Source organism: Aedes albopictus, chromosome 1, assembly GCF_035046485.1.
Source record: "Aedes albopictus strain Foshan chromosome 1, AalbF5, whole genome shotgun sequence".
NCBI classification, from domain to species: Eukaryota; Metazoa; Arthropoda; class Insecta; order Diptera; family Culicidae; genus Aedes; species Aedes albopictus.
In genome coordinates this window covers 214,993,044-215,065,132 of record NC_085136.1, presented here as the reverse complement: position 1 = coordinate 215,065,132, position 72,089 = coordinate 214,993,044, and the positions used below count along the sequence as shown (strand labels likewise).

The following is a 72,089-nucleotide window of genomic DNA, read 5'->3' as shown; positions in this document are numbered from 1 at the left end:
AAAATACACTTGGCTTGGTTGCATGTTCTACTTCCCATCTGTTTTTTTTTCTTTTCCATTTGAAAACAAAAACTTTGCTATCTGAAGAGGTGGTTAAAGTATTGTAAAACTATTTATTTGATTTTAATGTTTGTTGGTTGATAGGTATTGTGGAAATCACATTTGCCATTTGTTCGGTGAATGTTCGACGGGAGATGAAAAACAAGTTTGTAGTTTTTTCTTTGTTTTGCAACGGATTTAATTCGGGAATGTACTCCACCCTTCCCAGTACATTGACGAACAGTGATGAATGTAAACAATGCGTGTCGAACTCAAACAAACAAACTAATCGGCAAATTGACTTCTGGTGCGATGAAAAAACAGAAGCAACATTTTTCCTAAAGACTTCCATCTCACATGCCGAGAATCGCAACAAAATATCATAAACTAGCACACATCATTGAGCACGTCTTCTGAGACACTAAGCTAAATTCATTGACCAAACTTCTTCGGGTAAATACCTACCGAGAGCAACGAAGAAAGTTCACGGCAATCAACGAAACGAGCGACACACAGCAGCAATAGAAGCTGAAGCTACGACCACGACGGACCAAACTGAAAGAGTCACTTGAACAAAATCAATAAACTGATTGTTTATGGCACAATTTACCGTCGCAGTTGGTTGCCTTCTCGGTTGGGCAAGGAGAAATCAGTTGAGAAAACGACACCAGCAAAAACAAAGAGACCAACTCCGGTGGGTCCGATAGTCATTACCGCTTGCTTGCTTGCAATGCAGGACCTCTGGCTCAGAAGGATGCGTGAGGAAGCCGGGCAGGTCGAATCAAGTGGTCGTCGAATCGGTAGCGATTCGGTACGGACTTGATGGTCATCGTAATGTCCAAGATATGAACCCTTCATGACACACAAGTTTCCCGCAAAGTTTTATTCTCCGGTCGATGCTGTCACGGTGGGAGGGCACATACACATCCACCGTCAGGACAAGTGCGGTTATGGTTGTCAATAAAGAATGGATATCAGCACCGGAACGTGTGTGGGTATCAAGTGTAGAAACAAAACGAAAGTGTCCATCAGTGCGAGAGGTGGCGTTGATGATGTGGCAGAATGACCAGTTCGCTTTTCTAGATTGCGGAGATCCCGGTGGGAGAACAAGCGTCAGTTCGTAATGGTTACGGTTATTTTCTCAATTGCTGGGTTAGGTACTACTGGTCATTTAGGAATGGTTCATGAATCAGCAAAAAGGGTAAAAGTCATTTGAGGTGGCCACGAAAGCAGCAAAAACAAAGTAAATAAAACAAGTTTGCAAAAAAGGTACAGCTAAAGTAGTATTCATGAAGCGATCGAAAATACAATCGTATGACGGCGTGTTCGATTCCCGTTCTAGGCGGGAAAATTTTCTCGACTCCCTGGGCATACACGCAAAACAAGAAAAGCTACCAAAAATTGAGATATGCCTTTTCTACCAATTTATGTATTAAAAACGTACAGAAAATGTGATAAATCATAATCCATTATTTGTGTTAAGATGCGCTACACGGTTCCACAGGTTCCACACCACTACACACAAACACCCTTATTCAAACCCGAGAAGTTGAACCGGGTTGCGTCTAAAAATAACTTTCGCTTCGCTGCTGAGCTTCGCATCCTATTGTTTACTAGGAATTTCCACCTGCAAACAGCACACTGCTGGATGCCGGCTTTTCAGTGCACAATGGGTCTTGAGTCGTATTTACGAAGACAAAAATGTTTCTGCCAAGTTCCGTCATTTTTTTTGCATTATAATGTGAAATGAGTACGGACGCTCTAGTGTGGCTTTTCCTAAAATCTGCTGAATAATTATTCTCTATACAATTTCAAAATGTTCTACAAAGTTGTAGCAAATTTACAAAAAAAAAAAACATTCAAATGATTAAAACTTTTCGAAAAGTTTTCAATAAATTGCAACTTTTTTTCCCTTTGGACATATTTTAGTCGAGTCCAACGGTACATGAAGACCAATACATTAGTCATAAACTTTCAAAATTTAATTTAATTTGGTTCGCTTAATCCTAAGGTACAGTAATTTGATAAACGGAAATCAAATAATAGGTATTCTACTAGAAGGGCTCTAATTTCGTGTAGAGTTAATCAATCAAGCCCAAATTAGTACCAATTATATCTAACTAGTTGAGGAACAAGTAATCCAAATTTGAATAGTTTTGGTGGACATTATAAAAGGTTACAACTTGCTAAAAATGTTTTGGGCAATTTATAAAACTTAGCATGTTTTGTATATATGTACCACTAGGCAGCGCTAGAGGTCAAGTAAATTTTAAATTTCATATTTCTCAGAACTCTGGTCACTTACAAGTTGGTGTCTTTGACAATGTTGATTGATAGGTCAAGGGCTTACAGTTAATGGTCCACTTGTTTCGAAATTTCGCCACAAGGAAGCGCTAGTTACACATTTGCAAAATTATGCAAATGAATGATTTTTTTCGTAAAGTAATCAAAAAGCTGTACTTTTGTTTTCTTTGAACGTATTTAAGTCAAGTCAAAGGTTTTTCAAAGAGCTATGTATTAGACATAAATGTGCAAAATTTCATTTCGTTCGGTTCACTTAATCATGAGAAATGGCTGTTTAACGAAGAACACTCAAATATGAAACATTTTACTAGAGTCTAGTAAAACTATCCAAACAAGCTCAAATTTGTATCATTTACAGCTAATTAGTTGTGCAACTAGCAGATAAAATTTGAGAATTTTCCCTACACTTTATAAAAAGTTATGGTTTGCTGAATGTTTTCGAGAAAATAAGTAAAAGTTGCATGCTTCTACTAATTTGCAACTAGCGCCGTCTACTGGTAGAATCTTGAACCAATCAGCTAATCAACTGAAAGGCCTTAATAAGCCAAATAACATTGTCGAAGAAACCAACTTTCTAAGTGATCAGACTCCTGAGATATATGGAATATTAAAATTGATTTATCGACCCTTATATGGAATATTAAAATTGATTTATCGACCCTTAACTTTAAGCCCTTGACTAACTGAATAACATTGACGAAGACATCAACTTTCTAAGTGGTGAGAGTCCTGAGATATATGAAATTTAAAATTTGCTTGACTTCTGGCGCCGCTTATTGGTGGAATTTCTAATTAAACGATCCATCACCATCCATCATGAAATCGTAAATAAAATTATTAGAAAGCAGATGTTTGAATCAGTTTAACCAGATGAACCACCTTAACATAACAATAATGGGGAATAGGGTCAACAATAAAAAAAATTCTCAAACACAATATATGTCAAAAAACTTAAAGTTTAAACTTACGTAAATACGGCTCTGGTCCCATTGTGCAGTGAGGCGGCTGTATCATTTCCATCACCAAGCCACGTTTGTGTTGTTAATGATGGCTTTCAGTCTCTCGTCTATCCATGTGTAGTTGTAGCCGTGCTGGTTAGGGCGCAGGGTACTGTGTATGCCATGATAGTATCTCGGTTCGATTCTCGTCGCCGCCAGTATTTCTTTTTAAACATGTTTTGGTGATTGATGCCGCCGCTGCTGCTATGAGCAGTCTAAAAATAGAAAAAAATTATGAGAAACCAGTGCGACAGAGCACACGCACATATGCGAAATTTTCCTTTTCCAGATTCTAGGAAGTCAATACAATTTTTGGTATACTGGCACCAACCAATTTTTGTATTTGCAAAGCCTTAATGCAATATTTGTATATGTTTCAAACCTCATTGTATTATAATCTGCCAATCTCTAGTTGTGTGTATAAATACAGTGTCCAAATATTTTCACCGTACCCCACCGTGCTTACGGTATCACATTTGATAAGAGGTGTGGTATATTCCGTAACATGGAGGTGCTGTAATGTGAACAAAACTAAGTCCCTGCTGGGCGCTGCGAGGTTTGAAATTGACTGAGTGGTAGCTGAAAAGTTCCCAAAATATCAGCCACTGCCCAAGTGGCGCAGCACCCTACATACATCAAAACGAGAACAAAGCAGACGATATTGAAGGTGGGGTTTGAAAAGGACGTTACAGACTCCGCCTTTGACATGAGAATTTCAATGATAAAAATGTCAAACTTATTGAGTAAACTTGTTTGAACGAAGCTAATACAGACAGCTGAATCCAAACTTGTAGATGGTTTTGAATGGGATTTTTCAGAAATATTTCATATTTTCACATGTTTTCCCTGTCGTTCCAGAGGATGAAGTGGTAAAATATTACATGAATAGTTGAAAATACGCCTATGAGGGAAGAGAGAAACTGAAGTTCGAAATGATTGTTCCGCCATTCTCACATGCTGGTCTAAATAGGTATAGCATTCTCAGCCAACACGAAGTCATATATGATGTAGAAAAGGATGCTAATGTGGAGGCCATATGCGTACATGCTTTCATTTAACCACGGGTAAAGTGTACGCATATCGCCTCCACTTTAGCATCCTGTTCAACAGTATGTGCGATTGTTTGATATCATAACTAATTTTGCTTTCGGGATGTTATCATTAACTCTTTAATTTCAAAATTTGTTATTGAAATATTTCCCAAATTCACTGTTATTAAGTTGTTATTGACACTAACAAAACATGTTATTAAATTTATTTTTCAGGAACATTTTTTTGTTATGTGACTTGTTATTTTGCCGCTTATGAGTTTATAACTCAATATGTTATGTTAATAACATAAAAATAACTAATTCCATTATGCAGTTATTTTGCCAAAATAACGCATTTTGTTATGCTGTTGTTATTTTCTTCTGCTCGGGGGAAAATTAAAAACATACCGTTCGGGCTACTCGCAAATGCAAAGACCTCAGTCCGACTTAGTAGATTTTGACACCTTCAGCTTCATGGACTCTGCTGCAGCCGTAATGCTTTTGAGGTTCGAGGTAACTAGTTTTATGTAGAATTTAGATAGCTTGATCTACTCCCACGATTTGGAGGACGGGCAACCAATTTTACCCTCTCTTATTTGTTGAAATTAAATCCCTTCCGAACTCTGCACCCATATAATAGATGGGGCTGTTTAACCTAAGGCAATATCGCTTTAATGCTTGCAGATCCTAATAATTCAAACGTAATTATGGTGGTTAATGAATTTCCCTAAGCACTTTACCGCATCATTTTCACACAAATCCTATCCGTGTAGGGCCCGTCAATGTGAGTGTGGGTGTGCAGTGCAGTGCATTCTTGCGTGTTTGCATCGGAATTGAGAACTGTGAGAAGTGATGGTCATAATACAATTTACATGTGAATAATGGTGATTATTATTATTATGCTTGTCAACGAATCGCCGCCGGCGGACAGTCGTATAATTCTTGGCGCTTCGCAATCACATCCCATAATAGACCCTGCAGCTATAACGAACAGGTGGGGGTGAGAGGCCATTCAAATCACCTCGTCACCTGCAGCAGTCCAATAACGGGACCCGGCCATGCGTGGAAAGCGCAGTAACTAATCACGTATTCCAATTTGCAGCAACCAGACACGTAAATTGAAATCCGCCCGTTTCTCGAGCTCGTAATGACCCGGTTCTCTTCCATCCCGACCGAACGGTGTGAGAAATGTCTTCTGTTCTACTCGCACAGTGAGAATAAATGGAACATCGAAGATGTATATTGTTGTAATACATTTAAGTTTTTGGACATTTTCGTTCAGTGACGAACAGTAGTTTCGCGACGCCAAAACTGCAATTGTCCGAGCGAAATCATGAAGGGCCAAAACCACAGCCCTAAAGCGTTACTCGGTTCACGATGGTTCCATAGCTGATGCAGGTCCTTTGGACCTGCAGATTAGAGCACAGTTGTGGCGTATTATCCGCGTCAATCTCAAGCAAAACAATACTTTTAATTTCTTACTGTGTTCGAGCAAACAGGACATTCCTAGCCAGAATTCCATCTGCTCACTTGCTTGTCTGCCTATACCCATAACCGTGCATGGCCCGGCAACCAGCAGAAGAAAACTACTTCAACGCAATAAATCAAATCAATGAAGCATAAATATTACATTATCGTTGCTGCTCTAGTGAGCCAGCTTTTTCGGGACAGGAACCCATTTGCTTCACGTTCCTAATGGAGGAAAGCCGTGCGCGTCAGTAAGGTTTTCCTCCATCTCGGGAAAGTGGAATCTCCTACAGGAACCATTTACTCATCTTAATCCCGCACAGACTTGAGCAATATTGCAATATGGTGGCGCGTTACATATTGGGTACGCTTGTAGGGCTCACGAGTTGAACCAAAAAGATGATTGTGATGAGAATGCACTTGAACGGCGTATCACGTACCTACTAGAGTTGAAAATAAAATAAATGCTGCTGTATTACCGGGGGATGAAAACATCTAAAAGTCATCGATGGCAATTCGGTGTTGCAAGCTGATGGAGTCAAAATGATTTGTATAATTTGTGGAACAGTCGTATTTGGAGTGGGATAACAATAGCTCTGACTCTCGTAAGTTCCTACCTCATACTTCGACGAGTGAATCGACGACAAAGATCGCCAGTTAAGAGTTGTGTGCTTGGTTGGTAGTGTAGCCTGGGCACTGTTGTCCTTCTGACTTCAGCTAGACTGAGGAGGTACGTCCCGATCGTCTGTTCACCAAGGAGGTGCAGCTCAAATAGCGTCTGTTCTGGCATCCAGCTGCAGAGTATTAAATGCTCCTCCACCGGAAGCCAGGGATGGGAACACTCATTTGCAAAGAGTTACACTCACTTGCTATTTTCTCCGGTCAGAAGCGTGCAATCAAAAAACGATGTATGGACGACTTTTGCCTTGTGGTTTTGTCTAAAACTTTGCCGAACAGAGTAGAGGTCGCACACAAATCCCAAAGTCGTAACAGAGCTGTGAAAGCGACTCTCCACGAGGTGAGTGCAATTTACATTCACCTCGTGGAGAGTTGCCTTCGCAGCACCCTCATGGCTTCGGTATGCGTGTGCGACCCCTACTCTGTTCGGCAAAGTTTTAGACAAAACCACAAGGCAAAAGTCGTCCATACATCGTTTCTTGATTTCACGCTTCTGAGCTGAGAAAATAGCAAGTGAGTGTAACTCTTTGCAAGTGAGTGTTCCCATCCTTGCCGGAAGCTGTACATAAGGAGGTGTTTTTCAACTGTTCACATTCGCCGTCGTATCAGTCGTTTCTGTGATTCGGAGTCGCGAAGCCTAGTGCTGTAGCCGAGGTACTACCTATGGCGGATCGGATGTCCCTCCAGCCATCTTCAAGTGTAGCTGCGCCAAGCTGCTCTTCCACTGCTGCGCTTAGTCTTGAGCCACTTCTACGTTACGCAGCTGCTCGATGTTGAGTCGCGGCGTTCGACTTCGATGCGTGGTGATAACCGTCGAAAGTTTTGAGCGCATGCATACAACGACTAAGTAGTGATCCGAATCTATATTCGCACTGCGGTATGTGCGGACATTGGTTATATCCGAGAAAAAATTATCGTCGATTAGAACGTGGTCGATTTGGTTTTCTGTTTGATGGTCGGGTGATCTCCAGGTGGCTTTGTGGATATCATTGCGGGGGAAGAAGATGCTTCGGACTACCATACCACGGGAGGCTGCAAAGTTTACGCATCGCTGGCCGTTATCGTTCGATACGGCGTGTAGGCTGTTTCGCCCGATTACCGGTCTGTACATTTCCTTCCTTCCTACCTGCGCGTTCATGTCGCCAACAACGATTTTCACGTCACGCGGTGAGCAACCATCGTATGTTTGCTCTAGCTGCGCGTAGAACGCTTCTTTCTCGTCATCAGGCCTCCCTTCGTGTGGACAGTGGACGTTGATGATGCTGTAGTTGATGAAACGGCCCGTAACTCTTAACATGCACATCCTTGCGTTGATCGGCTACCACCCGATCACTCGTTGTCGCATCTTGTCCACTATAAATCCTGTTCCCAGCTCATTGGTGGTGCCACAGTTTTGGTAGAAGGTAGCCACTAGATGCCCGCTTTCCCACACTTTCTCTCCAGTCCTACAAAGTTCCTGCAACGCCACAATGTTGAAGTTGCGGGGATAGAGTTCATCGTAGATTATCCTGTCACATCCTGCGAAACCAAGTAACCTGCAATTCCATGTTCCAAATTTCCAATCGTAGTCCTGATTTCGTTGCGTGAGTCTTTGCCAATTGTATCGAGTCATATATTCTCCTATGTTATTCGCAATGGGGATTTTTACGGGTGGCTTATTGGGCCTACGCCAACGCTCTTGTCTCCCCGGAGGGCCATCGTGCCAGTTCTGTTTAACGTCACAACCAACACTGGGACGACCACTCTGATTGGGCTACCGCCTTGGATCTAGATTGGCGTGATGCAGACTCTTCGTTTTGCAGCCTTTACCAGCTCAGCATCAAAATCGAATTTCGACCGCATATTACCGAGCAAAACGACTTTCATATATACACTACCCGTCATAAGTACGGACTCACAAAAAGTATTGCAACAATATTGCATCACCCTGACTCACCTCGATATCTCTAAAACCATAACACCTACAAAAATGCCGCCTTCAGAAAAGTTGTTGCTTTTGGTTTTCTGAATAACTTTCCAGAAGACAGCATCTTTGTCAGTCCAGAGGTTTTGGAGATATAGAGGTGAGCCAGGGTGATGCAATATTGTTGCAATACTTTTTGTGAGTCCGTACTTATGACGGGTAGTGTATATAGTTGTCACATTTATTACTGATCAATCCATAGAGTGGGGTTGGAAGGGGGATTGGAAGGTTTGTAGGTGGATGAAAAAGCTGGCGTCAATAACCACTACGATAGTGTTATAAGAATACTACCCTACAATCCATCGTTGTCGGAAGCATTCTCAGGTCCATTGTTGATTGCAGCAAATATCACAAGAGGAGAATGCATTAACTCTCAGGAATCGATTCATCCGCCAATGAAGATGTGTGAAAACTGACATCCGGTTCACATCGTTGAATGTGAATGGCTGCGGGTCAAACGGACATTGCGAAGCAATCGATGATTTTTTGCTGAAGAACGATGTCGTTTCCGATTTGAATACTGAAGATCGGCTATTGGTCGCAGGTGATTTCAACAGTCACCTCTTGCAATCGAGCCTTACAGTCCAGGAAGCTTACTTGATTGGGAATTTGGCCGGGCATAAAATTTTAACTGCCCATGGAATGCAGATGAGAGTTTTCCTTTTCATCAATCTGTATTCACTTGCGGTCAGGAGTACTCTGGCCAATGGAAGTTTCCGTTGGACCTGGACCAATGGGAGAGTTCAGAACCAGGTTGACCATTCACTTACTAATGTTCGTTCAAGCATCTACCTAAAGTGTATGTCGTCCCGCTCAAATGAAAACAAGCCAAAGAAACATTTGGCTCCCCAACCAATTTGCAAACAAAAACTCTGCTCTAAATTGCATCATCGCATAGTTTAAAGTATAAATCTAAACCCAATTTCAACAGCAATGTTGCTGATAATCTACCGAAACAAGTTCCAAGGTGAGAGAGCAGCAAATGCACCATAGGCTGCATCACCCATTCCATAACTCGGCAGACCAAACTCTCAACCACATCGCCCTAAGCCACAACCCTCATTCTAGAAAATTCCACTTATCCACAAAGTCCCTACGCAGACTCCCTACCATCCCCGAAAAAGAGTCATCCGAAAATTTTGATCGGCAGTGTGTCTTCTTAGGTACCTATTCATTTAGGATCAATCGATCAAAAAGTCCTTGATGGGTTCATATACTCGAAGAGACCAGAGAGATTTTAAAGCGGAAGTTGATAGAATACGAAAAGCGCGAAATTGAAAGCTTCTTTAGCAATCTGCATCAGTATCCTGTTGGAGAACGTACCAGTTTTTGAAACTGTACAAGAAAAAGCAATATTCGCAGCGTTTCCGTAGTACGATTCGTATACAGGTCTGGGAGATGGAGGATTGGAGCAATCCAGAAGTTCCAGAGCTGTTGCCGGAGTCAGAGTCTAATGCTCTATATCCTCTTCCAGTCTTACGAGAAGTAGAGGCAAGCATTGGTCGAATGAAGAACGGAAAACACCGGGGTCGGTCGATGGTTTGTGCCTATATTAATTTTAAATACAGCGATACTCAGACTTTCAAGGATCTCCATAAGCTCATAGTGAAGATCTGGAATGAGAATACCCTACCGGAAGAATGACGGTATGTGGTCCATGTTCCAATCCCCAAAGTGAAGCAAGAAAAGACACCCAGTCTTACATACATACATTTATTTGTTCAACATCATTAAGACAAGACATAATCAACAATAGTACGCCACAATCACGTATGTGGCAACCCTAATCCCACCTAATGCATCTGACAGGAGCCAACATCTATCGTGTATCCACAATGGAATCCTTTGTGGATACTCAAATGTTTACATACAAGATGTTGGATTCTTAAAAATGGCTGCCTCGCACCCTGGTGGCCACAATACTCGGTTTGTAGCTGCCGCTCTCCATCCTCGGTCGCGCCCAATGCTCGCCAAGTCACGCTCCACCTGGTCCGCCCATCGTGCTCTCTGCGCTCCACGCCTTCTTGTGCCAACCGGATCAGTTGCAAACACCAGCTTTGTAGGGTTGTTGTCCGGCATTCTTGCAACATGCCCTGCCCACCGTATCCTTCCGGCTTTGGCCACCTTCTGGATGCTGGGTTCGCCGTAAAGTGCAGCGAGCTCGTGGTTCATCCTTCTCCGCCACACACCGTTCTCCTGCACACCGCCGAAGATCGTTCTTAGCACGCGTCGCTCGAAAACTCCGAGTGCTTGTAGGTCCTCCTCGAGCATGGTCCATGTCTCGTGCCCGTAGAGGATCACCGGTCTTATTAGCGTTTTGTACATGGTGCATTTGGTGCGTGGGTGAATCTTTTTCGACCGCAGTTTCTTCTGGAGCCCGTAGTAGGCCCGACTTCCGCTGATGATGCGCCTCCGAATTTCACGGCTCACGTTGTTACACCCAGTTTTGGATTTTGGGAAAAAAAAATGAAGGAACTAGTTGGACCAATGGGGTTGCACCAGGCTGCATTCTTGCTAGAGCGATCAGTGACTGATCACTTATTCGTCCTACAAGAAAACTGGAATGAGGGAACCCCACTCATAGTAATGTCATTGGATATCGAAAAAGCGTGTCTTTGCTTTCTTTACCAGCAATTTTACGTGATATGAACCTACGGATTTTAATGAAAGTGCAAGCGCTTTCATGAATTAAAATAAAACCTATGAGTTAATTACTTGTATAAATTGGTTTCAGGTAGAAAAGTCCCAGACTATTTCATAAACCGTGTCATTGGTTGCATCTCTCTCTACCTGGTGTTCATTGATTACGAAAAAGCTTTCGACCGTCTCAATCACGAAAATATGAGGGAAGCCCTCAGGCGCAAGGGCGTGTCTGACAAACTGACACTTCCCAAATCCCAATAATCACCAAACAACAAGAACAACAACAGCGGACTTCACACAGTGAAAACAAAGACCTTTCTCATACTAACAATTATTATGTACACAGAAATACACTAACTTAACATCTAATTTATTAATAGAAAACAATTACAAGGGGGGGGGGGGAGGACGAGTTACAGCAACCATTGGGGCCCATTGATGTGTTGCACGAGGAGAGAGGAAGTGGAGTTCGATACATACCGATCAGCTGCAGCTCGGATCGGCTTCCAATTTTTAGGATCGGGCCAGAACAAATCTGGCTTGTTTGGTTCTTTGTCGCCATCTTGACTTACGTGGGGGATGAATAATGTTCCCACTACGTCGTCCCAGTTGCTCGCCGGCGGGGCGACAACACCTAGGATATTGAGCACTAATGGGCGGGGGCGAGCCCACCGGACCCCACTAGGCTCGCACCGCAATAACTATGGTTATCGCACACCCGTCGCGTGTGGCCCAACAATAACGGTGGGGGCTTGTTGGCCACCAGCACGGAGCTCGCCAACGATTCACAACTTGGGGGGCGCTCAATCTTCCACTCCCGTAATTCACAATGATCGGCAACCAGTTCTCGGCGCGACGTAACTGTTTCGGCGCGTTGCAGGGTTTCGGCCGCCACTCGACATTCCATTCTGTCGGTCCTCATGGGACTGAATTTCTGGGCTTTCGTCGTCTATCGAACACTCCGATTTTCTCCCACGGCTTCTGGACGTTCCACACGCGTTCGTCTTTGTTGACTCACCAAACTTTTTTTTTCCTTTTTCAGCACCGACACTTCCTCTCCTCTCATATATTATTTTCTCTCTTCGTGCGTGCATAGTTCGTTTTTTCTCTCTCTTCCAACGTATAAGCAATGATCAGTAGGTCGACTCCAGAGGCACGTTTTCCTCCATTTGGGAAATTTGTGCCAAACAATGATACCGACATTTGCATTAGTTCAGTTATGATGAGTATCAGCTCGTTGACTTAATGCCGAGGGGTTTATTGCAAGGTAGTTCTGGGATTCGAAGTAGCAGTTACCAGTGGGGTGACACTGGCTGTCAAAATCGGTACATCGCCGCTTTACTCATCATCGTTTTTTGGTACGGCGCGTTTTGGTACCCACTTTCTGGTCGGTTGACCCTAACTTGTTCCTGATTTTCGGGTGTGGCGCGTGTGTTGCTAGTGCTTATTTCGGAAATTACACATTTCAAACGAAATCGTTGTTTTTGATGATTGTTTCTCTTTCTTTATCACTATGCACGATATTAAATGTAGCAGCGAGGCAGTGTCGATGTTTCCGGCGGATTTTTTCCATGAATTAAGCAATCGAAACAAAAACATTGAACGCCATGTTGAATCAAATGCTGGGTTGATGATTTTGGCCCTTCGTCATCCCCCTGGCAGTTACGGACATATAGATGACTTGACATAATTAACAATCATAGTAAAGGGGGGGGGGGGATTTAATAAACAATTTTACAACTAGCCTTAGCAAATATATTTTAATTTAAGCAATTTTCAACTACAAGAAATTCTAACAACGGCCAATGATTTGTCTGCGAGAAAGCCTACTGATGTTCCGAGTTGTCGGTAACAAGCCCAAACAAGGAAATAAAGCAAGTTGACAGAAATTTGACCTGCCCACAGGCCAAAGCGATGGCTAGCAATCGCTCAAGATGAAGATCTATGAATTCGATCCTCTGCACTGTGGAATTAAAATGACCACGTAGGGTAATTCTTGTATTTTGGACAGGCTGAGGGCAACGTTGGAAAAATCGTCCCCTAACTTCCTTAGAAAACAGTTGATTATTTTGCAAAGTTACTTATACGCTTATAATATGATTGTACTTTGCGTTCCTTATGACAAAAACCTTAACGAAAGCATTTTAAGCTGAGAAAATCACAATTTCCAATCGTTTGTTAGAATTGCATTTTGGACTCCTAATATATGTTTTGGACACCCTCGGATATATAATTTGGACAGGGCAATATTAATCTCAATGTTTAGCCATGAATACTACTAAATCGAGGATGTAGCATAAATTAACACATATTTTCTTGCAAATAATCAAATGTCTCCGCTTAACAGGCATCTATTTTGATAACAATTGGTGAATACTGTATGTGACTGTGAAGTGTATGTCGTCTTGCATTCGAGGGGTTTTAGTGAAAAACTTTACATTTTCGATAACTTTGAAGTAAATTGTTAATTGTTAAGCGTATTTTCAACGTAAGTCAACTGAATAGGGTCTGATTGATCCAATAATCGATATTAAGAAGTATCTACTTTTATTTTATTTTTTTACCCTAGATATTCCTCGTTCTAGAGTAGAAAGGCTTTTGATTTGTCTTTGGCATCCCTAAACTGTAAACTATAAACAAAGAAACGTTGTTATTAAAAGTTGTTTAAAATGTCTACGAGTGACTGGATAATGCTGAGGTGGAAATGCTGCGTACATATTATTGTGAACTGGGGAGCTTGCATCCATCATTTAACAGTGTCGTCACGTCTTTGGAAAATCGGCCGCATGGTCGATGACGATGGATTTGGTCGTGACTGGACTGCGGGACGAATGTCAGAAGCGGACAAGTCAGCCAGGAGTCAGTGGGAATAACGAGGAAGCTTTACAGACAGAGGTGATGCCGAAAAGTGATAAACGGAAGTGCTTCTTCTGTAAAACATGCCAGGCCACCTTCGAAAGAATTGCCGGAAGCTTCTGGCAACGAAGAGAAACGACAGCGTCATTCAAGCCGCATCTAAATCCAGCGAGCAGTAAGCGAAACAGGCTCAGGTGGAGCCGGAACCGAAGCCAACCCGGATAAAAACTAACCATAGGGTGTATGGTGAAAACCATTCCTGCACCATACATTGTACCAGCTACAATAAAGTGTATTGTAATGAAATGGTTCGCTATACTATACATTTACATTAGATTTTTATGTACCAATATATTATACTGTTTTTCTTACGTTTGAACCATTCACTTTTCCGAAACATAATTTTTCCGTGAATGTTTAATTATTTATTCAGTTTAACCTTCCTTTTGCGTCATGTTGGGAACAGCTCGCTGGCGTAGTGTACGGTTTGGGTCAAAAATGACCCTAATGCCAAAGGAGGGTTAAGATTTTTTCCGTGCTTTGTTTTGTTGATGTTTGTGACTTTTTTGATGCAAAGGAAAGGAAAGAGAAAAAAGTGAATAAGTTGAAACCACAGAGAACAGACGTCTATCTTCGCTTTCTGCCTTGTGTAAAACTTTGTAACGGTCATATCAGAGTATGTGGTTATGCTCCCGTTGCGCGGCGCTAGCGTCTCATCACTTACATTGTTGTGTTGTCAAATTTGTTTTCAGTGCTCGCCGTTTTTGGCCGTTTGGCGCTCGTGTCGCTTTGTGGGCTAGTGTATTTTAACGATGAACACTGCCATCGTGGGGTCAAACCGACTTTATGTGTGGGGCAGTCCCCGTTGGTGGCGTTGAGGTAACACTTAAATCCTTTACACACGATTTCGACGTATTCTTGTTCGAGCTTAAATGTCTGTTCTCTGTGTTGAAATATCAATTTAAAGTCAATAACATGTTTAAATCAGTGGTAAACCAGATGTCCTAAGAACTGCACATCCAAGCAGGGCACATTGGAGTAAATCACATCAAAACCTGATCATAAGTGGAAAAACTCAAAATGAAGTAATTGGGTTTTCCGTTGTGTTTTTGCTAAGTGTAGTTATCGTGTAATCGTTTGACAGCTAAGCAGTGTCAAAATGTTTTGTTTACGCTTATCAGAAGAGGTTAAGTGAAGCTGAAGTTTAGCCGTTTTCTTTGATATAACTCACAGCGCGTGCAAGTTTTGACCGTACAAAGTGAATGAAATTGATAGTTAATCAATTCAACGATACAGTTTTTTAAAGAAGGTTAATGTTGTTATTCTGTTAATTTGAAACCCAAACAAATTGACGTTGAATTTACATACAATATATGAAAATATTGAAAAAAATATTTGATGGAACCCTTTACCGTACATTCAAAATGAAATAAGTTGATTTTCCGGCTGTTTCCGGAAAATCTGCGTTTAGTGTATGATAAAACTATTGTTCCTCTTTCAAATGCAGAAAGAAAACCTTCCGGATGTTTCCGATTTCAAAAGTTGCAACACTTTGAAAAAATCGTGATAATTATATTATTATATGATATTATTTGCCTTAAAACACTATTTGGCCCTCTTAACGTATTAACTAGAATTCAACAGCTTTCAAGCAAAAAAAAGAAGTTTAAAATCGGTCAACTGGTTCAAAAGTTGTGATTTTTTGAAAAAAATTAGTTTCGAAAAATCTTGACTTTTACAATCATTAAATTGGTCACCCTAATGACGAAATAAAAAAATACGAAAACTATGAAATACGTTTCATTACTAATTTGGGTTGCATTTGGGTTGCGAAAATGCGTCAAAATAATTTTGATCAGTTTTGATGTACTAGGTGCTCCACTGTGCAGGGGTCCAAGAGATATGGCGGGCTAGGTGTGTAGAGTGCGATGAGAGAAATACGAATGTAGGCCAACCCGGAAAGACGCAGGTCAGATCTCGGGTCAGATTACCGTAAATCAGTGGATGAGTTCAACACTATTCTTTCTGTATTTGCATTTAGGGGAGTTTTCTCCTCTTCTCTCATGTGAACTCGCCTTCGACCTAGGTGCAAGACACTGTGCAAACGAGAGTAACTCTGAGAAATTCGGAGTAACTCTTTTCACCCATTTTCACCAATGATCGACGAAATTTGTTGAAAAACACTCCTAAACTGCAAGAAAAGCCAGATATCGGGCAATATTGTTTTGATTTTGCGATAAATCAGGCAACCCTTAAGTATAAACGGGAGCAATCCGGAGAAATTCTGAGCAACTCTGTGAAGAAAAATGTACTCTCCAGCACAGTGTCTTGCCCCAAGCCTTCGACCACAATCGAATCAAATGCGATTGACAAACTTTATCTTTGACGTAGAGCCACAGACAAACAGACGTAACGCTCTGATAATTCCCGTCGTACACCGATTTAACGGTCAATTTAAAAATTTAATAGTTGGCCAACTGACCACCCGTAGCGCTCGCATCGTTTTTGTTCGAGTTTGACGTTTGCCCACTACCGCCACCTAGTTGATAGTCGGCCAAACTCAGTCCTTTTAGCATTGGGCGAATGTGTTTCCGTGACTATAATTTGAATCGGAAAATATTCGAAGTGTTACGTCTGTTTGTCTGTGGTAGAGCCATCTTTAATATATGGACTGGACTGAACACTGAAATGACTTCTAATATAGGTTCGTCTGTGGGTTCGCTTTTTAATCTAACTTATATTTGAATCAAACTTGACAGTTATCTCATGAGTTGTTATGTATTTCAAACTATAGTCAAACTGGTGCCTCTATATTGCAATAACGGTTAAGCACGCTGTAATGATACTTATGTATCTCGTCACCCACTTCATGCAACTACATTAGTGGTCTAATAATACTTAGCGCGCTCGGCATAGTTCCATCATGCCGCTCAAAGTGTTGCCACAAATAATGCTTAGTTTGCAAAACCCGGTTATCTGGCTGGTGGGGCATGGGAGACCAAGCTTCAACTGTTAATGCAATCAGAGACTACTCAGACTTACACGTGGGCGATCCTATATATGAAGGGTTATCCAAAACGCTCTGGAGAATTCCCAAAGCGCATTCTAATAAATCTAATAAGCCTAAGATTCCATTAACAGGAGGAAAATGTCAAGATAATATAACAATACATGGTTTATGTAATGTAAAACAATACAACATAACAAAAGAGAACCATTCCAAAACCATTTGATTAAATGTATAATCAGTAGTGAAATTACAATTATAACAATTTATTTACGGTACGTTTTATTGTTTGAAACCATTCATGTACCATACAATGTACGGTATATTTAAGGCACCCTACACACTACTCAAACCGTTTGACCAACATTGCCACCGCTCCCTGGTTGGTCGAACCAGCGAATGTTTCTGCAACCGTATGACGAACTGCCAAATCGTGTTGCACCAACATGTCACTTTGGTTGCACCAACATCATCCCCCATTTGAAAACGCACTGTGTTTGTGCAACAGCACTACACACGGGACGATCGGTTCGTCAAACATTGACTCCGCCCACCGTCGGTTTGAGTAAAATCAAACTGGTTTGATTTTTGCCGACCAAACCGTCAACCGTCAAATCGGTTCGACGAACTGCCAAATCGGTTCGTCAAACACCATCACACACGGTCAAACTTAGCACCAACTTCAACACCAACCTGGGGGCGGAGTCAATGTTGGTCAAACCGTTTGACTGGTGTGTAGGGTGCCAAAGAGACGTCGTGGTCGAAGTGATGCTTGCTGACGAAACCACAACGAAGTCAGCGGGCTGTGGTAACGGTTCTGTCACATTCGCCCGAATTCCAAATGCCCGAATGACAAACTCCCGAATGTAACAAACGCCCGAAAGTCATTCGCCCGAATAGACCATTCGCCCGAAAAGACCATTCGCCCGAAATACCATTCACCCGAAAAGACCATTCACCCGAAAGACCATTCGCCCGAAAACCATAATAATCTTGGAAATACTTTTCTGAAATCAATTTATGCGTCGTACACGCATATTGCTTACTGTGAACTGATATAAGGCTTATACTGTTAAAAACATTTTCAGCAATATAGCTGTGAAAACATTCATCGGAATTGTCCCTTCTTTTGTTAATAGGCTTTTCTTTCTAGTTCTACCTTCAAGGAAATTAAATTCAATTGTATGTCATTTTTTACCATAAATTTACCCTTCTTTCAATCATGGGCTGTTCTTTTAATTTGTTATTTTATGGGGAACCTTGACGTTTTAATGTTCACAATTTCTGGATTCAAAACATGGTTTAAAAAGAACAGCTTATTCAAAAAAGAATGCTGCATTCTCGCGATTTTGGTGTTTTTTTCTGCATCCGCTAGCTCACACGTTTTAATTTTTATGAACTATTGTTCATTTTAACGATACGTAGTTATTCCGAGTAGATCAATCGTGAATACTATCAACTTAAAAGTATTGACTACTCTGTGCTGAAGTTTTGGCGCTATCCTCTCGATCAACAATGCTATAACAATTAATGGCCAATTATGTAATATTTTCACAAGAAATTAGGCCTTCTTCAAAACATAGGCCGTTCTTTTAAAGTAAGCTAATATGATTATTATTGGCGCTAGTCCAGCTGTTCTTGCGATTGGTCGGATACTGTCCTTAAACTTTCATCATGGCAAACTAGGAAAAAAACTTTTTCAAAGAAATTGCATGGAATCGGCGGATGACTTTCGGGCGAATGGTCATTCGGGTGAATGGTCTTTTCGGACGAATGGTCTTTTCGGGCGAATGGTCATTCGGGTGAATGGTCTTTTCGGGCGAATGGTCTTTTCGGGCGAATGGTCTATTCGGGCGATTGGAATTCGGGCGTTTGTCATTCGGGCGTTTGTGATTCGGGCGAATGGTTTTCGAGCGAATGTGACAGCAGAGCTGCCACATTACCTGTATTCCGTACACGAAAAAAGTTGGCACCCCCTCGTTTATTTTGCTACCTCAAAGTATTTTACTAGGACTGAAAGCTTAAAAAATAGTTCCAAAAATATACTATTTTTTGAGTTAACAAACTTGTTCCATTGCCTTGCGGTTTAAAAATAAACGAGGGGGTGCCAAATTTTTTTTCGTATACAACCCTGTATGTGGCAGCTCTGTGTGACAGAATCGTGGTAACAGAGTACTGTTTGTCGTGACTGGTGATGGGAAGCGCATTGCAATCAAACTAGAAAGTGTTTGGTACGTGCCGACGCTGGAGTCTGGAGGGCGGGTTGATTTCTGCTCGAAAGCTGGCTCTGAAAGGGTTCTTAGTTGTGTTCCAGGTTGATCGCAGTGAGATCTGAGCGGCGGATGAAGCCGTCATAGCAGTTGGCAAAAAGGTTGGAAATCAGTATAAGCTCAAAACGGCCACGGCTGGCAATCACAGCGATCGGTGCCAGCACACCTGGCATAGGCGAACAGGCTGTCGAGATGCCAGCGTACTGAAACTCGAATGGATTGGACGTTAAAAACTGTAGTCAACTACTTGTCTGGGAGTGTTGTCTTCAAGGGAAATTGGCACGGATTCCATTTCGATCAGTAGTCGAGCGCAGTTCAAGCCAGCCTCTGGATTTGATCCATAGCGATCTATGTGGGCCTATGGAACACTCGACTCCGAGTGCAACAAGTATCTAATGACCGTTATAGACGATTACAGTAGATTTTGTGTGGAGTACCTCCTGAAATCGAAGGTTGAAGCGGCGGATAAGGTTCGTGAATAAGTGCATTGAATTGAAAACGTCTTCGGTCGGAAGCAGCGAGCCATCAGAACGGATGGGGGTGGTGAATACACCGGACACGAATTGCTGAATTCCTACAAGGCGATAGGTAAAAACGGCAAAACTCGCAAAAGTTCTTTTATCAAGTTTTTTCGGCTTTTTTTTTTATTTTTCGACATGAGAAAACTAGTGTCGCACCCAATTTGATGTGCTACTTCGAGGAATCCATTGAGCATTTCAATGAAAATTCTGACAGAAACACTAATAGCCCTGGACTGAAAATGTCGTTAAAAATATAAAAAGAAATAATGTGGAATAATTTGTTTTGTTAGTGCATCTTTGTTCCTTAAGGACAGACTTGTTAGAATCCCAAAATGGCCGACTTTGGCACCTACTCACGATTTTGAGGGCACAAAACTCTTCGTAAACAAAACCAGCGCACCTGAGCTTCTTATTTTAAGCTTATTACAAGTGAGCAAGAACAGAATAATAAAATGCATTGTTGTTTGAAGCTTGCTTTTTGAAACTTGTGCGTAAGTTTTGATGCACTGTTGAAGCGGGATTTCAAGACGCTACTCCTTAATTCTTATAAGTATGCTGTCCACGTGGACATTTGACAGACCTCCAACCCCCTCACCGTGGACAAGCGTGAATTTTTCACGAACCCTCCCTCCATGTTGTCCACGTGGTATTGTAACTGCTAGTGACGTCCACACGTCTGTGCAGTGGACGTCCGTACGCCCCTAACTAGCTCACCGTTGTGATTTATCTCAGGGTCGGCTCTTACCTGCTCAGGGGATTCACTGCCACATTCGTGAAGGGGACGGGACACCAAGGACAACGCAATTGCATGCATAAAAAGACTTCAGAACGCAGTTAATTAATAGACATCAAGTACTTTTTACTTACCGTCGATGGGGGTGAGATTGGGTCAAAACGGAGAAACATAAAATTGGAAATAGCTCATCAACTATCGCTAATTTATATTAATAACTTTATATTATTTCAAAGAGAAGATGTTTTTACACGTTATGATGCAAAATAAGATGTTTAGAAATATTCGTTTTTTTGTTAAATTTGTGGCTAAACTTATATGATGAAACTACTAGTAAATCACTCTGAAAAAATTTCTCCTTCGTAATGTTTTACACAAGTACCCAACCATAAATTATCTTAAAAGTGGTTAGCTGTAAGTATTACTGGGTTGATGCAACGCAAAAAGCGGGCTGTCAATGCACTTTTTATTCAAAATTTCAATATTTTCGACCCTAAGTCCAAATATTAAGAATGGGGGTGAGATTGGGTCAAGCAAGTTATCGAGTGCACATAACCTTAACTAAAAATTCAACTTGTTATCCAGTCCCCATTTGACGTTAGAGTGGTGCCATGTTTACCGTATCTCCATAAAAGCACGATTTTTTCGCAAATATGTCGAGGAAGTGTCAAGCGAGTGTGTTCATACGTTTAGTGCGTAAAATCATTTATAACAATAAACCCATGCTTTTGGACAGCTCCTCTGATTATAATCAGAGAAGCTGTCCAAACGCATGGGTTTATTGTTATAAATGCTGATTATTATCAGCTAATCTTTAGTGTACTGCAATATCGTAAGCGCCACAAAATAGACTTGATAGCGTTTTTCTTCTCCACTCATTTTTTAAATTTTAAGGAAACATCGTGAAACTACCAGACGGTAGTGGCCTTCAGGAAATACTGGGGCCATAAAACCGGTAACATGACAAAATATCGGAAGACGAACGAACGACGGAAAATACCATGTTTTTTTTTCAATAAATCTTTCAATGCGCCTCTTCCTCATTGTACTCCCCCCTCCCCTCCTCTCAAGGAGGTTGAAACATTAAATCAGGATGATTATGGTGGCTAAAAATGGCGATGCAATACACAAACTTTATTTTATCAAATTTCAACAATTTTTTCGATTGTATTAGCCCTTTTAGGTGGATTAATCATCTTTTAAAATTACCTAAGTTTTTATTCGTCATGGTTACATTGTATTTTAAGCAGGTTTACTAGATATGATCAATAAAATTAACTTGTATTCTTAAATAGGCGACTTCGAATACTCTGACCCATTCTCACCCCCTAAGGGGTGAGATTGGGTCAATTTTCAATCATTTGTAGTTTAGTAGACAATTAATATAATGTGATACTTTCTTGCTAAACTATCATTACCATATAGAAGAGTATACATACCAATTAAAAAGTTATTCCGACTTCAACTGCATTTGTTACTTAACAAACACTCTTTGAGTATCCTTTTTTGACCCATTCTCAACCCCAACGACGGTATTTATTTTCTTCTTATGGGTTAGTGGTTAAGGTTAGTTATTCGTTGTGACCGTTTGATGAGTTGGGATCCATGGGACATCCGCATTTTGGAACTAGACAACGACTGACATACCTTTGGAGCTGGGGAAATCGTTGAAATGGCGGCAGGGCACTCGTGGGCCCACCGGGGTTTTGATGAATTGGCCTTTCTAGCGACCCGTCGAGGTGGCTTGGGTGGTCTCCGCTAGGTGGTGCGCCGGCAGAGTACGCGTTGGCCCGCTGAGGGCTAGATGGGTTGCCTTCCTAGTGACCCACAGGGATAGCTTGGGGTAGTCTCCTGTAGGCACGACTGGTGCCAAGACGGCAGGGCACTCGTTGGTCCGCCGAGGGTTTGATCAATTCGCTCAACGTCAACTCAGCGTTGGGTTATGATGCCTGCTCGAGTGTTTAATTGGCCGCCCGGCAGTAATGGAGGGTCGACGTGGAGTGGAGAGATGGGCGTCACGGTATTGTTCGGACAAATGTTCGAATCTAGCTATGGGCAGCGTGTCATTGAGGTATCTTGTTCTGATTTTCGACCGGCTTCTCCGGGGGTTCCTGCTTGAGAAGTTGATTGGCCGCCCAGCAGTAATGGAGCGCCCCACGTGGTGTGGCCGAATTAGCGATTCGGTAGTTCCGGAATCGACGCCCGTTTCGCGATGTAACCCGCCGCTTTTCGATGGTGGTATTCTGCGGTTTCTTACTATGGGCACTCGGGAAAACTGTCCTCACTGTCCTGGCTGCGGGTTTTCTACAGGTCTCTTGATGGGTGATTTTTCCGAACTATCTTCTTTGGCGGACTCTACTCGACTGACCCTTTTGTCTTCCTCTATTTCTTTCTCCTATCCGTACTCCTTTTCTTCCTTTTTCCATCCTTTCCACTCGCCCCGATTTGGGTTGCCAGGTACGTCTTTCGCCAAACGTGGCGAATTGCAGGGTTGGGTTAGTACATACACGATAATTGCCGAATAGATAGGTAATTGTGCAAATACCCACCTATTCTGCATTTTGGGTACTACATGCGAAGTCTCATGTTTGTCGATTGTCGGGTAAGTGTATTAGTATTGCCTTTGCAAGTGCGTCGTTGGTTCACATTGTTATCGCATGCGGTAACAGTATATAGACGGCCCCATGTTCTACCAAAACATTTTGAGAACTATGTGGTTGGACTTGTGCAACATTACGAAGAGCCGGACGATTTCCAGCAGGCTTTGGCTATACCTGAGTTGAAACACTGCAATGAAAGTTAAGCTAAAAGCCCATGACACAGACAAACAGACGTAACACTAGCGAAATTTCCATCGACTACGCTTTCAACGAACATTTGAAATTTTCATAGTTGTGGCTTTCACAACCAGGCGCGCATCGTTTTTCTATGCGTTTGACGTTTCACACTAGCGCCTTCTGTTGGCGATATTGCACAACACAGTGCAGTGATTCGTGCAACTTTTCCACCATTGATGATAGTGTGTACTGGGCGATGGATTTCTATGAAAATCGTTCAAGGTGTTACGTCTGTTTGTCTGTGCCCATGATCTGAACGGAACATGAGAACTCGCGAGTTTGCCGATTGGGAAGAAAGTGATTAGAGCCAAATGGATACTTAAACTCAAACGTGACGAGACGGGTAAAAAGATGAAGCTTAAAGCTCGGATTGTAGCGTAAGGCTACACACAACGTTTCGGTGTAGATTTCACCGATGTATTCGCTCCGGTGACCCGGTTAAACAACTTTAAAAGACAAGTACACCGTCTTCGACCTTACGGCCTCTACAGATTGAACAGTAAGAACATTCGGCAACGGACAACACATATAACACCCAGTGGCCCAGTGGAGAATTTTCCATTTGACGAAAAGTTTTCCCCGACTGGAGCGGGAATCGAACCCACACTCCGAGGCTTACGAGACACCTAAACGACTGACGCCGCTAACAGCTCGGCCACGAAGCCCACTAACTTTGCGTGCGTTCTTTATTATTGCTGGGAAGCAAAAGTTAATCCTGAGACAGTATGACTTCAAAGCAGCTTATTTGAACGGTTCCTTGGAGGAGGAGCTTTACATGCGTCAGCCCTCGGGATTCGAGATTAGAGATATACGGCCTGCGTCAATCAGGGAGATGCTAGAACAAGGCGCTGGATAGTGTGCTTCGTAACCTCCGGTTTCAGGACTGCGAATCAGACCCATGCCTCTATGTGCGATAGAGTGGATCGATCACCGTTAGCTGTATGAACAAGGACGAGATCCATCGCGTCTGCAAGGCTCTACGTGACAAATTTGACATTACCGATCTTGGACCAGTACGATTTTTCCTGCGCTTCGAAATATTTAGAGCGAAAAAGAGGTTACTATTCGTTAAAGCTCACTTCGAATATCGAACAGTTGGCTGCCAAGTTCGGGATGCAAAATGTAGCGCCAGTGCAGACTCCGATGTATGTAGGGCATTGTACCATTTAGGCAGGTGTACCTATTTTGGGCACTTGCCGCTATAACTAAGTCAATTTCAAACAGATTGATTTGAATTTTTGTATATAGTTAGGCACGTACAGTATCTAACTCCATACAAAAACTCAACTCAATTGGTTTGAAATTGACATAGTTATAGCGGCAAGTGCCCAAAATAGGTACACCTGCCGAAATGGTACAAGACTTTATGTTGCCGCTAATTGTGACAGTAAGAAATTTCCAGATGTTAGCCGTTACCGTAGTTTGGTGGGAGCTTTGTTATACCTGGCCGTGAACGCTCGTCCAGATGTATCCATCAGCGTCCAGGAGTCCAGGGAGGAAAGGTGAGCGATCCGAATCAAAGTGACTGGGCTGCAGCTAAGCGGGTACTTCAGCACTTAAATACGACGAAATACTATTAGCTGAATTTCGGTCCGGGCCAGACTTGGAAGTTGGTAGGCTACTAGGGCTCCGATTGGGCGGTTGACCAGCGAACGAGGAAGTCCACGTCCGGTATTGTATTGTTTTTCAGGGGAGGCCCATCAGCTGGGTCAGCAAGGCGACTATAGCGCTATCTTCGGTAGAACCCGAGTATAACGTACTAACTGTGGCGTGCCAGGTTGCCGCCATTCTAAATTTTTGGTCAGATTTTCCTATCTTTCATTTATGGGCTCCCACTTTAAAAATGCCACTCGGTTGTGAGCGCTAAGCAGAAAACCAGCTCCATGGTGACAAGGAGCGTATTCGCCTCGTGGGCCAGAGTATAGCAGAACTTGACCCAAAACCAACTTTGCTCTCCAAAGTTCGGCCAACGGACTTCGCTCAATCCTAGGATCTCAAGCTTCATACGGCATACCAATTCATAGTTGTTCCAATTTACCCTGCTGGGTTAGGGTTAGTGCATTCCAAGTTCCGAAGAAGAGGTCAGAACCGAAAAGAGGAAGAAAAAGTGCAGTTTAAACTAGATCAAGAGTGCAAGTCAGGACGACGCAATCCTTGTCGTTTCCGTTGCCATCCGTCGCGTCGTCGCGCACGTAGATGCATGCAATAGTCAAGCACAAAATGAAGCAGCGATGGGTATAAAAGTTATCGCCCTTAATGAGCGGCAGAAGAAAGTTTTCCCTGGCTATATTTTCCTTTTCATATCTTGGTGGAAAAAACCACTTGCGCACGGAATGGCCACTTGTCGGGTGAAGGCGGTTCATGCAAATGAATGATAATATTGAAATAATAGGAATAAAAAGCCGCTTTATAGTGCTATATAAGTAGTGCTACGTCAAATGGGGCAAGCAGAAGCACGGAGTGAATGGCCGATGGAAAGTTTTTCAATTAAGATATTATGCTTGTTTCAGATATCAAGAAGATTATAGGAACGTGCAACATAGCACAAGTGGTTTCTGATGATAAGTTTAATTTACAGCTTGTGGTAGGTACTTCAACTGTTTTGCAGTTGCAGTACGAGTGCAGAAACGAATTGGAAAATGACATAATTAATTTCAATATTTAATAATAGACTTAATAGCGTGCCCCGTACAAAATAGCAGATATCTACAAGTTGCAATTAAATGATTAATCCTATTAACTTGCAATGATAGCAACTTTGCAGGTACAAAGATACTATATGTCCGTGAATGCGAATGAAATTTTCATAACATAAAAGTATCTGAAACGACCAGGAAATCGAACTAAGACTTAATAATAGTCTTAGGAAGATAAACCAAAATAACACTTCGTCGGTGGTACTTATTCACAATAACAATCGCTCAGAAGCTCTCACTTCTATTTGCAATCTTATGGATTGAGTACATTACCCATTTTTGTCTTTTTCTGGGGGAACCTCTTTTGACATACATGCATTAATGGAGAAAAATGCATTATTTTCTAGCAGCAACTTTTATGAGCTCGTCGAAGTTTTGCTTCCACCTTTCAATCACCTCACATCCACCCGTAATGATGCTTCTTTCCTTATTTGTGTACATTTGGATTTGAATGTACTGCACTCGCACCTTCAAACTGTTAAATTCAATATTTACGTATCTGGTACGGATTTGATTGTCTCTTCAAAGAATGGGTGTATTATTTAAAATGTTGTTTACTTTAAATGTCTCCGCTAATCTCGTTAATGTTCTCTTCGGAATAAGAGTCTCCGCTCAAAATGGTACGTCGACATTGCTAAGTCCTATTGTTAAGAAAATCCGAACTGTAAACCCAGACAAAACCGGTTCCATTCAATAGCTTTCAACAAACGAATGCAACGTGATTAGAATTGCCAATCGTTGGCAGAGTTGATTCCACCCCAAAGTAGGTATGATTGTCATACTGATCCTTACAACACGTCGCTTCTACAACTCTGCCAACACCGGGTATCGTCGAATCGACGACGATGACTTTTGCCAACGCATTTTCTTTCCATTATTGTCATTAGCACGAGACCGTCTCCGTTTCGCGTTCCATTCCAGCCATGTGCCACACAGGGACCGATCCCGGTGCGGTGGAATGAACTCCGATACAAAGGGAATCGACGGTATCGCGTCGGATGGGCTCCAACTGTTGCCACCTAAAATGTCTGTCGGAATAATCTTCTTTTGGCACACAAATGTGAAACTAAAAAGCAATTTTCTGCCATTTTGCTGGCTGCCAGGTCCCCATCACCATCATCGTCGTCGCCGTCATCACGTGTTGCCTGGCATTGCCATCATCATCGTGTGCGTAATTTTCTCAAGCATTATCGACAAGTTTGGATCTGGTGTTAAAAGTTCAGACGATGCATATCTTGATGCTGCCACCAAAAAGTAGTTTTGGATGTTTGGTTTCTAGCATAGTCTGAGCTGTCGTCTTCGGTCACACATGGTATGACATTAGATTGTGAATCGGGAATGTTGAAGAAGATTCACTGTTTGCTTTTTTTTCTAAACTTCCATTTCTTCGCACGGTACAGGGAATTCGGATATTCAGTGAAATAGAATTTGATGTTGACCTATTGTAGAAGTATCGATGGCTTTCACCAACGTTTTCAAGGCGGCATACGACAGTATCGACCACGCAGAGTTATGGAGAATCATGGACGAAAACGGCTTTCCTGGGAAGCTGACTAGACTGATTAAAGCAACGATGGACGGTGTGCAAAACTGCGTAAGGGTTTCGGGTGAACTATCTAGTTCATTTGGATCTCGCCGGGGACTGCGACAAGGTGATGGGCTCTCATGCCTACTCTTCAACATCGCTCTGGAAGGTGTGATGCGACGAGCCGGGCTCAACAGCCGGGGAACGATTTTCACAAAATCCGGACAATTTGTGTGCTTTGCGGACGACATGGACATTATTGCCAGAACATTTGGAACGGTGGCAGAGCTGTACACCCGCCTGAAACGCGAAGCAGCAAAGGTCGGACTGGTGGTGAATGCCTCAAAAACAAAGTACATGCTGGCAGGCGGAACGAAAATGACCGGATCCGTCTGGGTAGTAATGTTACGATAGACGGGGATACTTTCGAGGTGGTGGAGGAATTTGTCTACCTCGGATCCTTACTGACGGCTGACAACAACGTGAGCCGTGAAATTCGGAGGCGCATCATCAGCGGAAGTCGGGCCTACTACTGGCTCCAGAAGAAACTGCGGTCGAAAAAGATTTACCCACGCACCAAATGCACCATGTACAAAACGCTAATAAGACCGGTAATCCTCTACGGGCACGAGACATGGACCATGCTCGAGGAGGACCTGCAAGCACTCGGAGTTTTCGAGCGACGCATGCTAAGGACGATCTTCGGCGGTGTGCAGGAGAACGGTGTGTGGCGGAGAATAATGAACCACGAGCTCGCTGCACTTTACGGCGAACCCAGCATCCAGAAGGTGGCCAAAGCCGGAAGGATACGGTGGGCAGGGCATGTAGCAAGAATGCCGGACAACAACCCTGCAAGGCTGGTGTTTGCAACTGATCTGGTTGGCACAAGAAGGCGTGGAGCGCAGAGAGCACGATGGGCGGACCAGGTGGAGAGTGACTTGGCGAGCATCGGGCGCAACCGAGGATGGAGAGCGGCAGCCACGAACCGTGTATTATGGAGAAATATTGTTGATTCAGTTTTATCTTGAATTTGATGTAATACTAAATAAATGAATGAATGGAGCTCCAAAATCATAATTTTCAATTTCAACGTGAAGTCTGTGCTATTGTACGCCAGTGAAACGTGGTGCGTGTTCTCAGCAGAGACCAAAGAAGTTGCAGGACAGGGCTAAAGCGAGCAGCCACACAGGATCTTTTACGTTGGTTCTATGTACCCTATGGGGTGCTCGGGATACATGAATGGGTGAGTAACGCTTACCATGGGTATGTAGGACTGAAAGTGATAGTAAGTAGGTAGCACAAAATGTGCATCGAATATGTTACTTAACTACATTTAGATAAGAAATCCAATTGAATTGGCCTTTCGACAATGGAAAACACAAAATTGACCCTTTGCTTTGCTCATTACTCACGGTCATTGCTACACGCTGGATTTAACCACAACCGCAAAACTCATTACCGACATGAATCTTCTGGTGGAAACTTCGAAAGGTCACGTCCGCACAGATTGAACCCAACCGCCATCACAGCCACATTCATAGGACTAAGATAGCAATCAGTTCCCACGCGTTTTGCTCTCTGTACTCAACCCTGCTCCAAGGAACAGAGGCACAGCTTATACGCATTGCAAGTCGACCTCGAAAGGGGACATTTAGCGCCAAGTCCGGAAAATATTCATCATACAGTATCATCGCATCTTTTATCATGGCTAGGGGTGCGTTGGTTGTGTAAATGTATTCGCCGTTGTTGGTTGGAAGGATGTTCTCAAGGCACTTTTCCAAAACGATGAACGCAGCGATACCATGACGGCAAAATACGAAAACATGAACCCCGAAACTATTCCTCTGCTGCAGATGCCAAACAAGCGACCCTGGTCATATTCATAACTCGTTCCTACAGTGATAAGTAATTTCGACGAGTCTTTCTATTCAAAGTTGTAATACGCTACGAAAATAATCGCATGATAGTCTCATTTGCATTTTTTGATGGAATAAAACTAATATTGTAGCTTCTTATACTTGTTGCAATAGACAAGCGATCTTGAGCCTCTTTCTCCATTCAAAAGAATATTCGCTGAACAATCGCAGAGCAGCCTATAATTTTGCAGTAAATCGGAAAAGTCACTTATACGATCACCGACAATTCCCCTTCTATTTGAACTGTGGGTTCCGGAGAGGTTTACACTAGGGAGCAAGTGCGTAGATTTCGACACCGATGTGAGTACGAATGCATACGCGATAAGGATAAAGGATTGGTCTACCATCATCGCCATCAGCCATCAGCTAGCAAGCAGTAGGTATCGTTGTCAGCACCTCCCCATGTTGCTCAGTGAGTGCATGCGTCATCAAGGTAAGATAGACGACTCGTAATGAGTTGAAATGGGAGCAAAACACGGGACGCAGGAAATGCGTGTAAGTGCAAAGTGCCTGCCCCAATGTTTGCTTTTGCCAGGTCTCTTTGTTGGATCGTTTTACGTCAGGCAAAGGCACTTGTGCTGGGAGAATGCATTTTCCTCGGTTGAGATGCGAATGCTTCCAGAGATCTAGTCTAGAGAGATGGTGCAAATGTGCCGTAAATGGTCATACGTGTCGGAATGGCACGTCAACCTGTTTGATGGGGCTGGTGAAATGGCATTGATTAGAGGTTCTGGATATGTGCATTTGCGGCTAGGATAATCTCTGGTTGGAGTGTTTGCCATTCCAAATGATGGGGCTCGAAACCGACGATAGGCGATAACGTTCTGTGGGGGCTTTTGATGGCTGGGCAAACGTGTTGGATTGGTTTACTAATTTGGGTTTATGATGGATAATGTGTAAATTATACAAATGGTGTTGGAAAATGGGGGTTCAGCGCTAGTTTTAACTCTATAGTATTACAGATAATGTGACATACACTTTTAGACTATATTGCTCCCTTGTTCTTCTTTTTTTATGGCGTAACATTCCAACTGGAACACTGACGCCTTTTAATCTTGGTGGTGATGTTTATGGTAGTAGACTATTATTAAAAAAAAAAAACAAGTATAGCTAAGTCATCCACCAAATAAAAGTATAATTAATAAAGTATAATAATTCTCAAAAAGTTTTCTAGACCTCGTTTTGGGAAGTCCATCGAAATAGCATGCTGACGCCCAACCAGTTTCCCGAGTAGTCGTTACCACTTCCTTTGTGCTCGGGAGGCAGGCAGGGTCAACCAACACGCCCGTGCCTAACTGTTCAGCATTAAGAACTGATACTTGCGTACAACTTGATCTACTGAACTTTCAGGCCCTAGCAGCTATCACCAAATGACAACCTAACCCAGCCCTCGGGCTCGGATTTAACCCAGTAAAGCGACCCCACAGCAACACTGCAAGGGTCGATTTCGACCGCAGGGCACCGGTATGACCTACGCAATCGACTCCCAATCCTTGGACCACCTTTTGTATAGCGTCTAGGCTAGCCACTCTCCGGCTCACGTCATCAGGATGTCGGATAACAACCCAACTAAAATAATTCTCGAGATTCTTCCGACCGGTACAAGAAGACGTGGTACGCAGCGAGCAAGATGGGTCGACCAAGTAGAGGACGATCTGCGGACCCTTCGTAGAGTGCGGAACTGGAGACACACAGCCATGGACCGAGTAGAAGCGAGACGACTACTAATGTACAGCAGAGGTCACTTAGTCCTTAGTCTGACCGGTAGGGTAAGGTAAGAACCCTTGATGCAGTGAGTTCCACTTCTTCGATGGATTCACCGTAGACCTCCAGCGTTATGTCATCAGCGAAGTCGACGATTGCCACCCCCAACGGGAACTTCAACCTCCACACCTCGTCGTACATTATATTCCATAACACCGAACCCAGGGTGGAAAGTAGGCGTCTTCTGCGGTCCTTCAAAAGCACTTCCGACCTACCTTTGTGTCGTGAACTAGTACTCTGGAAGTAGCTTCCAAGAATCTTGTACAAGCACTCGGGTACCCCCAGGCCAGACAAAGGAGCGCGTCGGAAATAGTAGCCCAACTTGCGCTATTGAACGCGTTCCTAACATACAAAGTCACTACTTCACACTAGCGAATCTCGCTTCTCTTACGCTATCTCGGCGCTTTTTGTAACCGATAGGATAGCGTCTACGGCCGATCTTCCCTTCCGGAAGCCGAACTGGTTGCTCAAAAGACCATTCCTCAAATTCCGTAGAGGATGATCTTTTCGGGCACCTTCCCCGTCGTGTCGATCATTGATCTAATGCCGGTGGGCCTCCGGGTGGTTTCCCCGCCTTTGACAATAGAACCAGGCTCTGCCTCTTCCAAACTTCTGGGAAAACTCCCTCGTCCAGGCATTTCTGCATAGCAGACCTGAACATCTCGGGAGCCTCTGCAATAGCTACTTTTAAGGCCAGGTTCAGAACTCCGTTTGGACCTGGGGCCTTACCTATGCTAAGAGACTTTGCTGTCCCCGCCAGTTCCACATTGGTGACGCTCTCCTCATCGCCAGCCCTAATCCCCGGCTGTCCTACGAAAGGAGGACAAGGACTAGAATCGTGACGCGGAAAACGTCCCTCGATGATCCCCTCCAACATCTCTGGAGATTGCGTCTTGGCCATCATGATCCTGCAGGCATCACCCAACGGATTCGCATTAGCACTCTGACAGAGACTCTCAATGCAGTCCTTTTTGCTTGCCCTTATCTCGGTCTTCAGAGCGGCTTTTGCAGCGGTGAACACCACCCACCGTTCGTTCCGCTCTTCCTTAGATTGTACTCGCTGCAACCGCCAGATGATCACTTTAAGTGTAGCTATCGTCTACTTTTCAGTTCGAACTACTTGTTAGGCCAGGACTACAAAACGTAACGTCAATAATTGACTCAGCACCGTTCCGACTATATGTACTCTTGGTACCGGCATAAGCTAGGTCGAAATCTAGTATGGCCAGTGTCTCTAGCAGGATCTGATCCCGCTGGTTCTTGAAACGGCTTCCCCAATCCACAGCCCAGGCATAAAAGTCACCCGCTATTGCCACCGGTATTCGCCCTGTTGGCACGATCGTCATACAGTCCAGCATATGCGTGAACTGCTCGATCGGCCACGGTGGAGGTGCATAACAGCTACAGAAGAAGACCCCGTTTACTTTGGCGACCACGAAGCTCCCTTAGGTAGTAGACTCCAACTCCTGGACGGGGTATTCACCCGTCGTCCATATCGCCGCCATTTTTCTGGAGCCATCCGCCGTTGCCGGCGGGTCCTCAGTATGGGTCCTCTATGATGGCGATATCCTTTCCCCATTCATAAACCGCCTGACAAAGCAGTTGCTGAGCCGCGTCACAGTGGTTCAGGTTCAGCTGCGTTTTTTTTCCTCATCTGTAGAGCCTTTTAACCACTGCGTCCATTATCTAGGAATATTGTGGTATGACCCATATTTAATTTGGTGCTAATCGATTATCCTGTCACAATTGAGCTGTGATGGACATTGGTTGATATAGCACTCGATCCCAACTAGGCACAACTCGTTTTATAAAGTCTATTACCCTGTTAGGATTACTTTGCCAAACTTCCAAGGGCACTAATAACCCTTTTCCAAATATTGATAACCTCTGATTGGATAGCTCTCCACAGCTGCAATGTAAATGTTCAGCGGTTTCGTTTTCACTTTGACAAAAACGACATTCAGATGATTGGATTTTTCCAATCTTGTGTAGATGGTACCTACTGGGGCAGTGACCGGTCATCAGGCCCGTTATTACCCTCAGGTCTCTTTTGTTTAAATTTAGTATGGTCCTGGCTTTTGCTGCACTAGGTCTTATAAATCTTTTTGCTTGTCTGGATGTATCCGTGGCATTCCAATTGGTTTCTACCATAGACATTTCCCATGTTTTTAGTTTCGTCCTAAGAGTACACTCAGGAACTCCACAGAATGGTTCAGGGCCTACGAAGCTCGATGCTGCACCCTGTCTGGCTAGATTGTCGGCGTTTTCATTTCCCTGAATTCCGCAATGGCCGGGCACCCAGTATAATGTTACTTCGTTCCTACTGGCCAACTGCTTCAGAGAAAGAATGCATTCCCACACTAGCTTGGACTGGCAAGCTTGGACTGGCAGCTGCGTTACCTGCCCTGTGATTTGTTCACCGTGTCTTTCTAAAAAGGCCGGTCATCTTGGACCACCCGTTGGAAGCCTGTTGTTCACGGATTTCCCGGTACAGATCAGACAAATGGGTGGACTCGTGCAGCTGTGTGCCTTATGGCATTCGGCGCCGCATCTCTTACACAGTTTCCTCCTGTCAGGGCCTTTGCAGTCCCATGACTTGTGACCTTGTTCCGGACACCTGAGACAATCCTCAAATGACTCGTAGACGGTCAGATGACATACGCACCAGTTAACCATAATCCTCCCTACTTCAACGGACATTTTTACGTCCGTCACCTGTAGCTTAACCATAGCTACCTGTGCCCCTGCCGGCCCCTTCCGTAGCCTAACGGCTGCGGTGGCCACTTCGCACTGTTGCCGCAGTGCCATGATGAGCTCTTCAACTTCTGTGAGCTCGTCTAGGTTTTTCACCTTCAGAGTCGCCTCTTGTGTGAGTGCCCTAAGCTCTACCCCTTCGCCATGGACCTCTCCCGCCAAACTTTTGTAGGCGGCGCCCTTGCGCTCCTTATCGCGCATCAGCTCCAGGATCATCTCGCCCGTTCGAGTACGTCTGATACTGCGCTTGTTGGCTTCCAGATCCACGAGCTTGGCGTCGTCGCTTCGCATAGCCTTCAAGACGTCCGAGTACTTCGACTATTCTGTCTTGATGACGAGCGCGTCACCTTTCTCACGCTTGGCACCTACTCTTTTACGCCTTGTTTTAGCGTCTCTTGCTTCTTCTTCATGCGGCTTCTTCTTCTTCTTCCGCTCTATCTTCGTCGAAGGGGGATCCTCCCTTGGTTCGCCCTACTCTGTGGCTGCTGAGGGCCTAACAACGGTTGCAACCCCTGGTTCCCATCCTTCCGGGACGGGCCAGCCATTTCAGGCCCACCCTTCCCAGCTTTCCGGGACACCTGGTTGGGGTCCGAATTGCCGGCATTGCTGCCGACCTTCGGGGTTAGTATCCGCCTGGCCTTGACAGTTCCCCACCAAATATATGACGACTGCTTCGCCCACTTCTACGAGTGCTTGTCACGAGCAGTCGCATCCACCACAGCTTTTGGACTACCTGCGAAAGCGAAGGCCTCTGTCTTATTAGAGTGCGTATCCTTTTCTTTTACAGGTTCCCCGGCTGTTGCAGTCTTCGCGAGTATCGCATGTTCCATCGACTTACGAAAACGCTACAGGGCCGTTTTCAGGTCCTCACTAATGTTGGACTTCGTGGACGTAAAGTCGATGATCTTGCCTGTCGTGATCGTGACCCTGCAGCCGAATTTCCTCGCAGCTCCTCAACGCTCCGACTAGCAGAAAGCGGTGCCACCCGCTTTCTCGCTGCCGGAACGGAGATCCGTGTTGACTCCGCTCCTCCTCGACGCTCCGGCTAGCAGAGGGCGGTGCCACCCGCCTGCTCGCTGCCGGAACGGAGATCCGGGATGACTCCGCTCCTCCTCGACGCTCCGGCTAGCAGAGGGCGGTGCCACCCGCTTGCTCGCTGCCGGAGCGGAGATCCGTGTTGACTCCGCTCCTCCTCGACGCTCCGGCTAGCAGAGGGCGGTGCCACCCGCTTGCTCGCTGCCGGAGCGGAGATCCGTGTTGACTCCGCTCCTCCTCGACGCTCCGGCTAGCAGAGGGCGGTGCCACCCGCTTGCTCGCTGCCGGAACGGAGATCCGGGATGACTCCGCTCCTCCTCGACGCTCCGGCTAGCAGAGGGCGGTGCCACCCGCTTGCTCGCTGCAGGAGCGGATCCTGGTCGACTCCGCTGCTGCTCCGCTGCTCCGATGATGTGAACTGTCTCACATCTGCCAATAAACTGATCAACTCCGATCCGAACAGGCCTACTTATGCCCAACAGGGACGTGTTCCGTTTGCGATGGATAATATGATGTCATTCGTTTCTCTTTTCCAACGTCTCCGTTCTATAAGTGGCACCTGCAGTGACACAGTGGGTACCAATGCTCAACGCAATGGTATTAATTCTTTCATATATATTTTTTTCATGTTTTTTTTAATATACTTTATAGCTAATAAATTCATTTTCATATTTTGGTATTTTGTATTTTGATTTCTACATTATTGCACTCATTCTATATACTACATTCGCCCCCTCTTCTACTCTTATAATATTTATTAAATTTAATTTTACACAAAATTTGCGGAAATCAAGTTTTTTCTTTTTTGTTCAACGAAGGAGGGATTTTTTTTCTTCAGAATGGAATTAAACTTCTCTCGAGATTGAATCTATTTTTTTTTAATAACTCGTAAATCAAATCAAACAGAATTGAAATAAAATTTTGATTTAATTTCAATCGAAATCTAATTGAAGACTTTTCAAGCTACACCCAATCCAAAATGAAATTGGAATTCAACCAAAATGCAAACTGATTTCAATACAAGCCTATTCAAATAAAATCAATTATAATCTAAATATAATGTAAGGCAAATCCTTACCATATCAAACTTACTATGTCACTATAAAAGTCTAATCCAATTGCAAATCCGAATTCTCAATCTAATCAAAATAAAATTTATTCATTATCCAATCCAAACTTTATTCAAATTTCAGTCTAAATTTATGAAAATCCATTTCAAGACATATTGGAATCCAATCCTAAGGCATTGACATCAATATTTAGTCCTAATTAAACATGGATCCAAGCTTATTTCAACTCCAATCATACTCGATTTTTTTTCCGATACCACTTCAGACTCAAATATAATTATTTATTTATCTCATTGTTTTTTTTTTTTTGGCTCCAATTGGCAATGCAGTAAATTTCGTGCTTCTCTGCCTATCACTCTCTGTTACCGCTCCTTAGCAATTCGCCCAATTTTATGACAGATTTGAACGTTTTTTTAGGGAGTTTTAATTCAAAATTATCCGAATTCAAATTACCCCAATCGAAAACAATTTAAATTCATATAAAATACTGTCCAAAACTAGGTTGCATAGGATTCAATCAATAAATATATTGATTCAAAACTAATCGGAACACATTCTAAGTAATTTGTTCAAATCTAGATTAAATGAAAATCGAATTTTATCAAAATTTAATACAAATACAATCCAAGCCAAGATCCAATCTGAGTTTAATCCAAACTTACAATCCTAATTCAAAAACAAATCTATCCTTATTGAAATTCAGTTCTAATCAAATTCAATCTCAGTCCGAGCAACATTCAATCCACATACAATTCAAATAAGCTTGAATTCACTCCAAAATTAATCTCAATTGAAATTTCATCCAATTCAAATTAAATAAATGAATAACCAATTTAATTTAATCAAATCCATTTATAATCAAATCTTAGAACCTATTATGCTCCATGTTCATCCCAAATTCAATCTTAATCAGTATTAAATTCAAACCAAGCTTAATTGGAATCGAACCCAAATTGATAAAATTGAAAATAATTTCTATTCAAATCTAATAAATAACAGATTTCAAATTTTATTTAAATTCAAACCGCCTAAAATAAATTACATACACACATATTTAATTATCCAAATCTAATCCAATTTCAGATTAAATGAAATTCAAATCAATCAAGATCCAAACCTTATTCAATACTATTCCAATATAAATCCAATTATAATTCAAAATATTATCAATATCCTTGACCTTAGATTTGCTAACCTAATTCAGCCTCAATTCAATCATCATCCACTTCAAATCCATTGTAAATCCAATCCAATCGAATAATATCTACTACTCAAATAAATATCCAAATAAATCCACTTAATCCGTTAAATCCTATTCAAGCCCAATCCAACTCCAATCAGAATCAAATTCAAAATCATCCGATACCCTTTAAAACCAAAATATTACTCAAATAACATTGTAATTCATTTCAAATCTAATTTTAACTTGAATCACTCTAATTAAACATCAATAAACTTCAACTTTATTTTATTCATATCTATTCCAAATCAAACTTGAATGGAATTCAACTTCAATCTCAATCCCATCCAAAGACACAAACTGAACTCCAAATTCCAATGTTGATAATAATGCACTGCTATTTCAATATTGTTCCGATTCAAATCAAAATATAACCCAAACAAAATCTAATTTAAGTTTAGCAAAACATCTAAAATTAAATTCCATACAAATTCATTCTTCATTCTATCAATATTAAATCCACAACCACGATCAACATTCAATTCCAATCCAAGTCGAATTGAGTTAACTTTAATACAATTAAGTCCAAATCAAATCAGAATCCAGCCCAATACACGTAATCTGGAACAAAAGAAACGTTTTTTTTAGTTACTTTGACGTTCACATTTATATTTCTGTTTTTTTTACAGTGCGATTCATCAAACCCCTTCATATCTGCCTTCTCATTCAACAACCGACTTTAATCTTCGAATACACTGAATTCTTTTTTTACACGACTTTTTTTTACGCGATTTTATTTTGCACGACTTTTTTTACGCGATTTTCTCGAAGTTACGCGACTTTTTTTTACGCGATTTTGGTCATTTGCGGAAGGCAAATCGCGTAAAAAAAATTCCTTTGGATTTTTTTTGCGTGAATTCTCGAAGTTACGCGAACTTTTTTTACACGATCTTTTTTTGCGCGAACGCATCCATCGCGTAAAAACAGAATTTAGTGTAAACTGAATTTTTTGAAACCAAATTAAATGCATTTTCATCGGAAGCAACACCTTAATTTCAGTTTCGTCTTTCTACACCGAGACCCATATTGATACCTGTTTTATCTTATCGTTTTTTTTTGCTTGCTCTCCGTCTATCTCCACCGGAGGCAGTTTCTTAATTCGAGTTCCGTCTATCTCCACCGGAACCCGTATGTTTTTTTTTTGTGCACTCCGTCTATCTCCACCGGAGGCAGTTTCTCAATTCGAGTTCCGTCTATCTCCACCGGAACTCGCATGTTTTTTTTTCCTTAGGGGGCACTCCGTCTATCTCCACCGGAGGCAAAGAATTAAATTGAGTTCCGTCTTTCTCCACCGGAACTCATTTCTTTAGTCTTAATTTCACATTCCCACAACTACCAATTATCCTACCTTTTGCGCCAGTGTCGTGATCGTGACCCTGCAGCCGAATTTCCTCGCAGCTCCTCAACGCTCCGACTAGCAGAAAGCGGTGTCACCCGCTTTCTCGCTGCCGGAACGGAGATCCGTGTTGACTCCGCTCCTCCTCGACGCTCCGGCTAGCAGAGGGCGGTGCCACCCGCTTGCTCGCTGCCGGAGCGGATCCTGGTCGACTCCGCTGCTGCTCCGCTGCTCCGATGATGTGAACTGTCTCACATCTGCCAATAAACTGATCAACTCCGATCCGAACAGGCCTACTTATGCCCAACAGGGACGTGTTCCGTTTGCGATGGATAATATGATGTCATTCGTTTCTCTTTTCCAACGTCTCCGTTCTATAAGTGGCACCTGCAGTGACACAGTGGGTACCAATGCTCAACGAAATGGTATTAATTCTTTCATATATATTTTTTTCATGTTTTTTTTATTATACTTTATAGCTAATAAATTCATTTTCATATTTTGGTATTTTGTATTTTGATTTCTACATTATAGCACTCATTCTATATACTACATTGCCAAGCTGCTGTTCTGCCACCTCGATTGCGGACAGTCCTTCTCTTTTTTGGTTGATGGCCCTCAACATCCACGCTCCGTCTAGAATCTGCACCGGCTTGCCGAGGATTGGATCGCTGGAGCTGCGTGCGCTGCTTCCTGCTCCTACTTCCTCAGTTCTTCTTAACAAAGACCTCGCCAACCCACTTCTTGCGAAAGGGTTAGCCTCACCACTACCACTACCTCCTGATTGATTTGTTTGTTTATGATTAGATTTCATAGTTAATCCCACGAATAGTACGGGAAAGAGGTCCACCACGCCAGAGCCCTGCCTTTAAATGGTAAGGGACGAAATACCGTGAAGGTGTCCAGGTACCCCACAGGCTCCGTTAATGATCGAGCATACCCTCTCGATCACTCATTCCTCGGCACGAGTTGCTTGACACCTTGAAATGAGATTAGTGTTTCTAGTCTCCCTATATCGCTCCCTGCTCTGCCGGTCCTCGGCTCCAGCATCCGGCTTTTGACAAAATTCTTCTTTTCGGTTACCCTCTGATGCTCCTTGTCGAACCTCCCGTTCCTATGTCGTCTATGAGCAGAGCCTATCGGTGCAAAACTGCGTCCATTTTGGTCAACCTTCCAAGAAAACTGCGAGAAATAAGACTCCCATTTGCTGACTGTTACAAAAGCAAGCTCCATTCGAGATGCATCTTACTTAATCATTAGACACAGTAGGACTGAGTCACATTTCTCAAAAAGCTATAGCATGTAGACCAACACTCGCGCGCTTGGAAGCCAAATTCAAACAAATTTGCAAAGAACGTGGAGATCATCCATTTTGTAACCATATTGCCTCTTTCTATGGGCCTCGGAAAGAAAGGTGGCGTTTGCCATCGACGGACGTCGTCGCCGTGCGCTACATCTACCTAGGGGAACAGAGCCCAAAATGCCAAGATGGGGTAAAATGGCCCAACTCATAAAATCATTCCTGAATGGGACTTGATCATTAGTATTGGTGAATGGTGTCAAGATACGTTTGCATCGAACATTCTTCTAGAAGCTAGGCCCCGAAACCCACGAAAAATCTTTTGATTTCCCAATTTAAACTGGCAACTTCCGGTTTTTCGTGCTTGCAATTAAGGTTTTCTGGTGATTTTATTACCAGCCAAGTGTTTCCAACGAGATTGAGGCACGCATGGAGACGCATGGTTGTTGATGTCTACGCTTTTCATGTTAGGGGTCATTCAAATATTACGACCATCGTTTTGCGGGGAGGGGGGTAACACTCCATTTATTAAGTATACGAAAAAGCGGGACAGAGGGGGGAAAAGGAGTCGGAAATGCCCGAAAACTGATGGACGTAATTTTTGAATGTTTTCATGAAGTGGCATCTTACCCCACGGCAGATGGTCGTTTTGCACCACTTCCGTTTTACGAATCAGTTTTTAAAGTCGCTAAAAATCGATGAAAATACAATAATTTAGTGAATATTTTTGCTGAAGTATCGAGCAAATATTGTCTAGTTGCTGTTACCACTTTGAAATCCTAACAAATGAGACTAATTATCATTGAAAACGATGAAAGTTTGAAAAATGGCATTTTACCCCACTTGACCCTACGTGATATCTTTATTTATTCCTGTGTGTGCGCTGTGGAGCGTGAATTTGATGAATCTATACACTTTTCGTCATCGTATCCTCCGAAGAAACCATCCATCCCGGCTTCTAATCCTCGCCAGCCGGAGTGTGGGACGCAATGGATTTTTAAGGAAGTTCTTCATCACTTATTCAGAGGCTGTTGTTCCGTTCGTTCGACCGTATCTGCTCTTTGGCTGATTGCACTGAGCCTCGGTCGGCCAGGCCTCGGAGTGACATACACACAAACACACAAGTTAAGAAATTATATCACGTCTTAGTGACGACGTCGTCGTCGTCATCGGTGGCCATCGCCGCCGCGGTACAACCGATGCCTACAAGTAGTCAGTCACTCAAAGTGTTGGACTTGTTTCCTGCGCTTTGGATTGGAAGGGTTCTCGTCTTTGTCAGCCGTGGCGAAATCGGAAAGTTCGAACCAGGGAGACCCAGCCGTGCGAAAAACATTGATGGCAGTTTTCTTTTTGGCTATGTGGCTTCGTGATGACTGCGTGGATTTGCTGTGCTTCTGAGAAAGGGAATGAATAATCCATGAATGTTGTTCTTTGCTGTTGAGTTTCTTTGCGAAAGACAGTTAGTTATCGAAACATGTAGCAATAAGTGTCAATCGTTGTAGACAATGTTTAAGTGATTGTCGGCACGGGATGAGTAATCTTGAGTGAATCTTTCTACCCACTTTTTAGAATTGAGACGTAGTGATTTATTACTGAAGTGTCGAGAGCAGTCTTGTAAACATTCGACACTTTCATGTGTTGCCGCAGTGGGGTGTCAGCTTGCTTCATTGCACTCGGGCGCTACCGTTACCTCTTACACAACACGAGCGGTAGAACGGAAAGAAAGGATCAAATCAATGTCGTCTGACTCGATGACCTTTGTCTAATTCTATCTTTTCGCATAGATTTCAGCCAATTTCGATTATGAATGTTAATGTTAGTTTATTTTTGCTTGTTGAATTGAATATGACACACATATGATCAAAACAACAGCTCATTATGGAAGAAGACAGGAATAACCAAAGCCAAACCGTTTGCCAAAGACGCTATCGTGGTCAAGTGCATTCGTTTAAAATTTCTGTTTCGTACAGTAGTTTGATTGCTTGTGTTGATGTCGGACACAAAGAAAAAGAAAGCCTCATATTGATGAAAGGATGTCAAAAGACAGTAATATATAACAAGACAGGTCGAGAAGGACACTTGTGTTTCCAAGAAACATTCGGCTATCGCGTAGTGAATATCGAAACCGGAGTCATCACTTTAAAACAACTTTTGCAGATGGAGTATTGTGTTGTTCTTTGTTGTGCATGCATTGCTCCTGTCAGGGGTGAGTATCGCGGCATCTTCGATCACGTTCGCTATTGTCTCGTACGAAAACGAAACCAATAGACACGTGGATGTTTGTTTTACACTCTTCAAAATAAAAGTGGCGCGAAACAGACTGCACCTCATTTCTGCATGCCGAATCGATTTCCAAAAATCAGCCCATCACCGGAAATCAGCCAACGCGTTGCAACGGCTTGAACGAAGTGGGCGAATTGTCGAAACATAAGTTGACAAAGGTGCCTACCCAAGTAACAATTTTAATTTTATCAAAGTTTTTTAGCGATTCAAAAATCCTAAACATAAAACCATTGATACCGACTTGAAAATGCTCTCGAGTTCTTGTATGTCTCAATAAGCTCACGTTCTGGCTAGTTGGCCCAGTCTTATTAGGGTCGTATGGGCATACAGGACTTCGTATGCAAACCGGCTTAGGATTTCGGGTTGTATCATAGTTTTATCAATCTTCTAAATAAAACCATCTTCTGACTTGTCAAATAATTGTTTTGATTATTTTTCACTCTCAATGTTCGATCGTCAGACAAAAATTAAGCTTGGTTGTTTATCCAGCCATCAATTGGAAAGATGCAGATATGGAATTCAGATTTGTTTTCCTATGTCAGGAGGCATGCCACGGAAAATTTGTGGTGAATATGACTGTGATAATGACAAAAACTAAGTGCGCCGCACAAACTATGCATAATTTGGAAGGTACATTTAATTTACTCGGTGGAATTGGGTGCAAAAAAGTTTTTTTCAACACAGCGGAGTTTAAAAGACATTATGTAATTTTTCTGACAAAATGAAATAACGGAAACGTGTTGTATGGTTTAATTTTATCTTGAGGTGTACGTGAAATCATAAAATTGAGTAATAATTTTTCTGTATTTACATGAATTATCCCGGCTAGGCGACATATTTTTCTGATAAAACTCTGTGTTCCTGATGATTTCTCCAATAGGGCTAACCCTCCTGAGGTAGTCATAACTGAGCTCAAGATAGAACTAGCGGTTTTATCACCGCATTTTTTAGGTATATGTTACGGCCACGAAATCTTTTGTTGGTTTTATGCATTGCCTCACAGTTTTGTGTATTTGTTTACAAAAAAATCTCTCCGACAAGAACCGCAAATGCAAGTTTTATTGAAATGGTATACAATAAGTGATAAAACCAATTCATGTCTACTTGCAAGTATTTAATTGAAGATGTTTATAGCAGAAGTTATATGATAGTTTTGTGGAACGCCAAAAGGTTCAAAATAAAAAACTACCACATAAAACTAATTTAGAACAACTAGCTTTTTGACATGCTCGTATAAAACCAGGATAAAACATGAATAAACCTTCAAGGCATGCTGATTGTTACTTGGGTATTCTGCAGGCCCTTAACTATAAAACGGGACTTTGTTAATTCCTAAGAAAAAGGCACAATAAATGTGTCCAAAACGTCGTTTTTAAGTGCAACAGACTGGAAGCCATTACCCCGAATCAACATATCACAGTCGTCTCAATGGCTTCGTCAGATAGTTCTTACCTGGGTTGTGGCCTCTTCCTCACATCGGTTAAGAATATTATCACCGTGGATCTTTACTATTATTTGGTTCGATTTGCTTTTAGGGGCTGTCCATAAACCACGTGGTCATTGGGGGTGGGTTTGGCCAATGACCATTTTGTATGGACTAATAAAAAAAATTGTATGGACTAATGACCACGCGTGGGGGGGGGGGGAGGGAGTGGGTGGGGGGTTTGAAAAGTCCCAAAAAATGACCACGTGGTTTATGGACAGCCCCTTATCGGTGAATTGAAACACAAGTCGCATGTACGCTTCAGCCATCATCAGACGCCTAAAACAAACATTTATTCAACATTTACACATTTTTCAAACAAAAAAGACACATTTTGAAAGTTGTTCATTTCGAGTCGCTGCACTTTATCTTCACATTTCTCTACATCTTCAAACACGAAATTTTCCAGCTCACTTTTTGCACGCTCAGTGGCAATCGAAAATTTCTAGACTGCCATCGTGGTAATTTGGCCATTTCACGGCCCATTTGGTAGTTTCACGGTATTTTATGACGATCACACAGTTTTTAAGCTTCGTAGTAGGTATTGACGAACCAAGTGAACTCGCTAGCACGAAACGACGAGGACGAATGAATATTTTTAAAACATGAACTGAATGGACCTGCATCAAGTTTCGTAAAAGAAATTCTTACAAGAAACTGCTACATTCTGTAAAAATTGCTCGAATGGCCAAATATGACAACTTTCAATCCGGGGTGAAATTGATCAACCAAATACCATAACATCATAAGAATGGAAAATTATTGAACAAACTTTATGTGATGATGCTGAATCAGAATAAGTTCTTAGATTTCTAACAACTGGTGTAGGGGGAATAGGGACAGCAAATGAGTGCGTTAGGCCTGTGTAACATAATAGAAAAAAGTTTAACATACACTCATTGCACAATTATGGGTCACACACAATTATTAGTCACTTTCCACTTTGATAGATAAATAGGGTATCGGGATGCTTCGTTGGCATAGTCCCCTCGTTGGGCCTATCTCAACGTAAACCAAAAACTCAAACAAACACGCATAACTTGATATCGGAAATGCTATGCGCCAAACAACTGCAACAATTCGTTTCAATTTTAGCACTTTGGAGCATCAAAATTGAATGAAAATGTCACTTTGCAGCTATCTCATTGGTTCCTTGTGTGAGTGTAGCTGATCTGGCGATACTGGAATTGCAACTGCGGGCGGTCAATCGAGCTCAAGCTCAAGCTACTTTCTGCATCTTTTGTTGACTTTTCCTTAGGGTGGCCAAATTACCTCGATTTACCCTACTGTACACATTCCTAGTTTTTGTGAGTATTAATCTGATTCGTGCTGTTCGTGCTGTGTTGTCTTCAAGTGCGATTCGTTCGCATCGCCGAATATTGAGTATACGAATCGAACGAAGATCGGTGAGTGGTGATAAAGAGGGAACGAATATCAGTTTTCTGTTTGCCGATGCGGTTCGTGGTGGTAGCTCGTGTTTGTGTTTAAGTTCAAGCCGCTGAAATGGGTGGGCTTCGTGACCGAGCGGTTAGCGGCGTCAGTCGTTTAGGTGTCTCGTAAGCCTCGGAGTGTGGGTTCGATTCCCGCTCCAGTCGGGGAAAACTTTTCGTCAAACGGAAAATTCTCCACTGGGCCACTGGGTGTTATATGTGTTGTCCCGTTGTCTAATGTTAGTTATGTTCAGTCTGTGCGGCCACTGGCCGAAGACGGTGTGATTGTCTTTAAATGAGCCGTAAACCGCTTCAACGGAAAATTGCCGACGCTTTTGAAGAGCAAACAGACGGATCCGGTACAAAGACATGCCGATGTCTTGCCAACCTCGGGAAGTGCGAATATGTGCAAAAAACATTCGTCCTTGCCAACTTCAAGCGGCACATCATAGTGTGCCATGTTGAGGTTGCCCGACGACTGGGAATCCTACCGGATAACACCGAAAATGCAGATGCCCCCAGTACGTCAAAGCGGCCGAAGCAGTCACCTTCGAAAATCACCACAGAACACGACCGAAAATCCGCCCTGAAAGGGTCCATAATGTACGTCACCGAAAACAATCTTCCGCTTTGCTTTCCGGACTGGGAAAGTTCCCAGCTGCTGATAGGCCTAATATGGAAGGCCTACGGGTTGCACGTCACCAGCAATACAATGCCCAACCTGGTGTCACATGTTGCGGAAATCATGCGCCGTATTATGGTGGAGAAGTTCCAGAATCAGCTGGTGGCCCTAAAAATCGATTCGGCAACACGGCTGGGGCGGTCGTTTTTTGCCATAAACGTGTCCCTCGCAGACGAGGACGGGGAAATCCAAATTTATCATCTTGGTAAGTATTACTGGAAGCGCCTTATTTCCCATAACTTTTACTTGATGCTGATTCCGTTTACGCCACTCGTTCTGCATTGAAATGAAGGAGTTCGGGCTTAACTATAAACAGGTACTCACCGTTACCAGCGACAACGGGAACAACATGCTGGCGGCGCTGCGGTACATGAAGTACTTGATGGGACCAGCTCTAGATGATGGATCTCCGTCCCTAGCACGCATGCTCCGTGAGGAGTATGCAATGCTGGATCAAGCATACGATCCGAACGAAGACAGAGGACTAATTGGGTTGTTTAGTGAATTAAATATTGCCATTTCCTTTAGCCTAATCGAAAGAGCTCATTTTTCCGAGTATAAGGTGATTTTATTACGTCCCGATTCATTTGTTTTGATGGTTAAATAAACAAAACAGTTTTAATTTCCGTGGCTAGAATGACAGTTCAATCGATAAAGTGACAGTTCGCCCCGAACAAAAAAATTTCCCCATACAAACTTTAAATGCATTTTAAAAATAGTTCCCGGGCACCGAAAATGATGAAATTTTGGATTTCGACTAATTTTTGGACGGAGATTCCGATTATGCAATAATCAGGATACCCCTAAAGAACCCAATTGAAGATGATGTGTCGCAGCTAAGCGTAGACGCTGGAGCTATAGCCAAGTTGGAATTACTACCTGAACGCGATGACTTTTCGGAAGAAGTTTCCGGTGAAACTCGAACAGTAGAAAAGGTTGAAATTGATGATGAAGAAATTGTGCTGGATATTTTGGATAGCGTAAGATGTGGGGCACATACCTACAGCTTAATTAGCTGTATGGGATGTTCTTCGAGAATACAAACCTCGACTGGCAAACATTAACAAAATGTGCCAAAAATGCACCATAAAGCCAACGCTCAAGTGTTCAAATTTCACAATATTCCTCTCCCTCCGAAGGTATGCGAGACCAGATGAAATGTCTGGTATCTGCTACTGAGATACCTGAGGCAACTGGAAGGAACTCCATTTCTGGCGATCCTGAAGACTAATGATGCTGACATCGGTAAGTTTGAATTTGTGAACAAACATGTGAAAAGGGTACAATACATAACAGAATTCGACCTCAACAGTGAGGTTGTCTTCAGTGTCTCGTACTTGACTTTTTTTTTTTTTTTTCCTTCTAAACCATAGGGGGATAAATCTGCTCATCAGACACCCTAACAGGAAGGTTAGGGTAGTGTGGGGATGAGGCCGTCTTCTACAATGCCGGTAGAAGCCAGGACTACTCTCTCCTCGACCCACTAAAACACATTCCTATGGTCGCCAAACCCTACGTCTCTCCGGAACCACCAAGAAGGTATTGCTTCAGAGAGGGGCTAGTGCATATCGCACCCTCAAGGTTAGCTGCCGTAGCCTAGCAGCAACGATCATCGATGACTCGCACTGGAGAGTCCATCACGATAGCATGCTGGCGCTTAGCCAGTTTCCCGAGTGGTCCTCGCCACTCCCTTTGTCCTCGGAAGGCGGGCAGGGTCAACCCCGCCCGCGCCCTACTGCTGAGCGGACATCAAGAACTGATGCCCACATGCAACCCGATCTGACCTGCTGAAGGCAAGGGTATCACTACCCTTCAGGCCTTATCAGCTGCATCCGTAGGTTGCAGACAGCAGGTTCTCACCTACCCCGACCCTTGCCGGGGACCCCTTTCCAACCGCGGGCTCAGATCCAACCCAGTAGACTGACGCCACGACAGCACCGCTACCGGGACTTCCTCTCCGCGGCCACTTAATCGCTGTAAGGGTCGATCTCGACCGCAGGGCACCGGTATGACCTACGAAGCCGACTTCGAACCCCTGGACCACCTCTTGTACTGCATCTGGACTAGCCATTCTCCGAGTCCACGCGCCACCTCCTTTGTAGCTCCCAGACGATATGGGTGATAGCCGTTGAAACGGCATTCCAGCTAATCTCATCCCTACACATTCTCTGGACCAAGTTGTCCGGAGTTGTGTCCTCCCCGCATGTGGCAAGCATGCGGTCACGCATTGTGCGAAAACGCGGGCACACGAACAAAACGTGGTCCGCCGTTTCCTCTAAACCATTGCACACTGGGCATTCGGGAGAATCCGCATGCCCGAAACGGTGTAGATACTGTCGGAAGCAACCATGACCTGTAAGGACCTGCGTCAGGTGGAATGAAACTTCCCCATGGCGCCTATTAATCCAACTATCTACCCTCGGTATCAACCTATGGGTCCACCTTCCTTTGGTGGAACTGTCCCACGCGCGCTGCCATTTGACCATAGAGGCCATCCTGACAGTCTTGCGTATGCCTCTTGTGCCGCGCATTTCGAAGCACTCCATATCCTCACTGATAAGAATGCTGATGGGCACCATACCAGTAATGACACAGAGAGCGTCGTGTGACACGGTACGGTACGCGCTTGCAACCCTCAGACACATAAGCCTGTAAGTACTTTCCAGCTTCCGTCGGTAGCATTCAGTACTTAGCGCGGTACCCCACGCCGGGCCGCCATACCTAAGTATGGACGTAGCAACACTAGCCAGAAGCTTGCGCTTACTGGCGTACACCGCTGAGCTATTGGACATCATCCGGGACAGTGCCGCAATAGCTGTGGAGGCTCTTTTACAGGCATAATCGACGTGGCTACCGAAGGTAAGCTTATCGTCGATCATCACGCCCAAGTGCTTGACAGAGCGCTTCGACAGGATAGTGCACTCTCCTACACTGATCTCCGTCTGCTGCGCCGACTGCATGTTGTTAACAACCGTCACCTCTGTCTTGTGGTGAGCCAGCTCCAGTTTTCTGGACCGCATCCACGCCTCCACAACCTTGATCGAGTGGTCGGTAGTCAACTTCACCTCCTCGATCGTTTCACCGTAGACTTCGAGCGTAATATCGTCGGCAAATCCGACAATCACCACTCCCACTGGGTACTCTAACCTCAACACCTCGTCGTACATGACATTCCATAACACCGGACCCAGGATGGAACCTTGCGGGACTCCTGAGGTTATGTGAAAGCACTTCCGACCCACCTCCGTGTCGTATACTAGTACGCGATTCTGAAAGTAGCTTCCGAGAATCTTGTACAAGTACTCCGGTATCCCCAGACGCAAGAGCGCATCTGCAATAGCAGCCCAACTGGCGCTATTGAATGCATTCCTTACATCCAGAGTCACTACCCCGCAGAAGCGAATTCCCCTCCTCTTAGGCTCGAGTGCTTTCTCGGCGGTTTTTGTAACCGACAAGATAGCGTCTACGGTGGACCTCCCCTTCCGGAAGCCATACTGGTTGCTCGAGAGACCATTCACGCCCTCAGTGAACTTCAACATTCTATTGAGGATGATCTTTTCGAGCACCTTCCCCGCCGTGTCAATCAAGCATATTGGTCTATATGCCGACGGGTCTCCGGGTGGTTTCCCCGCCTTTGGCAATAGTACCAGGCTCTGCCTTGACTTGAGTCGAGTCAAGTGCGAGACATTGAAGACAACCTTGAAGTTCAAAATACGTATCTAAGAATGCAAATTCTTAGTGGCATTAAAAGGAACCGTACTTAATCCAATTTTCTTTTAATTACGATTTAGTTTGTTCAAATATAACCAATAATTTTACAGGATGAATTTCTAATAGTCTATTCCTTTTCAGATTTTTCTCGGTATTGGCCGTTTATGACAAAGTTCACGGAAGCATTTGAGCCGCTGTTCAAGCTGACCATTAAAGCACAGAAAAATCATTTGCCTGTGTCACAATTTTACGCAGATTGGCTTCAGTGCCAGGCTCAGCTGAAAATTATCAGTGACACAGGTAATGCTCTTGCCAAAAAACTATTGGCATCCATGCAAAAACGATCAGCAACTCTCCGTAGAAGTATGCTTTTCCTTGCATGTTTGTTCTTTGACCCACGATTCAATTTTATTGGATCTAACCGGCTTAGTCCAGAGGAAAAGGTACAGGTTAGTATATCACTATCAGGTTTGGTCAGCTATTAGCATGTTTTTATTTTGCATATGATTATTACAGAAATACTTACTGGCACTTGTGGCACGAATCGACGATTTGACTGGAGAAGGGGTTCAAGAGGAATCCAATGTTCAACAAGACAGTTCATCAGCTTCGGAGGACTATATAGAAACATATCTCGCCGAACTGTTTTGTGAATATGGAGAAAACTCAAACTCTTCGCATAGCTCAAACAACGAATCATTCCTCGCAGAAATTATCAAGTTGGAATAGCCCCCGAAAGTACCCATCACACCAGACGGCTTCGACATCATCAAATATTGGAAACAGCGTAAACTCTCCAATCCCAAAACGTACCGCATTGCTATGGCCTTATTGTCCATCCCGTCAAAGCAGGGGATGGTGAAGAGAACTTTCAGTCAGTTCAAGTTGGTTTTAACGGATTTGAGATCACGGCTTAGCGATAAATCCATCAAAGACATCATGTTGCTAAAGATGAATAAGACGCTGTGGGCCCACATGATCGACCTCCTGGATGCAGAATTGACCATCAAACGTTCAGAAAGTCAGTAGCCATTTATGTAAGATAAATGACCTTTTTTTATTTGATGACACATACACACACCTAATACATGTATCATGATAGATTTCACGAAAGGCTTAACTTGAAGAGAATGAAATACATATACATTGTTCCACGTTAAAACCCCTACTACGAGGGGGCGGTCCAGAATGTCGAATTGTTTAAAAATCCATATTCATGTGCACCCAAAATAACCAAAATTGGTATTTTATTATATTTCGCATCCCGAGGGGGCGGTCCAGAATGTCGAATTGTTTAAAAATCCATATTCACTAAAACTGATGTGGTCAGGGCGTTAACAGTGTGCACCCAAAATAACCAAAATTGGTATTTTATTATATTTTGCATCCTGAAAAATTTTTTTTTTTTTTTGAACTGAAGAGCTGGTTACCCAGTGAGTAACTTGGAGTAACCACGATGACACCACTGCTACAATGTTAAATATATCCGACATTTCTTATCTACCAAAACGTGACGCTTATGCGTCCACATTTTAGAATGTGACAAATCCGCGTTGAATTTTTTCAACATTTTTCGGAACAAACTACCTGTTTTTATTTTTCTTTATGAAAGTACACCATGATACATGATTATAGGCTGCAAAATCTCAATATTGCCGAAAATGCACATGGGACAATTGTGCCTCCATCGGCAGTACACCTATGAATCGAGTGACGTAAGGTGACAAATGAATCGTTTGTTTGAGAAACCGCATAAGTGACATTTTTATCAAAAATGACTTTTTGACGGTTTTCATATCTTTGAGGGTAAATACACTTTCCCTGAAAATTTCAGAAAAAGTCAGTTCCACAAACCCTTTCAAATTAAGGTTCAAAATATTCGTTTGTTTGAGAAACCACCTAAGTGCATGTTTCCGATTATCACCACGCGCGGCGCTTCAATAGCTTTGAATTTTTCATTGCTTGTTTACATTCGGTGGCAGCGCGCGTGTTGCGATTCAAATTCGATAAAATGAGTTCGGATTCCGATGATAACAAGCCGGAACCGTCCACCAAACGGAAGCGTGGTGTTCGACGGACGTCGGAGTACAAATCGGAAGTGATTAAAAGGGCCAGATTGCAGGGAGCGGCTTATACGAATTGGAAAGGGAGAAATGTACCACCGGTTGTTGTAGCATTGGATTCAAAGTGCGGGTGAGTATTATTAATCAAACGCCGATGCATTGCAAGGAGAATCAATCAATCCTACTTTCCAGGTGCAACAGAAACTGCTGCGAGTTCATTCCGGATGCAAATAAAGAGCGGTTGCTTCGTGAATTTCGGAACTTGCGGACTAAAAACGAGCAGGACTGTTACTTACAAAACTTGATCGACATCAAACCAGTGCACCGCGGGAGAAAACTGCTGTCGGTGGCGGGAAACCATATAGAGGAAACACCTACGGATACAATGTCCCTACTTCATTGAAAAAAGTTGGCGTGTGTCGAGCTGCTTTTGAAATCCTTCACGGGGTGTCGCCGAGCCGCGTTCGAAGATTGTGTCTTCTTCTTGCACAGGGCAAGCTTCCAAATGATTCGCGGGGAAAATCGTCTCCTGGAAATGCTATTCCAGGTGCCACAACTGATCTTATACAAAAACGTATTTCGTCGTTTCCCGTGAAAATTGCCCATTACACAAGTGCCGAGATCGAGAAGCATTATTTGAGTGAGAAGCTTGATCTTACGATCATGTTTGGTATGTTCAAGGAGAAATATCCAAACTCAAAGCTGAGCTACTGCTATTACAGGAAGATTTTCCGTGAACATTTTGATTTATCCTTCGGTCGTCCTCAAGTAGATACATGTTGCACATGTGAAGAGCTGTCTGTTCAAATCAAGAATTCGTCTCTTAATGAAACAGCAAAACGGGTGGCTGTTAATGAAAAAGCTGTCCATCTACGTAGGGCTAAAGTGTTTTCATCACTGATGACCGGAATAAGCCAGCAATCAGATGACAGTGTTGCAGTTATTGCCATGGATTACATGCAGAACTTGCATATTCCAAATATTCCGGTTCAAGAAGCGTTCTACTTGAGACAACTTACAGTAAATGTTTTTGGTATCCATAACTTGAAAAACAACAGTGCCAAATTTTTTGTTTATTACGAAGGAAACGGAACGAAGGGTCCAAACGAAGTTTGCTCTTTTGTAATGCAGTACATAACCGACAAATTGAAATCTGCCAGACGGCTGCATATTTTTTCGGATGGATGTGCGGCACAGAATAAGAATAATACGATGGTGAGGATGTGCTCGGCCTTGGTCTCTCTGGGAAAATTTGATTCAGTCGATCAATACTTCCCAATCAGGGGGCATTCATTCTTGCCATGTGATAGAGACTTCGCCGTATTGAAGAAGAAGATCAGCAAAGTTGACCGCGTCTACACAGTTGAGGAATATGTAGATCTTATCAGATCTGCTGCCAAGCGTAACCGATTTGAAGTTCAAACTATCGAGGCCAAGGATATCATTGACTTCAAATCTTGGTGGCCAAAGTACTACAAGAAAGCAGCGATATCATTGGAAACTAGTGGCAGAAGTACCCCAAAGGACCAGAAGGTTCACTTCAAGGTGTCGCAGTTCAACCATTTTTCTCACTCGGAAGAAAATAAGGACCTAGTGGTGGCGAAAGACTACATTCGTGGTGCTAAAAATAACACTTTCCGGCTGTTGTCCAAGCCAGGACAACTAAAACTCCCAACAAATCCAGCATATCCAGCAGGAAAAGTACCGATAAATATAAAGAAAATTGATGACATCAAGAAGCTCAAATCGTACATTCCGGTTGATGATGATATTACTGAGTTTTATGACGAAATTTTGACGAATTGGCCTACGTGCGAAACTGACGCTCAAGAAGAAAGTGGCCAGTGATGTACCCAAGCGGAGAAATCCAAGTTTTGTATTGTTCAATGAAATAAAGATGAAATGAACCAAAATTGAAACATTACTCATTATTCACTCAAAATTGTTGAAAATACATCAATTTTAGGGGAGAGGGGAGGGGGGGGGGGTTGGCCAAAGTCTCCGCTCCATACAAATTTCGAAATTTTCATATGGGTGTAAGTCAACGAGAGGGGATTATGGTGGGATGGGGGGTCTGAGATTCCTAAACTTTGGTATTCGTGGTTTAATGTTGTTTCGCTTCCAATTGATTTACGTTGGCCGTTTCTACCCACTCAAGAAGCAGATTAAGCCAGACTGCCGTGTGCAGCATAGTTGTCCCATGTTAATAGGGATTCCTGTAGAACATGGGACAACTATCCTGCACATGGCAGTCAAAGTGTTCAATCGTCTCAGAACCATCTTGGTGGTGTGCAAAAGGACGGCGTGTGGCAGCGAATAATAATCCATAAGCTCGCTGCACTCCGCAAGGTGACAAGAACTGGAAGGATGCAGTGGGCAGGGCATGTTGTGATAATGCTGGACAACGATCCTCAAGGCTGGTAAAAGTAAAAGATTCGCACGGTACATGAAGACCCCGAGCCTATTGGTACATATTGCTGATGTGGTGAGCACACGGGTATTCAACGTGACTATGCTGAGGGTGACGGATTTGATTCCCGGTCGGATCAGTAACTTTTTGTAAGGGAACTTTCGTTGATTTCCTTGAGCAGAAAATATGTTCGTGCCTGCCATACGAATGCAAAAGGGGAAACTCTCAGTCAATAACTGTAGAAGTCCCAACTGGGAGTAAGCTTGCTTCTCAGATTGGTGTTCTATGAGCACCAATCTGAGATGCAAGCTTAGTCCCACTTGGGACGATACGCCAAGAAGAAGAAGAGCTGGAGGGGCAATGGGAAATAGGACGGTATTAAAACAGGGAAAAGGTGAAGAAATAGGAAAGGCAGAAGAGGAAATACAATGGGATCAATCAATGCTCTCAAAAGGGCACTATAAAACGCATAACGTAAAGAGAACCTATAGCTCATTGAAAGTAGCTCATGATGCCATACGGTTTTCAATATGATATTCCTCAAAATTCAAGAAATCACGCAAGCAAAACGAGGACGTGATGATCGACAATGCGACAGGCAGTTTAGAAAAAAAAAGCTGAGCCTGATAAGTCCTTCGTCATACGACGCAGGCGCCCTTACGGGATAAACTATTGAGTACTATTACGCCACGATCTGGAGAATACCCAATAGTAAAACTACAAATGTGTTGTGTAGTCATTAAAATCTGCTTAAAATAAACTAATTTCTCTGAAGCAAAATACAATAAACCCCCCAGAAACGAATATTTCTTGCATCAAGAAAGTGATAAAAGCTGGAAGGATAAGATAAGCAGGGCATGTTGTAAGGATACTGGACAACATTGCAGGGGCTGGTTTTCGCAAGAGATTCGGATGGTAAGGGGCTGTCCATAAACCACGTGGTCATGAGGGGGGGGGGGGGGGTTTCGGCCAATGACCATTTTGAATGGACAAATAAAAATTTTTGTATGGACAAATGACCACGCGGGGGGGGTTGAAAAGTCCCAAAAAATGACCACGTGGTTTATGGACAGCCCCTAAAAGAAGACCTGGAGGGCAGGCGTGTTGGGTTGGCGGACCAGTTGCAGATTGATCTTGCGAATGTGAGCAAGTTGTGAATTGATGTAGTCTACTTATTTCGACTGACGTTCTTTTTATTCGGAAAATGATTTACTGTGGAGTTGAGTTCTGGAAAATAGTTTTCTGTAGAATGTACACAGCCATTTCAGATTACCGACTTCGGTAAAATTTTACTGGGGTTTTGAACTGCTGACTACTCGGTAATTTAATCATTACGAAAAACTCAGTAAACTAGAAATTTGAAGATCTGTCAAAAGTTACCGAAAAACCCAGTATTTTTTTATGAAAAAAATTACTGACTTTTCAGTTAATTATTTATTTACTGAAATTCACTGAGTCCCCGGTTCCCCAGGAGGCATCCGCTAGATTTTCATTTTCATTCTCTCAAGGATGCGGATCCTTGAACTAATTGTTCTAATGGATTGTTTTTGCCTCACTAGGGAAACACAAAATCTACGACAATTTGCTTAGGGAAACAATTTGGGTACACTAGACCAGCTTCGAGAATCTCCCGCTGTCGTAGTATGCGTATCTACGGCAGAGGTTTCACAATGAGCACCGTTAGCCAAAAGCCGTTTCATTACGAATGTGCAATTTGTTGTAGATTTTGTGCTAATACTTACCCTAGTTAGCGAAAACGCAGCAGCGGCTAAATTTCCTGCTGAAAATCGAATGGTGAACAAAGCTGCTGAAGGAGGAATATCTTTGCCGCTTGACAGCTGCTCCGAAGGGCAATCGAATATTTACATTTATTTCTCACGAAAACTCGGTAGAAAAGCAATATTTACTGAAAGTCGGTACTTAGTTTCACTGGTTTTTGGCTGTGTTCAGTAAAGTACCAACATTACTGAAAGTTCAGTTATTGTATTTGTCATACTCAGTAAAAAGGGCAGTCTGTTCACTGAAAGTCAGTAAATTTTCGTGAGAAATACTGAATTGTCTTTAATTTGGTGATTTACTGCCCGAACCCAGTTGGAAAAACCGAACACCTAAATCATAAATAAGTGTGTATAGCATGGCTTAAGCGGCCATCTTTAGCTTCGATGGATGACTCACAGGCACAAAGCCACGTTAAAGGTGTATGGGGTCGGTTCCAACTTATAGTTCAGTTTTGGTGTCATGTTTTTTGAAATATCGAACAACAAAGCGTACCCTCCAGTCTGCATGGGCCTATTATCTTATTGTAATCAAACATGCTTCAGTTTCTTAAGGGTCCATCTGTATCCACCTACGCACATGAACAACCATAACATACAGCTTGAAGATTACTCTTTCTGGAAGTTGTGCATGGATGGGTGCAAATAGACCCTACAGAGACAGAAGCGTGTTTGTTTACACAAAGCAGATAGACCCTTTTCAAATGTTAGCCCAAACATACTAATGTAACATAGTAAAAAAAGTTTTCAATTTATAATTGTTGAAGTCGGCTTTAAAGACTATTCTGGGAAGGAAGTTTTATCCCAGTTGAGACGTTATGCTAGGAAAGAAGGTTTTATAAGAAAACGTATATTTTAATGCCATAAATGTTTGCGTTAGCAAAATCTAATAGACCACATCTCGACCATATTCCAGAGAAGAAATCAAATAATTCTAAAGTGGATCCGTTTTTAAACAAAATTGTGATGCATATTATAAAAGGCAAAATGACATGCAAAACAATATAGACTTAACTATTCCCACTCGCATAAAAGTCCCATATGAATGGGAAACCCAGCAAAGATGGGACTGTTATGCGAGGGGGGCACTGGAGGTTTAGAAAGATTGGACATTACGAATCCGTAAATCAAATGAACTAGGTGAAACAGAGCTTCAACAACATTCTGGTTACAGCCTGGTATGTTATGTTATTTCTTACCCTTCTTAAGCCATAGGGTAACTATTGACAAACAATTAAGTAGGGTTGAACTTTACTCGGCAAGTTTTAACACATTTTTTTCAGTCAAGTGGCCGATACATATTTTGGTCTACCAAAGCATGGAAACGAATTGCAGGAGCAACTCCTTCATCCGGGATTGCTATCGCACCAAGTTGCTTTGCCAGTTGAAAAACGCCCTCAATCGTTCTATGGGCAGTTAAGGATGTCCTCCAAACTGGTATGTCCAAAACCATATAGTGCTGACTGGGGTACACTAGCTTTGCATGTAGAACGTGTCAAACATTCAGTAAAACTTGTCCTGTTCGTCCATAAACCATCGCCAAGTAGTTATCTGTTTGCCCGTCGTGTCTCTTGACAAAAAAACACGGTTTTCTCTTCAATATCGGGTGCACATAAATTTAGCCTTCGAACTTACACAAAACAGAATAGTTTCAATTCACATAAGGGATTTTTCTATTATTGGCATCCTTCTCCGTGCTTTTGTAGCTGACGAAATTTGCAACTGTGATGTTGCTGATGCTATCCAACGAAAATTTTCCGGCATAATCGGAGGATTGTAGGTGGCAAAACTTTACCATTTTCTGGCCAGCGGCAAGATCTGCAATACAGAATTGTGGTTGGAAGTGTAAATATATAGCAGGATTGATAATTATTGAAGCCAAGATTAAACCATTCGCAATATTCTGTGGGCTACTCACCGATCTTTATTCGCGAATCGTTCAATCGTTCGCGAATGTAAATAAACCGATCAACAGTAAACGATAATCAACACCGAATGACGGCAAGCAGCTATCGTGCAGATTCGAGTGCTAAATGAGTGCCGTGTGTATGACTCGCCGAATGTCAACAATTCGGTAGCTCACGAATAGCATTTGAAAGGAAAAATGTAAACACCGTTCATGGAGTGCGAGCATCGTGTGTGAAAAGGGCACCGGCGTTTTTAAGCAGACACATTTCTCGAGCGAGTGGCGAATAACACGAGGGGCGCTAAAATGCGAGGATCCGAAACCCTGATCCCGCCTCACATCGACCTTCGGAACTTTTGTTGGCACTTCCTTCCATTGAAGTTTACACATTTGCACTAGACGTTTCCTTTACTACGACACATTTCCACCATTCGAATTCTCAAATCGCATATCGACTGTGAGTGAAAAACGCTGTTGCTATAAGTTTCTTGAAAAGTGACCGATTGGTAGAATTTTGATCGCATATCAATACCTTCGGGATGTATCTAGCCTCTTCTTCTTTTTTCTGGCCAACTAGCACCGTTCGGCGCCAGTTCGAAGTAGCAGTCGTCGTGATTTTATAGTCGGTCCGATAGTTCGTTGATATTTTAGTGTTTTCTGTGATAATTATTGCAAAGTTGAGTGTTTTCTGTAGGAGTGTGGTCACCTTTCATTGCTGAAATTAAAATTTCATCCAGAAAGTTCCCGTAAAAGAGCAAAAGTGATTTTTTTTTCTTTCCATGATTCGGTCTGTTGGCCATCAGCCATTTTATTCCATGTTCGATCTCGTGGTGCGGTTTTCTTGTTCAATGTGTGTGAAAGAACGTTGCATATGTCTCAGTGAAAATATCACATCGTTCGTCATAGTATTGTGATAGAGGGAACGACTACTAAAAACCAACTAAACACCGTGGATACAGTGATGGCGTTATTTGTGATGTGTGAGGTGAACACGTACCAAGCGGATGTATGCCGAGCCATGGAAGTAGCTATGCTGCAACACGGAGACGAGGATTGTTGACTGCAAACTGAGCTAAGTATTTTTCTTGTGATAGTGCTATTAATGAGCAGGGAGATAATTTGTTGAATTCATATACATGGAATCATCTGTTTATTTTGATAGTGAGACGTTGGCGTCAATGAATTGGGGCGCCTACGTGTTATTTGGTTCACACACGTTTACACTTGTGTGAGTCGTATGGCATTAGTAGACAATGTTGATATCTCCCAGTGATGGTGCAGTTTTGAATCGCGTGTCCCTGGTTGTCTTGCTCTCCCTCTCGACTTAGTGGGTTCTTTGATAGTGTGCAAGCATGTACGGCTTATCCACGATGAACGGGGTTTACTCGGTCCGAGAGTTTTGACACTGGAGAGGGGTCGTTTCCAGTCAGAATTGGACGATTCTGGTTGGGGGCGGCATCGCCCTGGTGTCGGATTTCTCGGACCAGGTGAATTTTGTTCATCGGAGGATGGGTCAGGTTGTTGATTTTGAAAAACAGATGCATTTTTGGTACACACAGCACCCTGCCCATATTCGCATAGTCGATGTAACCACCATTGGCAATGCCACCGTACAAAAGCTAATATTTTACGCGTGTGCATATTTGTAACCAATGTTATTCAATTGATCACAAGATCTAACACTTAGTTAGATGTAAACGTGGTAAAAATCTTGAAATTTATATTTATTCATTGTTAAAATTTCAAAAGCATGTTGAAAAGTACAGTGGCGCTTACATCGACTATGCGAATATGGGCAGCACCGTCGGTTTGGTTTGAGTGCGCGGATGGAGGATTAGTTTATTGCAACGGAACATGGTGTGCGTGATATGTGCTTATAGGAGAGTATGTGTTTGGCACTGTTCACCCGCTTAGGCGCCTGGTCGGACCTGGCCGTGTGGTTGTTGCTGAGCTTGGTGTGTACGTCCGTCCGTCTGAACATTTTTTTTGCTGCTGTTTGGTGGTCTGCAGTTTGTAAATGAGCGGAGCTGTCACTTGATACATACACACCGCATTGACCAATCCAAATTCCTGTGTGGTAGGGGTTTGTGTTCAGATTTCCCGTGTTAATCTATCTGTAAGAACTTTGTAAACATCGTTTGTTCTCACGTATATGGATAGCCTTGCATTAGGTTTCGTGAGACATTTTTTGGACAACTCAATACCGTCTACCCCCGTTGGTTTGAACGACACCTCATGCAAACCAACGGGGTTCATTTTTAATTTGAACTTCTAGTAACCCTGTAGGCATCGGAAAACACACTGATGGCAACCCTTTTTGCTGTTTTGTTTTGATTCTGCATTCCGTTTCACTCCGTTCCATGAGCAGAATGACGTTTGAGCCATTTTTAGTTTGAACGATGTGCAGATTAGAGGGGTTCAAATTAAAAAGTGTTCAGATTAGATGAGGCCAAACCAACGGGGGTAGACGGTACACGGTTGGTTACGTCTGGCCTTGCAACCGGGCACCTCTCTCGAATTTGTGTGTGTTTGAGCATTGTGTGCTTAGCATGAATTTATCCACCACCGATGAGTGGAGTTCGCTCGGTTCGAGGATTTTGACACCAGAGCGGGGCCGTTTTCTAATCAGAATCGTCCAATTATGATTGGAGGAGATCCCGCTCTGGTGTCGGGGTTCTCGGTTGAGATGGTCGATCGTGTTGTTGGGTTTGACTGGCCGTTAGGGTGGTGTGTTTGTCCTTAGAACGAACCCGTGTCGCGGTTGGGGTAGAGGAGTTTCTTCCTTTTTAGCCGCGTTCGGGGTTTGTTTATTTCGCGGGCGATTTACAAATGTATGAGGAAATGTAATTTTGTCATACGTATAGGGAACTGGAACCATCTGGGTGGGGGTTCTAGCCTGGTCTTATTATTTAGAATTTGACTATTGAGTTGTCCAAAAAATGTCTCACGAAACCTAATGCAAGCCTATCCATATACGTGAGAACAAAAGATGTTTACAAAGTTCTTACAGATAGATTAACACGGGAAATCTGAAAACAAACCACTACCACACAGGAATTTGGATTGGTCAATAATTTGCAGCCCAAATATCTTTATTTTTCTTAAATAATCTCCTGCTTTAGTTGCAATACTTTATAACAAGTAACATAGTTTTTCAGCCGAGTTTCCAAAAATATCACACATTAAGTACATCACCGCCGTGAGCAGCCTCGAAAAGAGTAGTTTAAAACAAAGAATCTAGGAAACTTGATTTTGTTTGGCTCAAATCAAATGAATTCATCTATAGAACTATCGGTATATTCTCCATACATGACATTAATATATTGATTGAAAATGCATATTACTATCGTCCATGTTATATGTATGCCATGGACAGTTTTTAACATATATTTCATTTTTTATAGAGATAGTCAGTTACAGCTCCGTGATTATTTAAAATATAATTCATTTCATATGTATTTATTTGTTCTTTTAGTATTTTACAATTCACTTTATTGTATGCTATATTTATTACTACTATTACAATAATCACAGGTCGATGGAAATAATACTACTCCTAGGCAAATAATATTTCTTATAATTACCTATATTTTTTCATCTGACTGTAGTATGTATATTTTCTTTAATTATAGCTATATTAGCACGATTTATTGTATTGTACTATATCTATATTGCCATTTTAACTTGTGGCGGTCAAGGCTTTGTTAGACAAGTGTTTGGCTTATTGCAGCACACACATACTTATTATACCATGTATACCATTGTTAATTGATTATACCATTGACTATATAACTACATATATTGGCTTTGAAAGGTGTGTCAGGTACTGTACGACGGAGTGGATTACCATCCAGAATATGGCTAGGAGATTCTGTAACATCCTGATTGATATGTTCTTCTTTCCCAATAATTGCAATGTATTTGACGCGCCTTAGCAAGCTTGACAAGCTATGAGAATTTCATCATTCTCCCAGTTGTATCACATTGTTTAAAAGAGATTCACATAACCCTGCGGATTTTATGTTAGTCTCTCCCCCTTTGGCCTTTCATGTAGCGGTGAGTTGAAGTCGGAGTGGTAATTAAATTAACTTTCAATGTTAAGTGGAATTGCATGCAGAGCAAGACCTATGATAATGGCTACCTACATAGTTTATTATAATACATTCCTACTCTTCCAACTCGATATAGGTACCCGTTAGCAAATAACGTTTATTTTTTCTATATTATCATTTATCTTATTTATTTTTGCTATACCGTCTACCCCCGTTGGTTTGAACGACACCTCATGCAAACCAACGGGGTTCATTTTTAATTTGAACTTCTAGTAACCCTGTAGGCATCGGAAAACACACTGATGGCAACCCTTTTTGCTGTTTTGTTTTGATTCTGCATTCCGTTTCACTCCGTTCCATGAGCAGAATGACGTTTGAGCCATTTTTAGTTTGAACGATGTGCAGATTAGAGGGGTTCAAATTAAAAAGTGTTCAGATTAGATGAGGCCAAACCAACGGGGGTAGACGGTATTATATTTCATTTCGTTATATACATTTACATTTATATTTCACTTCGTTATATACATTTCATTGTATTATAATGTGAACATTTCATTATTGTTTATGTCAGTTTTATGGGGTAGGGAGGGTGCATCAGGGCATCTTAAAATTATTTATATTAATATTCATTATTCAATATATTGTTGCATATTTCCCTAATTGTATATTATTTAAACATCCAGATTATCTACGAATTGATACCTTATTTTATTTCACTACAGTATATGTACAGTATATTTTATTTCAGCACACTGACCACGGACGCTTAAATGTCGAATGTTTCAATAGAAAAACACGTTAAAACGCAATTGGAGTTTCAAAATGAACTTTGGCTTTTATCGCATTTGGTTGACGTCAAATATATATAAATTCATATCCTGGCAAAACATCTCAAAAATTCATATCTTAATACGATGTTTGACATAAAAAAACTCAAAAATGTCGAAATGTAACATGAGACATTTATGTGTCCGACAGATTATTGAATATACCATATTTTATTGATCATTGATTTGCCATATTTATTTATACTATATTGTATTTATTTTAACATATTTCAATATTATATTGTCGCGCTTATCTTTTATTAGAGTCCTGTGGCGGTCGTACGCTCGCAATGCATACCGCCGCATGACAGTCGCAAGGCAAAACAAAAGAAAAAGTGTTCCCGCCAAAAACAAAAGCACGTGGGTTTCGCGAAGTGACAGATGTTTTTGAATGTATTTGTGACGAACGGCAAGAGTAGCTCAGTGGAATGAGTGTTCTTGCTGTCAAACCCCATATAGTGGAATTATATACTTCTAAATCTGGTGACGCTGTTATGATTAGTGACTGTCGCGCTAATATCAGAAGCCAGAGGCAGATAATCGCCATATTCTGATTTTTCTTGAGAGGCATAATATTTCATCATAAAAAACATAATATGAGCCACATAACTATATGGGGTGGAAAGCGTGCATCAGGGCATCATTGGACTTACATCCAGACGATGGAGTGGATTTCCTGACAGAGTAAAGTGAGAGAAGACAGTATTACATCCTTGTAGATGGATTCTTCAACTTTAATTCCTTCAATTCCTTACACTGTATTCTCTACTAATACATTATTACTAGAACAATTATTTATCCTACCAGCCAGGTTGTGAAAGGACATGCCAGTGAATAATATTAATTTGAATAATCTACAATTGATACTTTATTTCCGTTTCGTTATATTTCGTTGCAAAATATTTTATTATTTCATTATATTATGTATACCATATTTCAATATTATATATCATTATAATAAATCAGATTACATATGGTTATAAAGTCAATACATCCTTGTAGATGGGTTCTTCTATCCCAACAGTTGCAATGGATTTGACGCGCCCTTCTTGAAACAAACCATCCCGTAGAAAGCTTGACAAGTAATGGGAATTTTATTATTCACCTTGTTGGATCATACTGTTGGAAGGAGATTCTCTTTATCCCGCGGATTTCGCGTAAGTGACTCTACTTACGGGTCCGCCACACCTTCTTTTGGCCCTTCATACAGCGGTATGTTGAATTCAGAGTGGTAATGCAATTCAATTTTTACTGTTAAGTGGAACTGCATGCAGAGCAAGACTCAAGCTAGGATGGTGGCTACCTACATACATACAACTAGCACCGTTCGGCGCCAGTTGTGTTTTACGTCGGCTGGGTCTAGGAGCTAAGCCTTAAATTCCGACGCCCCAGGGAGACAGCCACCACACCTGAGGACCCTACATATCGAACCCATCAACACATGGGCCGGGACCTACGGCTTTACTTCCTATCCGAGGGAAGACGTGATCACGGAGTTTATGTCTCAGAAAATCCCATCGGCGTCGACGGGAATTGAACCCCGACCGACTGGGGTGAGAGGCAACCACGCTTACCACTACACCACCGACGCCGACGTATCTAGCCTCTTCAATAAACGCAATAGCTTTCATGATTATACACTGCAGGTCATCGGTTTTGAATCCGTTCTGGCTAAAAAATAACCTTGCTTGGACCTTTTTTATCATTACTACAAGAACAAAAGGATCTGCAGTTTCCGTGTTAAGGTTCTTATCCGGAAGCTTAGTTGGAAATCCTTTGATTACATCTAGTTTGGCCCTTCCATGGTACCTACCGTAAACCGGGGTCAAATTAAACAGCGGGGAGAAATTGATCATTCGCGGACTAAATTACAATTCCATATTAGCAACTTCTACACGCTGGCATGATTACCTACCTTTAAGCAATAGTACAGCACTACAACAACACTAAATGAGCTGTGCATGCAGGAAACTTCATTACAAGAAAAACTAGCTACGTAAGGAAGACACTAGTTTGGACAGAAAAGCTTATCAGCGTTGCATGCTTGAATGCGAACTGCCTATTTCAGAAAAAAAGTATCCACTTTTGCAAAAGGGAACCATGGTTGGAGATCAGACTTTCTCAAAAAACTATGCCATGAGCTGATTCTCGAAAATGACAATGCAAATGCATAGTTTTGCATCTCAAACATTTGGAGAGATATACCAAAAACACTGAACTGTGCAACTGCTGCGTCCATGTGTCTCAAGCAACTGAGACATGTTCTGCTTGTGTATCTAGTGTATGTATAAATGTATGCAAAAGAAACATAATGTTTTGTTAAAAGTGCTACGGAAACGGAAAATTCGTGCAAAAAGTTCCAGAATTAAAAAGAACTCGTTGTCAACGGTGCAAAAGGACCGTAAACGAAGGTTACCGTGCAAAATGCAAAATGTTCATCTGTGTAAAATTTTGCGTGGAATGTATTGTTTGAACTGGAACAGTGCGTACCGCTGGTGTATTCGACTGTTCGTTTGAAACTGTTTCGTGGTGACTTGTCAGTCTTGGCAAAAATAAAACACTGTTATTTTATTTTGTCCCACAAAACACAATATCAAATAACAGTTTTTTATTTTTGTCACGTCGTAAAATGTCCAATTTCTGTTAACATACGCACAATCCGATTTAATGAATAAATAGAGCAAATAATTAGTATTCTAATTAACTACTATACACAAGTTTTGTGGTGAAAATTGTCAGTCGGAAGCACAATGTCCGTCAGACCACCACACCGCACCATCTGGATTAGATGCTGCGAGAAAGGTGTTAATCAGAAGGACCACCTCAGTCCTATTGCAGAAAGGATTCCGTCACAAATAGCAAAAGCAGCAGCAGCAGGTGTGTCTACACGGCGGCACCAGAATGAGAGGGTGGAATTGGGTGTGAATAAATCGCCAGACATAACGACGGCAATGACTTCCATGCTGGCTTGCGTTCGTTTCCATGGCCGGGATAGAAAAGAACCTTGCACTGACTGTGTGAGACGACGAAAGCACTTGAAAGTTGAGAGATTTGGTTAATGAACGAAAATGAGAGTCTATTGTTGGAGCGACTAGGTTGAAAAGGATTCCGTCACTGGCAACCATTCTACTACGGCGAGGATAGATTTATGTATACAGCAGAGACGGGTGGTTGGTGCTTTCCTCTGCTGCTCCCCCGTGCGTATCTTTAAATGAACCTAGAAGGGTAATAAATTTACGTTGAATAAATTTAATCTCATCTATTTTAATTTGTACAATCAACAGGGACCATTAATTTGATGAATTAGGCTAAGAGAACCGAACAGCAACGAGTTCTGGAAAGAGAACTGAAAGCTGCCTGACCGACGGGTAACAAACATTGAATTCTGTCATGATTTATTCATTCGCTTGTTCTATGATTCAAGATCTCGTCTGCAAATTCTCTTTTTTCGTCACTTTTGGATTAAATAAATAGCAAAGCGTTGCTGGTTAATTGATGAGATCACAATCGTAGAGTTATTTACATATAAACGAAGTTCGTTACATTCCCAGGGGAATATCTAGGAGTGAAGCGAAGCCATGCTCTAAAACTTTGCTGAAAGCCGTACAACTTATGTTCTCGCAATTAATATCAATTTAGTTGTAGACATCGTCGTTCGTCCTCGCGCGTTCTGTTACTCTACCCCTCTCATAGTTTGTCTTATGCTCGGTGACAAATGGGCAGTAATTAACGTTATGATTGGAGTCATTTTTCAAAAAACTTTTCCTTGTGCATTTTCTTTCGGTCATGCGCCACGCCGAAGGGGACACGCTGTTGCTTGCATCTGATGGCAATAAAGCTCCTAACGTTACTAATACCATGAATTACATTTCTAGGCAAACTACTGGAGGACTGTCTGTCCTCGAAAGACAAACTGTCTGGCCTGGTGCAGATAGAGATATAGTCAAAAGATTCTGATTTGTGTTTTCGAAGGTTTAGGCCAGTCTCACCGCAATATAAGCCATGGCAAAATTAACTGTTTCATAAAAGTATCTTGCTTGAAGGTGTTTCTTAAAAGAAGAATTATTCTTGACTTATATATTGCCCAGCCAAAAAAAATCACATCATTCTAAGGAGGGGACAGATATCGTTATCATGGCAAACCCATACCGAGAACCCGGCGGGGTAGCAGGGATTGAAGTCCAGGGGACTGACGAACCACCCCACCCCCCCCACCCCTAAGGAGCCAGTCACGTAGTCGCCGACTAAGAATAGGACTACTAACTCCAATTCAAGGTGTCAAGCGATCAGTTCCGAGGAGTGGGTGATCGGGAGGATGAAAAAGATGCTCAATCGTTAACGAAGCCTGTGGGGTATCTGCCCCCCCCCCCCCCCCGCAGTATTTCTTTCCTTACCGCGCTAATGCAGGGCTCTGGTGTGGTGGACCTTCTTTCCCATGTATCGTAAGATCAAACATGAAAAATTTTAACATTAAATAGCAAAACCAAAGAAAAAGTGGTAGTGGCGAGGCTAACCCCTTCGCAAGAAGTGGGTTGGCGAGGTCTCCGCTAAGGAGAAGCGAGGAGATACGTAGGAGCGGGGAGCTGCGCACGTAGCTCCAGCGTGGGAGCACCGATCCACTCCCCGCCAAGGAAGCCGGTGGAGATATTGGACGGAGCGTGGTTGTTGAGGGCCATGAACCAAAAAAGAAAAGGACTGCCCGCAATTGAGGTGACTGAGCAGCAGCTTGGCAAGATCATCGACTTTGCGTCCACGAAGTCCAACATTCCAACGGCCCTGTTGTGACTTCGTAAGTCAATGGACGATGCCAGGCAGGATTACGTTAGACTCGTGAAGACTGCAACAGCGGCGAAACCAGTGAAAGCAAAATTCACATAAATTAGTAATTAGAAAGCAAATTTTGCCTAGTCTAACCAGACGAAGGACTTCGCTTTCGCAGGTAGTCCAAAAGGTGTGATGGATGCAACTGCTCGTGAAAAACACTCGCTGAAGCGGGTGAGGAGCTGTCTGGCGGCGCCCGTGAGGCCAGGAGGATGCCCACCTCGAAGGTCGGCAGTAATGCCGGCAAGTCGGACCCCAGCCAAGCGTCCTGATGGAAAGCTGGGAAGGATAGGTCGAAAAAGGCTGGCCCGTGGGTGGCGGCCGTTGTTAGGCCCTCAGAAGAAGAAAATAAAGCAGCAGATCGAGGAAGTCAGGAACGTCAAATCATGGCGTAAAAGAGTAGGTGCCAAGCGTGCGAAAGGCGACGCGCTCGTCATCAAGACCGAACTGTATGAGTACTTGGACGCCCTGAAGGCGATACGAAGTGACGCCAAGCTCGTGGATCTGGGAGCCGACGTGCGCAATATCAGATGTACTCGAACGGGTGAGATAATCCTGGAGCTGAAGTTTGGCGGAAGAGGTCCTTGGCAAAGGAATAGAGGTGAGGTCTGAATGGGGAAGCCGTTTCACGAACCTACGGGGTCAGATCCTGCTAGAGACACTGGCCATATGAGATGTCGGCTTGGCTAATGTCGGTACCAAGAGTACCTACAGTCGGAACGGTGTGGAGTCGGATGTTGACACGACTTTTTGTAGTCCTGGCCTAACAAGTAGTTCGAACTGGAAAGTAAACGATAGCTACACTTACAGCGATCACCTGGCGATTCGTATCTACTACAACAACAACAGCTTTGCGGGTTGAGGAAGAGGCGGCTAGGCCAAGGACAAGCCCTCGCAGGTGCAAGACATCATACTTCGACGAAGGGGTATTTAGAGAGGCACTCCGCCGTAAGCGAAACTTACTTGGTTTAGGCGGTGACGAGCTGGTAGCGATGATCTCGCGTGCGTACGATGCGATCATGCCCAGGTGAGTCCACCCTAGAAATAGGAGGCCACCGGCTTACTGGTGTATTCAAGAGATTGCGGACATGCGCCGCGCCTGCCAACGGGCTAGGCGGCGGATTCAGCGAGCACAATCTGAGGAAGAGCAAAACGAACGGCGGGTGGTTGGCGGGTGGTGTTCGCCGCTGCAAAAGCCCCGCTGAAGACCGAGATAAGGGCAAGCAAAAAGGCCTGCTTTGAGAGTCTCTGTCAGAGTGCCTATGCGAATCCGCAGAGTGATGCCTACAGGATCGTGATGGCTCCTACAGAGCAATTTTCAAAGAATTTAGAGGGGATTATCAGGGGCTTTTTTTGCGTCATGATTCTAGTCCTTGGCCTCCTTTCGTAGGACAACCGGGGACTGGGGCTGGCGATGAGCAGAGGGTCACTGATGTGGAACTTGCGGGGATAGCAAAGTCTCCAGCGTAGGTAAGGCTCCAGGTCCAGACGGAGTTCTGAACCTGGCCTTAAGTGTAGCTATTGCAGAGGCTCCCGAGATGTCCTGGTTTGCTATGCAGAATGCCTAGACGAGGGAGTTTTAAAGCGGCAGAGCCTGGTTCTATTTCCAAAGGCGTGAAAAAAACCCGGAGGACCGTTGGCATATAGACTCATATGTTTGATCGACATGGCGGAGAAATTGCTCGAAAAATCATTCTAAATAGAATGTTGAGGCACACCGAGGGTGTTAATGTTCTCTCGATCAACCAGTTTAGCTCCCGGAAGCGGGGGTCGACCGTAGACTCTATCATGTCGGTTACAAAATCGCCGAAATAGCGCTCCAGCGTAAGAGAAAAGGAATTCGCTACTATGCAGTAATGACTCTGGATGTAAGGATCGCGTTCAATTGTGCCTGTAGAACGGCTATTTCTGATGCGCTTCTGAATCTGTGACTTCCAGAATCGAGTACTAGTTAATGACGCGGAGATGGGTCGGAAGTGCTTTCACATAACCTCAGCAGTCCCGCAAGGTTCTATCCTAGGTCCGGTGTTAAGGAATGTCATGTACGGCGAGGTGTCGAGGTTAGAGTTCCCACAGGGAGTGAAGATCGTCGGCTTTGCAGACGCTATAGAAGAGAAGATCCAAGGGTTCGGAATCGGCTTCGTAGGTCATACAGATACCCTGCGGTCGAAACCGACCCTTACAGCGATTAAGTGGCCGCGGAGAGGAAGTCCTGGTAGCGTTGCTCTCGTGGCGTCGGTCTACAGGGTTGGATTTGAGCTCCTGGTTGGAAAGGAGTCCCCGGTAAGGCCCGGTAAGGCAGATGGAGATCCTTCTGTCAGCAACCTTCTGGTGCAACTGATAGGGCCTCAAGGGTAGTGAAACCCTTGCATCCAGCAGGTCGGATCAGGTTGCACGTAGGCATCAGTTCCTGATATCTGCAAAACAGTTGGACGAAGGCGTGGGTTGACCCTGCAGCTTTTTGAGTTTTGAGGATAAAGGGAGTGGTGAAGACCACTCGGAAAACTGGTCAAGCACCAGCATGCTACCTCGGTGAACTCCCCAAAGCGAGTCATCGCTGTTCATTGCTGCAGACTACGCAGCTAACCTTGAGGGTGCGATATGCACTAGCCCCTCTCTGAAGAGTCGAGGGGTTTGGCGACCATGGGAATGTTGTTTAGTTGGTCGAGGAAAGAGTAGTCCTGGCTTTCACTTTTTTTTTGTAGAAGACGGTCCTTAACCCCACACTACCCCCAAGGGCCTCCCAACCTTGTTTAGGTTGGTTGTTTAATTAAAAAAAAAACAAGTTTCAGTTCGTTATACTGGCATTTTCATGTCTTCTTTTATCAAACGCAGATCGTAAGCTCGATGTTGGACTATCGTGTGACTGCGAAACGTCTACAAGTGTAAGAAAATTATTACGTTGAGTAATGAAAAAGGCGTGCCCAATCCATTTCATCTTCACCCCTTATTTTGAATAAACTGCCAAAAATATACACTGCTACACCCTCATAGTAAATTCACTTTACGAGACCCCTTTCCACGCTTTTCACACAAAGATAAAGAAAGTACACAAACGCAAAAGTGGTGCTCAAAATCAGAGTGCAAGTTCATGAACCTCTACTGTCCGTATCTTATCTTTCGTCATCGCATCCATTGTGTAGGTACCTGCAGAGATTTCGGTGCCAGATTTGTATGCAGCACCATCCCACCCAAGTAACCGTATTTCAAGAGCTTTCGGCGACTGTTGTGTATCTACCGTCCTACCTGCATATGTGTTGGTGGAATTAGTAGACGACGACGCCCGCTCAAGTTCAGGCTCATCATGGCCCTGGCATAATGAAAGCAGACGCCTGGAGCGGAATATATGAGTTTGTTGGCACCGTCATCACCGTCACCGTTGTTGCCGAATCGGAACACCGAAAAGCGAGCCCCGATGGTGGTGTAACAAGCGGTACCGGGCATAGAAGATACCACCACACAGCGCCGCCAGTCAGTGTCTGGATGATTAAAAGTGGGTAATCAACATGACACGAGTCGAGCTTTTCCCCTCTCGGAGCCCTCTGAGCACTGACTGTTGATTCGAAATTCCAAGTTCGTCATCAGTCAAGTTCCTTCGCCGATCCTGATGCATGAAAGCGCGTGGATGTTGTCTCGTAATGAGGAGAAAGGAAAACCGGGAGAAATTAAGCATAGGGAATACCGCTTCCAATCACGAGGGTGTAAGGGGCTTCTTGCTGCTGCTTTGAGCTCCACAGTTTGTTTTAATCATGTATCTTGTTAATTAGAAGTAGCGCTGGTTGAAGTATGCTGTTGAGTTTGTGCCCCCGAAATGAAGCGGGAATTTACATCAAATACGGTAAGGCGATGATGTATCGGTTTCGTTTTCCTAACGAAAGGAGAACTGAAATTTCGAAATTGGGGCTTGTAGAGCGTATAGGATAATTTTGTCTGCATGCAAATACCATGCGAGGAGCAACATGTGCTCTAATACCTAAAATGGTTATGGCTGTGGTATTCTACGAAATGATATGAGAACATCACAATAACAATTGGAGGTATTTGAGCTGAGCTTGGTATTGGTATTCATTCATTATTTAAATAACATGACTTGTTATTTCCTAGGTGTTATTTGTACAAAATTTTGGTATTCGTTTTTGTTATTTGGCCTCTTATTGCCAACTAATGAGGGGCATATCAAAGTATGGTAGTATTTAAGAGAAATACCTTGGTATGTTATTCACTTGTTATTTTCTTCTGCTCGGGTACAGAATTGTTTGATTTTTTTAGCGATAACCAAGGCGATAATTGTGTTTGCCGGCGCAAACGATTTACGAGTGACAAAAGAAACAAAAAGAGGCTAATGACTTTTTCATTAAGTGCCTGCAGGGCTGTGATGAACTATTTATTCGAGCAGCAAATTGGAGCACTATGTATCATGATAAGATATAACATGATATTGGCGATATCGAGACACAACGGCATAGTCTGAACATAGCATAAAGTTCAATTTTCACATTAGGTACCTTCTTTTCATAGATGCTTCGGGTGGCTTTCTCAGTCTTAAAGTCGAGAACGAATTGTTTTCTACTCTCCCGACGTTTCGGCCGAAGTGTTTTGGGCTTTCTCAAGGGTCAAAGCTCTTCGACCGAAACGTCGGGAGAGTAGAAAATAGTTCGTTCTC

General features: G+C 43.0%; 1 protein-coding gene across 1 annotated transcript; it reads left to right on the top strand.

Moving 5' to 3' along the window:
* The first annotated feature begins 45,474 nt into the window (after positions 1–45,474).
* On the top strand, positions 45,475–53,703 carry LOC134291015 (uncharacterized). The gene is made up of 2 exons (XM_062858269.1): positions 45,475–46,066; positions 51,919–53,703. Exons 1-2 carry the CDS (start codon positions 45,475–45,477, stop codon positions 53,481–53,483), a joined length of 2,157 nt encoding a protein of 718 aa, XP_062714253.1. The 3' UTR covers positions 53,484–53,703.
* Positions 53,704–72,089: the final 18,386 nt, after the last annotated feature.

Bases quoted from the DNA above. Each gene is read 5' to 3' on its own strand.
- LOC134291015 (XM_062858269.1), top strand. From the start codon at position 45,475: ATGAGCCGTAAACCGCTTCAACGGAAAATTGCCGACGCTTTTGAAGAG. The intron at 46,067-51,918 runs GTAAGTATTACT...AAAAACGAGCAG, and splicing joins AATCCAAATTTATCATCTTG to GACTGTTACTTACAAAACTT.